The following is a 71,930-nucleotide window of genomic DNA, read 5'->3' on the forward strand; positions in this document are numbered from 1 at the left end:
GAACTAAACTAAGAACGTCGCCTGAGTAACACTTCCTAAGTCAGGGGCCTATCCACCTATGTTCACTGGAACATGAAAACAAGCGAGCAAACGTGGATTGAGCACCTACTGCGTACAGCTTGGGATTGGAAGGCTGCCTCTAGCCCACGGAAGGATTTAAAGAACAACCGTCATGAAATGGACACGTGTCACACCGCATCACGCAGTGGCGTGGGCCGTAAGGACAAAGCGTCCCGTGAGCAATGAGGAAAGTCCTTTCCGAGAGGAGTGGGAGGCAAGCAGAGGCTGCGCGGCCTCTGTGTGGCGCTTCAGCAAACGCGCCCGGCCAGCACCAGCATCCGCTCGCGGGGAGCAGAGCCCTTCGCGCCACTTCAGTGTGGGGCAACCTGGAAGCCTGAACGTGGCCAGCCCGGGAGGCGTCACGGGCGGGGTGAGCGCCCAGCCCCTGGGCTGCCGTGGGGGCTGCGACGGGAGCGGAATGGCCTGCGATCAGGAGGCCGGACCAGCGCTGGACTCGTTATTGCACGCCATCCTGGGAGGGCTCTCCCCTGACCCAGAGGAGCTTGGAGGAGACCCTGGGGCTTCAAACAGAGACTGCACAGAACCTGCAGAAAACGGCTATGCTTTTGAAATAACCCCTGGATGGAACGATGAGCAGCTTAATCAATTGTGTGGGGGCTGCGGGATGTCAGGAAGCAATGCATCGCCTAAGATCGCAGAGGAAGGAGAAGAGGCAAGGCCCTGTGTTTAGCTGACCTCCCTCTTCAGTGTGGAAGCAAAATGAGGGCTCCGGAAGCAGAGGGTGCGACCACGGGACCTACATCGTGAAGCCTGGAGACAGGATTCCTCCCGCCACCACTCTCCTCAGAAAGGAGCGGCCTCCGGACACCGGAAAAGAAGGTTTTATTCAACCACCCTAAGAACAGAATCCAGGGGGCATAGTAGGATGTTTCCCTCTGCCTTCTTCTTTGGGTATGCCTTTCCTGGGGCTTGAACGCAGGGCCTGGGTTCTATCCCTGAGCCTTTTTGCTCAAGGCTAGTCCGCTACCATTTGAGCCACAGCACCGTTTCCAGCTGGGCTCAGCCTCCAGACTAACTAGGAGCCACCAGTGAGCAGCAGCCTTAGCTTCTCTCTCAACGGCCCTGTCTTCATCACATTCTTCTAGCCATGGTTTCCTACAGGAACTTGACCAAATAATCAAAACCACCAGGCCCGGTGGAAGATCTTTTGGCTGTCCAGATATGTATTTGTCGGGCTTTAATGTAGTTGTGGAGACATTTGACTAAAAACAAACAAATCAATAACAACAATAAAAGTAGCTTTGAGCCAGACACTGGAAATCCTACCTACGAAGGAGGCCGACATTGGGACAATCATAGTTCTAGGCCAGCCTGGGGAGAAGAGTGCTCAAGACTGTCTATCCTGAGAGCTGTGTGGGGTAGCTCACGTCTGTTACTCCAGCTACAAGGGGATGCCTAAAAGAGGTGGATAGAGGCCCCTGCCTGGGCCAGAAGCAAGAGCCTACCTCAAAAACAAACTCAGGGGGCTGGGGAGATAGCCTAGTGGCAAGAGTGCCTGCCTCGGATACACGAGGCCCTAGGTTCGATTCCCCAGCACCACATATACAGAAAAACGGCCAGAAGTGGCGCTGTGGCTCAAGTGGCAGAGTGCTAGCCTTGAGCGGGAAGAAGCCAGGGACAGTGCTCAGGCCCTGAGTCCAAGGCCCAGAACTGGACAAAAAAAACCAAAAACAAACAAACTCAGAGTGCCTGACTGGCCAATGGGATGTCCTGAGTTCAAGTCCCAGTACCACCAACCCCACTCCCCCTGCATAATATATATACGCATATGCATATGTATACATATGTCTATATGTACATCTATATATACATCTATAATGGATTTTTAGCTCAGATGGACTATTCAAATTATTATCTGATGGGGAAGTCATAAAATGTTTCTACAGCATAGAAACAGAAGAAACAAAGAGTCCTTAAAAATGTTGCCTGCCAGCACAGTCACGGAAAAGAAATTATTGAAAAAATAGCAAGATGCCTCCCAATGCTTCATTTGTCTAGATAAATGTAGCCCGAGGCACAGAAAAACAAACTCTTAGTACAGTCGAAATGCGCAACGATTATGTTATATTTATTCTGTTGCATTTTTCTAGAAATTTTTATTTTTCTTTCATTCCCAACATTTGTAAGTTCTAACGTGTCCGGGGCAGAATTTGAAAGTAAAATGACAGTGAAGTCAAGGCTCCCTCAAAGACCCTCTTCATAAGTATAACCAAGTCTATACTGACTCCAGTGGACAACACACTTATCTTTTGTTGGTGGCAGAAAACAAATTCGCTACCGGGAAATTCTGGCATCCAACAGCTCTGTGTTCAGACCCCGGAGGGGAACTAGAGAGAATGTCTATGCTTCTAATGTACTTATCCTATTTTGGAAAAAGAAAAAGAAAAAGAAAGAAAGAAAGAAAAAAAAAAGAGTCATTTGAGTCATCTTGGCTCACTTTCCTTAGCATTAGTCATACTGCATTTCCTTAAGCCTCCGAGTGTGTTTCTATGTAAATAAACTGTGTGGTTCACTTGGGGATAAAAGTCACAGTATTTGGAGATTACAAAGACCTATTAGATCATCCGGTCTGGCCCACAAGAGATAGTCCCTAGATAGGCAACGTTAACTGTTGGTCTTTGCCAAGGGGCCAAGAAGAAACATTGGCAAACATATTTTCCATGCTCTTTTGGTTTTAGCTTATCTAATAATGCTTCAGTCACTTCCCAAGTGAGCTGGAAAAGTTACCATGAAAGTTTGGCTTATCAGGGAGAAGCAACGTTTAACTTAGCAGAGTGGATAATGCTCGTCCATTTGTTGGAGGAATGATCTCGTAAGCAAAATATGAACAATGAAGAATCTGCTCTTTGAACTTCCTGAGCAGTCTTCTTCCAGTAAAGAAAAGTCAGAAGGCAAGTTCTTCCCAACTGTTATCATTAGTGTCAGAGAAATTAGATCTTGATGCGCTGGTTTATTCAGAGTAAGCAGTGGAGACTATCAAACACAGTGCAATCACAATGCGCAGCAAATCCAAGTCTTCTCCACTTTGGTTTTTCGTAAATATTATTTGGGAAAGCTAAAGTCTAGAACGGCTTGACATTGTGGTAAAGATGAATATGAAGCAGCCATGAGAATGGTAAAGAAATAGAAGGTACCTCTGCTGGTAAATATGCCCTCATTCTGCAATTCTTACATCCGACTTCGGTTGTACTCCATGGGTTCTTGCTGCCCGGATAATATTCAGAAAACTGTCCCTACTACTCAAGAAAGAAAAGCCATGTGTATGCATGCCCATATGTGCACACGCACACACACACACTCACACTCACACACATAGACTCCATGTTAAATAGAAGTTAAAACAACCATTAAGTCAGGTGGCAGAGCACCTGAAGGCTAAAAGGGGAGCTCTGCACATAGAAAAACATCTAGCAGATAGCATAGAATGCATCGATACCATGAAAGAAAAATGAAAAGAATTGGATGGAAGCATCTAGAATAGAATGATTCTTCATCTACTAAGCACACGTCAATATCACTCCTAAAGAGAACCTTCTATTTTTACTGGGTTAGAATGTCTACTGTCAGTATGATGATAGCCGTAGCAAGTGAGATTATATTTCATTTGAAACACTGTTTATAAATGTGGTCCTCGATTCCTTGAAGTTTACATCCCAAGTTGAGCGTTTACATTCCGTTTAAGCCTATAACAAATTCAAGGGTTTCCGAGGGACTCCGCAGGTCCTCCGTGTGCACTGAGCATGCCCTGTGAGCTACCACATTATAAAGGAGGTTTTGGAGCTCATTACTGGAAAGATGAAGAGCTGCTCCCTTATCCCTCGCCCCCACGTAGGGTGGAAAAGTGGCGGTGACTTCTGTTATCTTGTCTGTGCCGACTTCAGATGAGAATGGCATCGCTCCATTCGTAAGGAAATGGAAGGACCTGGAAAACCTTATCCTGAGCCAAGGAAGTCAGAACCAAAGAAACAAGGGTTGCATGGTTCCTCTCAGTTGTAATAATTAGGATGTGCCGCTAAACCTATTTCAGAGACTGGGTAGAGTTGAGAGAAACGAACCAAGATGGCGAAATACCCCTGGTTGACCAACCGGAGGAAGTGCTTGCATCCTTAGGCCCCCAACAGCAAGGCGGAGGGTCATTATCAAAAGCCCAGGGCGACCCCCTTCCCCCCGCCCAGAGGTCTACAGAGAGACGGTCAGGCCTCGGGAGCCCAACCGCCCACTCCACACCTCCCCAGCTCTTCTGTGGGCCAGAGGACCGAGGTCTGACGGCTGGTCGAGGCTGTCCAGGCCTCTGATAGCTCAGGGACCAGCCTGCCCGGGAGAGCGCCGCCCAGACAGAGGGCTAAGTTTAGAACCGCCCAAGGCCGTAGGACGATGTGCATGTGTTCTTCACAACTAAGCGTGTCCGTACCTTGGATAGGAGTAGGAGCAGTATTTAACCTGTCGCATCACACACTGGCACTTTCCATTAGAGGGGATCAGCCTCGTAGCAACCCAAGTTCCAGCTCAAGCCAAGAGAACACACATAGCGAAACCCCACCTAGCCACTCCTCCGGGAAGCTGAGATCGGCCACGGGCCCGTGTACACGCCAGGCAAGCGCACGCGATAAACTCAGTCTTACGACGACGAGCTTGATGCGTACAAGGTTCGGAATGACTTATAAACCCCAAGAAACTGTTTAAAACAGTGTTGGTTGTTCGGGGAATGTAATCTCATTTTGATAACCGGCCATCTGTCTGTTCATCTCCATATGGAGAAATCCTAGTAGGATGATCAACCAGAAATGTTTCCTTCTTGGTGGCAGGTAATACAAAATGTTTAGGTCTCACAAATTTACTTTGTACCTTCCCGAACCATTAGGGATATGTTCTCCTTTAACTAGGCTTGACTTAATACGTGCTTTACATAGCAGTCCCAGTATCGGCAGTGGTTGTTTACTCCGTAATTAAAAGCTACAAATGCAGTATGGGTGTTTGGTTCCAAAGCTACAAATCCCTATGGGTATTTGGTTCCAAGAAGGCCCCCATGGAAGAAAGACCGTGCATGGACCGGGGGCAGCGTGCAGTGCTATGTGTAGCGTGGATGTGTTTTTTATTCATTTTCTCCAGAATGCCACCCAACTTCCAGCCAGAGACGGGACGTCCGCCTTCCAACAAATCACAGGCTCTCTCTTCCCGTCACTTCAATTCAGCACGTCGCCTTTTTAACTTGGTTTTGGGGTGGGAGAACGGGGCACAATTTGCTTTGGGGGAAAAGATTTTCACAAAATGAAGGTCGGAGAAACACTCGGCCGATCGTCCGCGTTAGACACAAGTGACGGCCATGCAGGGCTGAGCGGGCTTCTCCACACCCGCCGAGCCGTGAACTTCACCGTTGTCATGTGGCTCTGGAACTCTCTCCTGGGGTTTAAGATCCATTACTTATTTATGCATAAGAAATCCCTGAGTCAGGGTGGGGCTGGGTGCTTCCTGTGGGAGTTGGACCATACCACTTGCGTGGCCATTGATGCTGTGACGTTGCTAGCAGCTGCCTACTTCTGATCTACCCTGGCTGCCCACGGAGCCTGAGCTGTCCAATGTGGAATTCAAGTTGGGATGTGAATTCCCTACGTTGTATCCGGATTTTCAGATGGCAGCCACGGACCCTCGGGGCCTTCTTCCTAGGACCATGAGTCATTCCGAAGCCCTCGCCTCTCTTTCTGGATGGATGGACATTGGCACGGCAGGTCTGGGGGCCCTGGCTGCACCTGGATGACAGCGAGAGCCCTGGTATCACAGTGGATCCGCCTGCTTGGGAAACATGTCCGGAAGGTTCTGGGTCATTGTCAGAGCTGAGTGCCCACTGGCCTGGCTGGCCCAGCCCCAGCCCCTCCTAAAAGCCAGCCTGGCCATCGCATGGCAGGACTGAGTCCCACTCAGCACCAGTGTCCCCCGGTGCTTCAGAGAGGACGAGCCACCGGCACTTCCTATTGATGTGATAGAGGTGGCAAGCTAGACAGATAACGTGGGAAATAGATTCTTGATTCAGAACTTTTTTTTATCACAGAGGGAAAAAAAAACGAATTAGGACCTATGGAAATACAACCCTTAAATTTTAATTTCTGGTCAATAAAAACAAGAATTGATCAAACCTAAGGGGTTTTCCCTTGGGGATATTCTGGAGTAAATGGATAGTGTGAGCTTACGGAACATTTTTGTTTCTTTCTTCTGATGACACTGCAGTTTGAGCTCAGGGCCCGGTGCCATCAGTGTCACGCCCCGAGCCCATTTGGGCTTTTGTTGTTTTCCACATTCCCCTCCCCCCACCCCCCGGCCTGCCTCCGATGGTGAGGTGCCTATCTTTACCTTCCACATAGCTTGGATTGCAGGGGTGCACCACCCTGCGGAGCTTATTTGAAGAGGGGGTGTCTGGCTCACCATCAGCTCAGTCCCGCCTCGAGTCACGATCCTCACGATCGTTTCCCCTCGGAGCCGGGACACAGGCGTGAACCACCACGCCCAGTTTTCATAGGATCTTTATATGATCTTATAATCTACTTTCAGATAATCTCCAAGTCAAGTCTCAATAGAATAGGAATTTATTGGGGGTTTTCTTCCCCTCCTTGGTTTCTTTCCACAAATGTATGAATTCACATTCCTTGTGTCTAAAGTAGACAGCATAGAAAGGCAATCTGCCCACAAGGAAGGCAAAGGAAGCAAAGGGAGAGCTGCGCCATCTCTTTGAGTGATATTTAGAAAGAAAGAAAGAAAGAAAGAAAGAAAGAAAGAAAGAAAGAAAGAGAGAGAGAAAGAAAGATAGGAAGAAAGAAAGAGAGAGAAAAAAAGAAGGAAAGAAAGAGGAGAAGGAAGGAAGGAAGGGAGGGAGGGAAGGGAAGGGAAGGGAAGGGAAGGGAAGGGAAGGGAAGGGAAGGGAAGGGAAGGGAAGGGAAGGAAGGGAAGGGAAGGGAAGGGAAGGGAAGGGAAGGGAAGGGAAGGGAAGGGAAGGGAAGGGAAGGGAAGGGAAGGGAAGAAGGGAAGGAAAGGAAAAACCATAAAGCTTTCTATGTCTGTATCCAGAGTCTCCTTTCTCTGAGTTTGTACCTTGGAAGGTTATCTCCCACCCCTCACCCCTGCATTTGAACTTGGAAGTTATTTATTAAAGCAACAGGAAGAAAATGGAGGAGACCGATCTTCCCTCTCCACGAAGCAGAAGCCTTATCAACCACGAGACCATGTGACCCCCTCCCCTCCTCCACCGCCCTAATGCACAGGGCTGTAAAGATGTCATATATATTTTCTCTTCACTCAAAGCTTGCTGAATAAAGAGAGATCTATTTGTCTCCATGGTGTTTTTGCCATTAACAGTATCAGAGCTGCAGGAACACAAAGGAAGATGTGTTTTCCCTTAACCTCTTGACTCAGAGATGTTCTGATGCTAAACGTTATTGCATTTTGCATTAGCACGGAACAGTGGGAGTTCTGTGACTGATGGAGAGGGGTTGAGAAGGGCCACGGAAGCTCTCATGTGCTCCATACTGCAGTTGGCACTGGAGCACGAAGCACATAATTTTTGTTGAGAAAGAGCACAAAAGGGAAGCCAGGGGAAGAGGCGGTGAGTTTCACACAGCCCGTCCGTGTTTACTACGGAGGCAATCCACGCTGGAAAGTGACACACGGTGCCTGACTGCAGACATTACCTTGGCAGAAACAAATCTACTTTGCTTTATTAGTCCAGCGGGATCTGCAGACACGGAAGGAGCGGGGAGTTGGGGGTGGGGGGCCAGTTACCATTTCCTAGTTTCCCTGGGCCTGGCAGGTGAGTAGCTTAAGGTGGCAACCCTATTGCAAACGTGTCCCCTGAACACCACAGAGGAAACCCACGGCATCGAGCGCTCTGAGCCAGCACCTCAGGAGCCATCCAATCCCATCCCGCGAGTTGACATCTCAGAACACAGAAGTGCAGCAAGCTCACACAGCCTGACTACCTCAGAGCCAGGGTGGGTACCGGCATCGCGCCGACTTGCCTCAGTGTGCTGTGGAGGGACACTGCCTTTGGGCGGATGATGCTTGTGGTCAGAACTCCCGGCGTTTGCACAGTACCTCCGCGTCTAAAACTCCCCCTCCACGGTGCTGCAGCTCAGGGTCGGTATCCGTGAAGGAAGACCACAGTACATTTCAATGATCGTTTTTGCCACTACAACTGGAGGAAGGACCTCACGTATTTCATGAAAAAAGGGGACGTGATCCCCAAACTTCTAACCCTCAGCCTAAGCACGCAACACTTGAAATTAAGAAGCTCTGCTTGTATGAACCACTGCTGCCCATAAATACATTTCATTCCCCGATAACACAGACAGGGTGATAGCCTAATTGCAGTCAGAACTTACATTTAATACTTAGAAAATACTTGGTGGTTGAATTTTATTTTAATCCCCTGCTTTCCTCCTGTCTCCTTGAGTTTCTACAAAGCTCAAGGAAGGCAATGAGCCAAAGCTGGCCAGAAGAAGGCTAGTGCTTGTCCTTACGAGAAAGACTTACATCCGAGAGCCAGTGGCTCACCGCCGTAAGCCTCGCTAACTGGGAGGCTAAAACGGGAGAGCTGCAGTTTGAAGGCTAGCCTGGGCTTGCCCTCGAGACCCCTTCTCAACGAACAGCGGGGTGTGGTGCTCCTGCTGGCCTCGCTTCGTAGGAGGATGGGATCGGGAGGCTCACATTCCAGACCAGCCCTGGCATACAAGGCAGGAAGCTTAAGGCATGAGCGCTGTGTCCAGGTAGAGGTCTAGTCATGAAATGAGATCCTATCTCAAAAATTACCAGTGCACAAAAGAGGGCTGGGTGGCCATGCGCCTGCCTAGCAAGCATGAAGAAGAGCTGAGTGCAAAACCCTAGAACTTACAAAAAAAGAAGCCTGCAAACGCATGCCTGCCCAGTACTCGAAGATTTGCGATGAACATCTCTACTAATAAACTGAGTAACAAGAAATCTGATGCCTGAAATTTACCAAGCACAGATGACCCATTTTCAAGATGTTTCATGAAACTGGTTTTCTAATTGGCCCATCTCCTTAAACTGCATTAGGAAAAGATTCCTCGTTCAATGAAGGCCAAGAGGCCAGCAGAAACTTACGTGTTCTGAAGCTTCTCAATGCACCAGAGCACACCAGGGCAAATGCACAGGTTCTGAAAAGGCCAAATAGCCTTTCCACTGCCTGTAGAGGTATTATAACTTCATGATATCTGAAAAGCAAGCTTGATGGAACTTTCCTTTTCCCTTTTAAATCCTAAAATGAATTCCCAGAACACACGATGGTGATTTATATTAATGGTATATTTTGCATTTCTGGGATGAGGAATGATTGTCAGTTACATAAAATTCAGTGAACAGTTTCCCTGAAGAGACAGAACACCTACTCACCAAAAACGAAGAAAAGGAATGAATCATTTGGGGAGATATTTTACCCATCCATTTCTGCTGAAATTGATACCAAGATATGACTAAAGTGATTGCCAGCATAATTCACTTTCCTTGCAGTCCTCAAACTCTTTGTCCTACAACAAGCTTTGGGCTAAAACGTACAACAGTGTGTAAGTTCTTAGACAAGGTGGCATTCTGGAAGCAAGCATGGCATCGTTTCAATTCTGATAGCTACAACCCTATTGCCAAAGCTAGGAGAAACACATCCTATTCAATTTACTTTGCTTTTAGATGCAAAGCATGCAAACACTGGCATGCTATTGGAAGTGGCACGTGAACCCACCCAGGCTGATGACACTGAAAGGAAGAGGATCATACTGTCTTAAACAGCAAGATAACCCGATATAAAAAAGAAAAAAAAGCTTTGTAAATGGTGGGGTGGTGAGGGTGAGGGGCGGGGAAGAACTCCAGGCGTGCAAGTAGCGCTACGTACCATTCTCCTTGATGTGCATTAGGTAGTAGTAGGTTAAGCTATCACAAAATATGGGTCAAATTACCTCATTAAGCACTTTCTATTTGCATTCTCCCCTGAAATGCGTCAGAGCATGGAGTAACCCAGTTCTGACAGAGTTGGAAGCCAATACCACTTTTGCTGGTCATAAGCTCATGGTAAGCTGAGGTTAGTCTAGGAGAGGTCACAGGTCTAGCATCCCTGCCGCTAGCTATCCCCATGACCTAGCTTAGATTTGGAGATCCTAGCCACTGGCTACCACTCCAGTCTCTTGGCATTTTCCACAGAGGATTGGGACATGTCTCGGCGACGAAACTATAAAATAGTATTTAAGACACGCTTAGCCTAAAACCCAAAATGAGAATATTAAAAAAAAAAACAAAAACAAAAAACACGGCTTTTGAACTTGAAAGTCTCCTGAGGTGGAGAACACAGTGTTCTTTTCAATTTGATGCTATCCAAGAAAGTGCAACAAGACTATACAAACGGCCCACATGCGCAATACCTGTGTGTGTATTGTGTGTGTGTGTGTGTGTGTGTGTGTGTGTGTGTGTGTGTGTTGGGTGGGGGGTCCTGAGGATTGAACCTGTGCTTTCTCTGAGCTTTTTTGCTCCAGGCTAGCACTCTACCACTTAGTCACAGCTCCACCTCTGGCTTTTGTTTTTTCTTTGCTTAATTGGAAAAACGAAAGTCTCATGGACTTTCCCACTCTAGCTGGCTCGAACCGTAATCCTCAGATCTCAGCCTCCTGAGAAGCCAGGATTACAGGCGTGAGCCACCATTGCTTGGCTACAATATCTTTTCTTACTCATGTCCATTGCCAGGAATATTTGCCGTATCTCCCATTACGATGCTAGGATTAGCTATGTGACTTCCCCTAGCCATTGAGATATTAGTGAACCCCAAACCAACTGAAACGTACAAAATCCCCAAGCCACGCGCGTGTGTTCTTGTCCCTCCTCTCCTTGCTGCCTATCCCTGTGTGTGGAGTCTCGACTGTTGGGAAATGTGCTACGCAGAGCAGACCGGTGGCTGCGAGCATCCTAGCGCTAGTCTGGGGGCGGGATGAGCCAGGCCACACGGGCTAGAGCAAGTCCACAGCCCCCACCACCTGTCCGTGAGCTCCCAGCCTGGGACCTGTGGACTGTCACGTGTCACCGAGACTCCATGTGGTCTGCTAAACATTGTTGTCCTGACAAGGGATACATGGTAGCCCAAACCCCTCATTGTCTCACATTTTTGCTAGAACGGAATCCAGCCCAAAGAAACTGAACAGGATTGCATAGATGGCATGGGTATAAGAACTAGACAAAAACTGGATGCTAAAATAGTGGTAACAATGACTTTGCCCAATCTTACCTTTCACAGGTTTTCTTGGGGCTGGGGGTGGGGCAAAAAAAAAAAATCCCAGAGGAGTCATGATCATTTTCTCCATGTTGCTTTGTGCAAGACCCAAGGAAAGCTAGGAGGCTGTACAGTTATCTCCCTTGATGTAATTCTAAACTATACAACCTACTACCTCAACCTGGGCGCATGCAGTCACACTGGCAGGGAAGCTACTGCGTCATAAGCAATGCCATTACAAGTTGGTCTTAGAGTAGCTCTTCATGCTGTCACCTATGGGGGCCAATCATTAGGGACAACCAACACAGCAAAGGGTCTGGCGATAAAGAAGACAACGCAAAAAAGCTGGCTTGAATCACCGTGTAGCTGATTTGGGGGATTGGACTTCTTGGATTTTGTTTGTGCATAAATTTATGGCACTGTAGATTCTACCAATGTAATGGCTTCTGATATCCATGCATGCATAGAAAAGTACACCGATGTTTAAACTGGGACAACTGGGTGGAGGCAAAATAAATTAGGAAAACAAATGTTCCGTTATAAACTACACACACACATATATATATATAGAGAGAGAGAGAGACAGAGAGAGACAGAGAGAGAGACAGAGAGAGAGAGAGAGAGAGAGAGAGAGAGAGTGTGTCCCATGTCGGGGCCAGCCTCAGATAGAAATTTTCCACTTTCTGCCTCCCACATGGTTGGGATTATAAACTCAAACCGTCGCACCTTATTTCTTGGGAGAGGGTTGCACTAACATTTCCTTCCAGGCTAGCCTCGAATCCTGATTCTCTAGATGCCCACCTCTAGAATAGCTGGAATTAGAGTGGTGGGGCACTACACCCTCCACACTGAAATCTGCAAAGGATCGATAAAGACAGGGGAAACGGCTTAAATAAAAACATGGTGCAAAGATAAAGAAAATAGATCCGAAACAAAGTAGAGATAAGCAAATATTAGAGAAGGCAGCTCCAACATCCGTCCAGTGGTGTTTATCATCTACATTACATAACTCCCAAATTCATAAATTTCCTTTTCTTTCAGAGTTGACTGTTTCTGTGCTTTATCAGGAATTTGCTTAGGAATGTATGAAAATATGCCTCTTTACTTTTCTCTGTTGAGAGGTTGAATCTTGGAGTCTTTATTAGAGCGATAGCTGTCTGCAGGCAGCCAAACTGTTACACAGGCCTACAGCCTGCAAATACACTTAGCACAATTAGGAAACAGGCCAGAGAGGAAAGAAAGAACAAAAATACCAGCAAACCAATTCCGCTCCGACAGAGAGCTGAATTGGGCCACCATGGTGCCCCGAGAGCAGCCAGGAGATGGAACAGGAACTCGGAGACAAGTGGCATGGTGTCTTGCTTTTTTCTTTATGACATATCATGGTAAACTGTCCTGCTGCTATGTCTGTTTGTTTGTTGCGTTTAAACCGGATCTTCCCTTTCTCTTCAGGCCTTCACAAGACGGGAGGCCAGGCGTCTACTCCAAGGCTGACGACTTCCCGCATCCATGTCAGCTCACACGTGTGTGCAGGGCTGTCCTCCCCTGAAGGAGCGGCGCTTGCCTGGATAGATTCCCCTGCTTGCACAGGAGGCTCCGGTTTGGACTGGAAAGGACTAGTCGTCGGCAAGCACAGATGGAGGACAATCTGAACACACGAGACACAGATAACTCTATCTAGCGGGTTCTACTCAACATCTGGGTCCCAGGGCTGCAGAGCAGGTGTGCACGCTCTCCCACCAACCTAGAGCGGGTGTGCACGCTCCCCCACCAACCTAGAGTGTGTGTGCAAGCTCTCCCACCAACCTAGAGCGGGTGTGTATGCTATCCCATGCGTGCATGGTATCCCACTAGCCCAGAGAAGGACGTGTTCTCACAGCTCACCTAGTTCGGGGCAGGGGAGAATGTCTAGAAGGTTAGTTCCACCAAGAAATTTCCCATGTATCCTTCAGGTCTCAGTCCAGACAGTTCTTTCTCTGTGCGCCTCCTTCTACCATGTACACGTCTCCCATCTGATTCCCACATCTAGTGCCTTGCATTGTGCTCTATCTGTTTATGTCAATCATCAGACCCCAAGCTGTGAGGAGACGGACACACGCTGCTCATTCTGCAACCCGAGTCCCACTGGCATGGCTAGGACAGGGCACACTGCAGAATAGGCTTCTTAAAAAAGCTGTTGTTAAGTGAAAGCAAGAATGTGTGCGTGAGTGGAGAGCAGTGTAAATGAGCCTCGAGTGAATCCTAGCATGATTTCTAGGTCCAGTCCCAACATTATTTACTCCTGGTAAGGTTGATTTGCTCTCAAGATTCCAAGGAGAGAAAACAATGGAGAGGATGAACTCAGCCTGGCTGGGTTTTGTCCTGGCTCTCCTCTGGAAAGTCAGGGAGTTGCTCTGAGGGGTCTGTCTATGGATGCCCCACTTTGCAGGCACAGGAACACAAAAAGAAAATACAGTGTTTTTTCTTTGTATTTGCCTAGTTCTGTAAACACACAACAGGAAACAAGGCAGGGGGTAGGTGGCAAAGGGTTAGCAAAACCAGCATAAACTCCACCACACTAGAATGCTGGCAAATCACCTAACTCTGGAGCCTAGGCTGTTTTTAAATACCTGGAAAGAGGAAAATGTATTTTTCTCTGTGTACAACCTTCTTCCGGGGGATTATTTTGGTGGGGGGAAGTTCAAAGATACAAAGATACCGCTGCTAGAATGCTAATGGTTTTCAATAGTCTGCTCTTTGGGTTGTGTGAATTTCCTCCTTTATTTACCCTGATTTTAGCCCATTATCCTGTATTAGTGCAATTATGGCTCATTACATAATTAGTGTAAATATTTGTAGGCATGTAATAACAACATGCAATTATGATATGGGATGATGTCATAAAAATTCTTCTTGAAAAGGGAAAGTAAAAAATAAAATAACAAGTCGTATTTACAGGATGACAGCCGCTTTCTATTTTCAGCTGGGCAGAATCTTTTGTATCCTTTTACTTTAAAAACTGAGGTTTTGAGTGAAGTGAGGATAAATCTGAAGCAATGTTGTGAGTCCTCAGGATTTGGAACCCAGAAACTATTAGGAAGCGTGTCCTGTATTTGATTGGATGTTCGGAAGTCAGGTAGATAGATAGGTAGATAGATGATCATAATTAAACCATGGGATTCGTTAAAACACCTGTCTCTATGGGCTGACATGTAGTTCAGAAAAGGGGTCCCTGACTAGACCATCTATTTTTTTGAGTAGGAGTCATGCCTTTGTCATTCGGCAAGCTGATGAGTGCGAAGAAGAACTCATCAAGGTTTCTTGAGTGACAGTGAGTAAGCAAGTGATTTTGACTTTATCGAGTCAAAAGTAAAAAGTGGCTTTTTTTTTCCATCTCACTCTTATAAACCTCCTTTAAATGCCAATAACCCTCTGAACATCTTTGAAGAACCATTCACACTGTGTTCTCTGTAAAAAATTTTAGCAAGAAGCTTTTAAAATCTTAACTATAGAGGCCAGGTGACATTTGAGGAAATAAAATATGGTAAGAAGACAAGAATCCATATGACTTAACAAATATTAAAGAACCTTAACGAGGGGCGCACTTTAGAGAAATACAAAATCATATAAATTTTAAAAATGTAAAGTGAATTCTCTCATACTCATACTAACATTCCTATGTAAGAAATGTATTTATTAATCCTGAAATAACAAACAAGAAACCCTTCAAAGCGGAATTGAGCTTCCCTCCTACCACACACAGATGATACAGTGAGTTGGTTGATCAAATGGAATCCTCAGAATAGGAACTACATGTTTCTGTCTTTGAAAAAAACACTAATATAAACAGCATCTTGGTATTCTAAATATGTTTGGGTTATTTTCGTGGCTTGCTTATTTGTTTTTGCCAGTCGTGGGGCTTGAACTCCTGGCCTGAGAGCTACCCATCAGATTTTTCACTCAAGGCTAGCACTGTACCACTTTGAGCCACAGCTCCACTTCCAGCTTTCTGGTGGTTAATTGGAGATAAGAAGCTCACGGACTCTCCTGCCTGGGCTGGCTTCGAACTGTGATCCTCAGATCTCAACCTCCTGAATAGCTAGGATCACAGGTGTGAGCCACTGGAGCTAAATATGTTTGAATAGTGATGTTCTGCGGATCCTAATGGATTTGCTTTACTGACCTTCTCTCTAGACCTCCATCCTAATTTACCAATTGAAACCTATTTTCAGAGATTTTCTGAAATTATTTTCCTTTCCACTTCTCCCTGTAGACGTGGTGCGATCTGAGGGCGCCCCGGAGAGAACATTAAAATCTAGAGACCATTCATTCATGACCCATGGAAGATGGGAAAATACTGGATTTCATCATCAAGTAAAAGATTTCATATCCTGTTTATTATGGCTCAGGTCCAAAGCTTTGGGCTTTTTCAAGACTTATTTTCTAACCAGATGAAACAAATAACGTCTTTGAAAGGGTAGAGGCGCTAACATAAGTCTTGCCCATTGGGATAATGGATTTACCAAAACCACTAGCAATCCCCTCTTCACCTTCCTGCTCTCCTCTACTGTCCCTCAGCAGGAAACGTTGGGATCTCGGAATCCCCATGGACCCATGACCAACTCCGTAACCCGTCAGCAGAGTACCTGACAGCAAGCCCAAGGACGGCCAGTGGAAGCGGCGTGCTGCTTGCCTCAAACAAGTGTCTCCCCCCGGGGAAGGTGCAGGCTTCGCTTGTTGGCAGTTCACTCATTCCCAGACAAGCATTTCAAAGAGATGTGCCAAATCCACCAGGCAGACTGCTTGCTTAATGGGTGATTAAAGGCCTTGGACAAACAGTCCTACGTGACGCACCCCAGTCAGGACAGTCTTTCTCTTCTGGCCATCACATTCCACCTTTCCATGGGAAAGAATGATAACTTGGAAAGTTGCAAGTTGAGACCTGCAGACAACACTCCTAATGCTATAGAAAACACACACAGCGGAAATGCATGGAAACAATACTCGCACATCCTAGCGTTTCCAGAGAGCGCCGACCAAACCCTGCTCTACAGACCTGCACCTTCCCACGGTAGGAACACAGAATATGACTTCCGAACACTTGACCTAGAGTTCTAGCTTATCCCTGAACAGTATGACTCTTAAGAGAAGGAGACACAATAGGTCCATTGGAATTTAGAATTCTTTTTTGATACTAACCCAACAACTGTTTCATATCGACTCTTTTGTTGTTGCTGCTAGAAGAGGTTTCACACACACACACACACACACACACACACACACACACACACACATCTGAAGGTAATTCCTGGTACTATGTGTGACCTAAACAGAACACAAGCTTTTTCAATACGGGCTCTGTTTATAGATTCCTCAGCTCACATTGCTGGAATGAGACAAATATAGCCAGTTTTGCTTTGATGTGTGGTTAGCTTGGCTTGCCAATCCTGGCAAAATCATGACATTTAAGAGGCAAGGGGATAAAATTATTTTCATTCCAGCCCTTTAAACATGATAGAGAGTTACAAAAAACAGTTCCTGCCACAAATGAATGTGAACCTAAACAGGGCACATATCTTAAACACAATACAATAAACGGAATCCATTTTCTTACCCGGCTCTGTTTGTGCAAAGGTGTACCTAGTTACGCAGGTGGGGGAATGGCTGGGGCAGCCATGGTGTTGAGAGCAGGGCAGACTACAGTCAGTCCCGGGAAACGGGAGGAGAGGGAAGGCTTGCTGCGAGGTGGAACTCAAGCTAGAGCGAGACTGGGTGCTGTCAAGCAATCTCTGCCACTTTCCAAAATGAGTGTGGTCACCTTGAAAACAAGCAGTCAGGATGCGAGAACACAAAACAAGCCTTTGTCTGCCAGTCTAGCTACTCGTCGCTCCCCGTCAGTTGTCTGAATCTGGGGGACACTTTCTGTCTCACTCACAGCTAGCCTTCTCTGACCCCTGAGACCAGATGGAAGAGAGAGGGAAGTGAGGCTGAGCCTACTACGAACCTCATCCGTCCCGGCCCCCTCACCGCCCCCCCGCCCCAAAGATCTCCTTCCTCCACGGCAGCCGCACTTCCCGTCTCTCCCGCTCTGGAAAAGGAGCTACGGGTGCAGAAGGAGACGAGAAGGAGTCGGGGGGCATGGGTGGGTGGCGCCCGGACAGGGCCCTGAGGCTGGGAGATTGCCTATCAGACACAGACCTATAGACACCAGCTTGTGTGCTCTATCAACACAAGTTCGGATCTACGGGTTTGTGGCAACAGGCCTCAGTCTCTTCTTTCATTTGGGGGCTTAACGTGTCTGAAAATAAAATGTTAAAATGATTAGTCCAACAAAAGCGTCTGCCATTTAATTGTCCCGTGGTAGAAGTGGGAAGGGTTTCATTCACCTTCTCCTGGGGTCCCCTATACCTCCCATGCTGTCTGGCCCACTCTCTAATGTGACATTGTTTTAGGGAAGTCTCGCCATTTTACCGTGTGATAGATGTTTATTATGGATGCAGCCCTTAACACACAGTCTGGGCAAACGAATATCCATGTGAGCAAAATATGGGAAATTCTTTAATTTGTAGAGTGGGGAGGGGGGAGGAAGAAAACCCAGTGTCCAAGCATGAGGTCATTCTTTGAAATAATGATCTTGTTCCACAGGGAAAGATGATGCCAGGTCCTATTTGTATACGAGGACATAGAAATAATGTAATGAACACTACCAACCTGGAAGAATATTTTTTGAATGCCATTCTAAAGGAGATTTCCACCTTGAACTGGAAGAGTTAGTGGTGAGATTTTTCTCAAACACCCTCATCTCCCACCCCCACGATTGCTCTAAACACCAGCAGTGGGCCTGTTTTGTGTGTTTTGCACATTTTCAACCGTAAAGTAAATTATGTGACTTCTACCACTAAAACTGTTCAGTTCAAGAGTATGGGATAAATGTGTTTTCATCTTCTAAAAGTATTCCATTTGTCAACACCCCATCCTTTGAACAAAGCTAAATGTTCCACTGCAAGAAGCAACAAAAGAACCTCAAAGACAATGAACGCTTGTGAATGATTCATTTTTTGTGAATTTTATTAGAGGCACAATCTTAATCATAAGAACTTCAGAGACGTGTTGGAAAATCCAAACAGTTCCCCTTCCTATATATTGATAGAAACATAGAGCAATGTATGAGCCTAGGTCAAGAATGACTGTAAGCCTCTGGCTCTCAAAATAATCTCCTTCCCCTGAACAAATAGACATTCACTATTTCTATAAGAATCTAGGAGATGAACTGAAGCTCTACCAATAACAAAGGAAAAAAGAGCTAAATTCAGAGAGATCAGGCCCTATGTATGTTTTCATGTCCTAAGAGATGAAATCAAGAGAATGGGAAACTCAAGAGTCGTTAGAATAGGGCCCAAGATATAACCATGCCGAGTATTTCATTGTCCACCTTTCATCCCAGGTGGGCTAGGGGTATCATTGCCTGCGGCCAGCTAGTGCTATGGAGGATAGCAAAGCCGAAACTCATGTGTAGCTCTGTGAGGCTTGGCTTCCAGATTCAGAGAAATAACAGCAAGTGGAAATGCACAACATGCAAGCCAGAAACTTCCATGTAGTCTTTACTTAATCTTACTTACTTTTATAAAATAAAGGATTTAAAAATAAGCCACGAGCCTCTTAATTTCCTCTAATCACTCTGCAAAGAAATGGGACAAGAGGAATTTCAGGATGGTCACCTTGAGCACTGGTACTGCCGAGATACTACAGGCACAGAAAAGCGCTAAGATCTAAGGGAGTAAACAGATCCAGGCTCCCGAGATAACGAGAACTGCCTGTTATTGCAGTTGGAGCATCCTAATCCAGAAATCTAAATGAAAACTCCATCAGATACCCAGACTTTTTGAGCTCCAACATGATGTCACAGTGGAAAATTCCATGCTTGACCTCATGCAAGAGTTGCACGAAAAACAGAAAAGGAAGAGAAGGGAAAGAAATTGAAGTAGAGGGAAGAAAAAGAGAAGGAAAAGAGAGGGAAAAGGGAACAAAAAGGGGGAGAGGAAGAAAAGGAGGAAAGGAGAAAGGAAAGGAAGAAAGGGAAAGCTGGTAGCAGCAGGATTTGTTTAGGGATAGCTATTTTCCCTGAAATACTAAATAACCCCTGAATATCCACTTGAAGAAACTTCTCTGTGTTGAGAATGCAAACAGAATTCTTTACAGAAGAAATGTTGCTTTACTTCATTAAACAAGATTTCATGTTTTTTTTTATCGTAATACTTAAGTTGGAAAATATGAGCTGAATTCTTGCAAACAATTGCAATAGTAGGATAAGGGAACTTACGAAGCAAATATATCATTTACATTATTAAACACTGTCAAGCAGCAAAAAGCACTTGGGTAACTGTATCTGAAGAGAACTAAGTTCAAATCCTGTCTACCTGACATGCATTTCAAGAGACTTAGGAAGTGCCGTATCATATTACCAAATAAGAACTAAAGCTAAAATATCAATAATGTCATTCTGAAATTTATATAAGCCATGTTATTTGGAGTACTTGGTAATCTCTAAAGCCAATTCTGTAAAATTCATATATCCAAGCTAGTCAGAGTTTAAGGCCAGCACCTGCTAGTTTCTAATGAATTCTGCCTAAAACTACTGTCAAAAGAAGCAAGTAGTGTTATGGAATTAGTTTAAAAAACATTTCCAAACTCCACAGAATTGAATGTCACAACTGTTCTAATCACCACTTTTGACCACTATTTTTAGAAATTAAGTTTAAAAAGACATTGTTACTTGCAATTAAACCATTCACATGTGCCTCAAAAACTTTAATGCTTGAGTAAAACAAAAGAAAATTGGGGGAAATTGCAGAAAAATGCCATTACCTGAAAAAAGTTAATGTCTTCTGAATCTTATTTTCAAAGCTGCATCCATGTTACTGGCAGTATCTTCAAGTCATTCACCCACGTCTAGAAAATAAGACATTTAAAATAAGATTTTAAGTAGATCAAGTTGCTTTGCATCTTTTTTTGGTTGGATATTTTTGTCACCCAGTTTTTAGTTTGTAAATTTACAATGAAAGTGAACCACAGGAACAACAAATTTTTTAAAAGGCACATTAAAAACTTGAAATAAAACTACTTCCGGAAAAATATTGGGAAGTATCCCGTCCACTTCATTTCTAGAACTGCCTGTAATAAAATGGTTCCACGCACTGGTATCTTTCACATTTTCCCTGGCCTCTGACGGGCCTGGAGAAAGTTTCTTACCAGAAAAGAAACACCACCACCAACAAAGAGGAATATGTAGTCTCATAATACTCCCAAATTTCAACACTTTATACCAAACTACTCACTTTCTAAACATGAATCCAAGATAGGCCATCAGCAATTAAGAACGGTTGGATCGGGGAGTGAGGTACTGATCACCCAGCCTGACACTTGGTCTTTGGCCCACAGCCCTAAGTTTCTGACTGGAAGGATTCCGGATGGGGCTTCTGATCAGGCTGTGATCCAGGAGGAGCCCGTATGGGATCATCCGACCCTGGCCATTCCAGAGTCTGCCCCCTTCTACCACCCGGAGCTCCTGGCTCCTTTCCCTGGCTGTGTTTTAAACTGGGCTTTGCTTTCCCTGCCTTGACCCCTCTCACAAACAGAAAGCAAACGCACTGGAGGGTGGCAGAAAAGCCAATAACCTACTTTTGTAACCTGGCGATGTTCATGAACACCAAATCCATGTGATGTCAGCGGAACAACACCAACAAGAGAGGTATTCTGCCCTCTGTTCTTTTTTGTAAGGACGGACATCCTGCACCAAACCTCACTGGACCTCCTTTGTCCTGAAGAGATGGGACAATCCGACTGGATGATTGTGGATGAAGGGAGGAGTGGGGAGTAAAAGGAAAAGTCCAAAGAAGGAAAGAGAGGAAGACTGAAGAAAGACAGAGGAAGAAGAAAGAAACAAGAGAAACAGCCCAAACAGAAAAGACAAAGGAGGGAGGGAGGGAGGGAGGAGGAGGAGGAGGAGGAGGAAGAGGAGGGGGAGAGGAGAAGGAAGGAAGGAAGGAAGGAAGGAAGGAAGGAAGGAAGGAAGGAAGGAAGGAGGGAAGGAAGGAGGGAAGGGAAGGGAAGGGAAGGGAAGGGAAGGGAAGGGAAGGGAAGGGAAGGGAAGGGAAGGAGAGAGGGAGGAAGCTTGCCTTGCTTAAATCTGTTGATGTTCTCTCAGACACCTGCCATCATAAAGTTTTCGATTCTTCTCATCCATGGTTTTTCAATTTTCCCGAAGCCTTTTCTCCCACCCTCTGCTTTTTGCTAAAAATTCCAACTGCCTCAACCCGAGCGGCACGCCTAAGGATTGCCAGTCCCCTGGTCGTTTGCTGCGTCCGGAATCCCGCGCTCTCGTTACCTAAGGACTGACTCAGGAGTCCAGGCCGCCCTGCAGGAGTGTCTCTCGGGGAAGGCGTACCGCTCAGGAGAGAAGCGAGCTACGGTAGTTGAAATACCACTTTGCCCAGCAACTTGATTGGAAGGGAGAATGGGAGTGAGGGACTGGGCTGTCATCTTTCCATCCTAGATTCCTTGCATTCAAAAGATACTTCCATTAAAAAATGGCAAGGGAACGCATGTGTCTTTTGATTGAAGAACAAAAACACGGAAAATGTCTTGGACAGAAAAAAAATAAGATTCCATGACCAAAAAAAAGAAGACACCCTGAGGTTGGGTCTTGGATTTATAGATCCATATTTGTACCTAAAAATATCTAACCCTACTTAATATGTATACTTGCAGGGGATGTATAACAGACTCAACAATTTAAGAATGAGAAATGAGAGGCAAATTTGCCTTGGACCCACCCGACGAAACAAAGGAGAAAGACGGCCAGTCACAAGTGGTTTCCGGTCCAGCTGGCCAAAGGAGTCCATTTTCACTTTGGAAAGAAACGAGTTTGCTCACGACGGCAATTTCTCCTCCTTTCACAAATGCAACGGGGCCAGGCGATCAGACTACAACTTCCCCTCTAGCTCCACTGTTAATAATGCAGGGGGAAGCATGATAACAATAACGCTCCGATTCTGACCTAGAAACATGTGACGTATATGTTAAAACGTCCGATATCCGTCATCTCTTTAACATAAAGGGAAGCGTAGGCTACAGGAACCGTCTCTGTGGGCTTGAGCACTTGCTCTTCCGTGCAGAGCTACAGTTTGCTCTCGAGAAAGCAGACCACGATTAGATTAGGAAGTAGAGGTGCAAGAACACAGGAAATCGGGCTGGGGATATGGCCTAGTGGCAAGAGTGCTTGCCTCGTATACATGAGGCCCTGGGTTCGATTCCCCAGCACCACATATACAGAAAACGGCCAGAAGTGGCGCTGTGGCTCAAGTGGAAGCCAGGGACAGTGCTCAGGCCCTGAGTCCAAGGCCCAGGACTGGCCAAAAAAAAAAAAAAAAGAACACAGGAAATCCCCTGAACTCTGCAAAGAAGGAAACGTGCAACATGGAAAGTGTCAGACGTTTCTTTAGGGTTCTATGTAACCATGGATTCTTGCTCTAAGAAAGGTCTAGAAGAGCCTAGAACCTACACATGAAACTTAGAAAAAGAAGCACTCATCCAACCCAAGAAACGATACTGTTTCTGAAGCAGAAAGCCCTCCGCTGACTCCAGGGCCGAGAGCACCCAGAGGGACCGGCACAAAGCTGTCTCTCCGCAGTTCCTCAGGTCAGCTTCGCCCAACTCAGGCCTGCTGGGGCCTTCCCATCCACTCATTTCTCTCCTTTTTTTTTTTTTTTTGAACAACAAAGGATCAAATAGAATACAACTTGGCATCGTCTCCTCCAAACTGAAGTTCAGAAAGAAAAGAAGTACTAGCCTTTATTAGTTTCTCTCTCTCTCTCGCTCTCCCTCTCTCTCCCTCTCCCTTTCTCTATTTCTCTTCCTCTCTGTCTCTGTCAATCTCTGTCTCTCTCTCATGCACACACACACACACACACACACACACACACACACACACACACTTCCGCTTAGTACAGTTTGGTGCCTGCTTAACAACAGCAGCACGACAAGCAACATCTGTTTGAAGAACAGCCAGAATCCAACCTTGGCGCTTTTTGGCTAGGTTTCCCTTTTTTCCCCCTTGACTCTGGACAGGGCGGGGGGTAGAGAAACATGAAGAGCCCCGCTCAGCCAGGGCTCCGTGGCAGCAACACAAGCAGCACTGCTACTCCCCAAAGGCGGCACAAGTCAGAGCAGTGTGAGGCAAAACCACTGAAGGATTCGGGGTTGGGGTCCAGTCACATGAAACCCAACATACCAACCCCCTCCTAGTCAGTTGCTGTCACACAGCTACGGGCTGGACTTCAGGCCAGAATCCCTGGGCCTTGGGTGTTGGGGGAGGGAAGGCTGAGGAGGGAGAAGAAGGGAATAAAGCAAAGCAGAGAGCGAAGAGAGCCAAGAGGAGGAGAGTTCTGCTGCCATTTCCCCCTTCTTTGTACAAGCAGGCATGTTTGCACATGTGCCCATGCAGGAGCACACACTAGGAAATCCACATGACCGTGTCATGGGCAGTGGGCTCTGACACACGCGCGTGCGTGTGTGCGCGCACACACACACACACACACACACACACACACACACACACACACGCCCTCCATGGAGATGTGGCTTTCTGGAAAGCTCCCAGCCATCACAAAGCAAAGGATCCCAGCTCCCTCTGAGGGGGGCAGGGGAGAGAAGCCCGTGCCAGAGAAATCCACATTCATCAACGCAACAATTTAATCCTAGCAGAAGGGTTGTAGGGACGGCTAGAGGCTCGACTCCCAGTTCTCTCAGGATCTGGAAGAAACTCACACACGAAGGGAAAAATAAATTCAGACAAGTTGCTAGGGAGACTTGTGTAAACGCCAAGCACAGACATCTTTTCTTGGCCTTTCCCCCGGGCTCCATCTTGCATGCCGAGCACGCAGCGCTGCGGTAGGCAGGAGGCCTTGTTCCAGCCTCCTGCATTAATCTTCGCCTTCGCCGTGCAGACTGGCAAGGCATGCTGGGTGTAGATCTCATCATCCTTCAAACTTCAGCTAAAAGGGTGTGCGTGTGTGTGTGTGTGTGTGTGTGTGTGTGTGAAAGAGAGAGAGGAAGAGAGAGAGAGAGGAGGAGGAGGCGGGGAATGAGGGATTGCTTGTGGGGCGAATCAGAATGTTCTTCTGGAATTTTTAAAACACAGGTATAGAACAAAGGATATTTACAGTGCCTGTTTGGGAAGCAAGTGTGCAGAAGAGTCCATAAAGCACCCAGCTCTGGAAATTCCCCTCGCCTGTGCATTCTGTCCGTTCTTTGTGTCCACAGACGTTGCTCCTCTCTCTCACCACCGCCACCCCCAGCAACAGATCAGACTAAAATCCTGCCCCATGACAGATGTAAGCAGAGCCCGAATTGCTGCAGACCGCCTAACAGGGAGCCAGGTTTCTGCAGAAAAGAAGGCATTCCACCAAGCGGAAACCAGCTTCTCTACCCCGCCCTGGGGTTTGTTCTAGACAGACCAGCTCTTTGAAAACAAACTGGGACAATTCTCAACCACCCAACTCAAGCCTGTTAGGATTCTAAGCCCCGCAGCTCCTCAGAGGAGAAATTCCAGCCCAGTCGCCATTCTCTGAAGCAGAGAACTTCTCCCAGAGCGACGCATCCTCCGTAGCAGCCCATAGATGTCCACATTTGATTTAGGGGAAATTAACATTTTCTTTCAGGACAGTGATGTTTGCACTGTAGAAGCTAATATTCCCTAATAGTTCCCTTTTTTGGCTTCCCATATTCGAGTTTCAGGACAGAGAAAAGGGAGAGCAAAAAAAAAAAATAGTAATTCAAATCATTTCTTTGAGGTGCAGAGGAAAACTATGTGTCCCAAGATGTGGTCTGTATAGATATGTATGTTTTATGTGTGTGCATGTGTGTGGGTGTGTGTTCATGTACACATATGCACTCTCGCGTGCCCTGTCAGGGCGTACACACGTACACATGGGTATGATCTGTGCATGAGTGGTTTTTGCATGCATATAGTTTTATGCATTTGTGCATATGTTCAGTGTGTGTGTGTGTGTGTGTGTGTGTGTGTGTGTGTGTGTGATTCTCTGCCTTGCCATGGTAGTAGAACCAGTAAGACACACCCCGAGACAGCTGGGAGGTGAACACCCGCTCGGTCCTTTCCCAAATCCGGGAAGTCCTCAACACTGCTTCGCACCGCCATAACAGAACAGCGCCATGCAGGGTGGCGGACTCCCCGCGTGGACCGAGTCACTGCGCTCCGAGGCCGGGCGGTGGGTGACAAGGTGTCTGCGCTCGGTGCGCGGAGCTGCTGTGTGTCATCAGGCTCCAAGAAATCTCCGCAGCTTCCCTCTCCTCACCCTGCCAAACTTTATCTCATTTTCACACCTCAAGGCTGAAGCAAGCTGGCTGCCTCCATTGAAATGAGGCGGCCAGGCAACTTGTCAGCGAGCAAGACAGAGAGCGAGCTCCTTCCACGTGTAGAGAAAGAGACTCCTGCAAACCGCCGCCTCGCCATTGTTCCCACGGGGGACTGGGACACGGGCGCTCGAGTTTGGGGAAGGGCAGATCCTTGCGGTCTTCACACCCCCTGGGCCTTATGAAACCTATCTCTCCATGTCTCCTGGCGCTCAGCCATGGCGATGCCATCCAAGTGAACGATAAACCTGGCAGAAGGGAGCTGGGCGGGCCACCCCAGCCGGGGGTGGGGGGGAGGGGGCCTGGGTGGCCTGCAGGCAGGGGAGGAACACCCGCATTTCTCCTGCGTGACAGGAACTCCAGGGCGTCCTGACTAGGTGCTGGTGTCGCTCTTTTCCTCTCTTTGGGGCTGGGAGCGTGGTTTCACATTCATAGGAAGAGGTTGCATGTCAAGCAAAGGAAGAATTCATTTACGAGACTCCTGCAGTGAAATCCCCTCTGGATTGCCCTGAAACAGGTTCCTGTACGGTTTGCCTATTCCTTCCTTGAATTCCACGAAGGCAGAACACGCACGCAGCGCCTCTCACGACGCCGTGGCCTGTCCTCCCGCCAACCTGGCCGGTTCCTTGTGGAAAAAGCAAAGGTCATTGTGAATAATCAACACAGCCGTGCTCGCCTGCAAGGGACCCGCCATGTTTACGTACAGAGTGAATTCGGATTAAAAAAAAAAAAGGAATCTTAAAAATTATCTTAAACATTTTATCTGAAAGAAGATTGTCGTTGTCCACCTCATAGTGGGAAATCCTGAAGGAAACCTGTTCTTCTAGATTAAAAAAAAAAGAAAAGGTCATATTAACCAAGATAAACGCAGCCAAAAATAGATGTTAAAGAATAAAGCAACCCAGCCTATGCTGTGCAGATGGGTGCAGGGAAACAGACTTCAGGGTTTGCCTGCAAAATCCTTCACCTCTTGCCTGAGGTCAAAGGCCATATGGCTTCCACATTTTACAGGCCGATCTTTCTCGACTCCACCCTAAAATCCAACCTTAGGCTGTGTATACGGGGTAAAGAACAGAATGCTCTGCGTCTCCATCTTGTGTGAGCCAGTGCTTCAGGTTGCAGAATGCTCCACAGGCCGTTCAGCAATTGTCTCCCCCATCTGGTTAGTATTAGTCCTAGCATAGAGAGCTGACATAGAGGTAAGTCAGGCGTCTTCGACAGCAGCAGTAGCACTCAGATCTCCACCCCCTTGGCAGTGGCTGGAGGAACCTGGAAGCGCCTACCTGTCACTCTGCTTCCCAGTCAGCTAGCCCTGTTACACTGCATGCAGTCCCAGGAAACGGACCACACCAGCCACCTTGACTCCAGTGGCCGCCATCTTGGGTAGACTGAGCAACCAAATGCGAACACTGGGGATTGGCAGCAGAGATCAATTAGGGTAGAAAGTGGACCCTGACTGTGGATTCTAGTCAAGCCAACCCAATCGTCTATTCCTGTCATTCTGACGATGAGGAACACAAATACAGATCACAAGCTCCTTACTGTACAAAATAATCTTGTCCATCTAAGGACAGAGGAAAACTCCATTGAGCCATTACTTGAATTAATAGTTGATGCTGGCTGAGTTTCTAATCGTTTCCACTCCGTAGACAGAACTGGGGGCAAATTCAAGATCAGGAAAAAAGGACATCAAGTTTCCAAGTGTCCTGCGAACATCATTTCTTGTTTTCGATATGGTCAAATGGTTATTGCCTCAAGGGGCCTTCAGATGGTTAAGATGCTGTTCTGGGGCAGAATTAATCCCTAATAAAAACTCATATCTGTATTTCCCTCACACAGAAATGATTTACTTCTAACATTTAATATGGGCCAGACATCACCCCATGGATGGTTCATCTCTCCCATTTCTTACGGTGTGGTATTTTGGGGTGGAAGACAAGAATGGGTGGGGTATGTGGAAAGTTGAGTCTTGAGTCTCATCTCAATGATTTACAAGCAGAAAAGACTGGGAAAGCGACAGACTCCTGATGCCCACAACAACTTCCTTCCTTGTGCCATGAAGACCTCCGGTGTCGCCTTTTTAAGAAAAATGCTGAACAATTAAGCCACTTATGCCAACTCATGGAGGTTGGTAGCAGCTAGCTGGAATATAAACAAAGGATTCTGAAGCGAGCCTCACCCTCAGTTGAAAGGAGTGTACGGACACTTGGTGAATCATTCCTGCTTCAGAGGAAGAAGGTCGACAATGACAGGGATTAATGCTATTTGCCATTCCTGACGGACCGTGAGCTTTTGCTATCACTTTCTCACGAGAGTGGGGAGAAGCCAGTCAGCAGCTTCTAACGTGACACATTGTTGGCACATGAAAATATTCATTTTTATTGTTACTATTTGTTGTTACTATTGACATCCCTGGACACCCTGGCTAATAAAAAGAATCCAGGTTGATTTTTGCCTTGCATGAACTTGTTATTCTCCCTTTTTTCCCTTTCTTTTCTTTATATTGGGGAAAGGGAAGGAAGTCTAGCCAAGAAATTCCCAGCCCCCGCTCCCCATCTGAGAGATGCCTGCCAACGACAGCCCCGCCGCCGTTAGAGACAAACCTCTGTGCAGTCAGAACCCCCAAATCCATTCATCCCAGCTCAGAGTCTCTTCAAAGATCACAGAAGAAAACGTCATCGGGGACCAGGGCCTTCTTCCCAATGGCGAGGCACCGGGAGCAGATGGCATGACGGCGTCGCCTGGGGAGCCCGGACGGGTGCTGGCTGGCGCTGGCGAGGCGGGGGGCAGGCAGGGACAGGACACCCGAAGGAAGTATGGATGCTTTCCATCCTGCAGTCCTGGTCCAGCCAGACACCTCCCGCCTGGAGCACACACAGCCATGGCTGGAGGAGGGGCAGGGGGCAGACTTGCCCTGTCCTCAGGACGCCGGGCAGAGATGGATGGGCAATCTCGCCATCAATTCATAGGTTCATCACGGACCTGCGGCCCACGAGGAAGGAAAGCCTCTGTTGGTGGCCCGATTCCCTTTCCTGACTCAGAACCCTAGCAGGACCATCAGAGACTCGTTTGCGCCCACTGAAGAGCAAACTACATGTCTCCGATACACGCCAACAACAGGCTGTGAAATCCCCCTCCGAGAGTCTCCGTGGGGAAGAAGAGCCCAGCGTCAGAGAGGCCGAGTCCCGCCTTGTTCACATTCCAGCCCACCCTTGGTCCAGCGCAGTTGGTTTCCAGTGAGCTGCATGCACAGAGCCCCGGATGAAGATGGAGTCACTGACGAGGTTTCCCTGGGGGCCTCGAGCCCTGTGCAGAAGGGGCGAACAACCACAGCAGACAGTACCTCTGCCCCCGAGGAAGCCATTTGCAAGGATACTCAGAAGCTTGACCAGCAAGGGCGAGGCTGGTCGGAGATGAGAAATAAAATACAACGAACTCTCTGCCTGGAACGCGTTCACAGAAGACCCCTTGCATTTGAGACGTGGCGTGCAGGGCTCTGCGGGACCCCCAAAGCCTTCCCCTCTGCACACCTGGGAGCCCCTTCAGTGGCCCCTGAGCCCCGCTCGCCCGGGGCCACGGTGTGGAACAGCCACTGCATTGAAGATGGCGCCCATCCCCACTTCTTGTTCTGAACTTCCTCTTCAGGGAGGAACAAGAACACGTGGGCTATGAGGTCCACGGTCCCTCCAGACCTCAGTGAACCCCCACTGTCCACCCCCACGTACGCAGCCACGCCTCTCCAGCAACTGCTCCGTGGACTCACGTGGGAGCCTTAAGGGTGTTCCTAGACGGCTGTGCAAACCCAGGCCTGGATTTTCTTCTTCGCTGTTCAGGGCCTCTCTGGACCTGGAAGGACACAGGCCTCACCAAAGCCTCGCTGAGCTAGCACGCGAGCCCTGAGAAAGAGGCACGGCTCTCACTGGCTTCCTGCCACACGGCCCACGGGCCGCGCTGCTGCAGCAGAGGGGTTCCCGTCGAACCCTCTTAGCCGAGGGCGCGGGAAGGCACCCGCTCTGTGTCTCAATGCCCTTCCTTTGCCTTTCCACCCCGCCTCTGCCTCTGCCAGATTCCCACTCCCCTGCACACACCCCTCCCAAATGCGTTGTGCCAGACGGGCTCTTAATCATAGCCATCAGCTGGGAAATTAAATGTTAGCCACTCCAGCTAGTTTCCCGAATTTCCCCTCTTGCGATTAGCGCCTGAGCCCTCGCCCCGTCTTCTTTGGGGCGACTCGGGCTGCGTTTTGAAGAAGGGCCAGTGCCAGGGATCCGGGATGCGCTTTCGTCCTTCACGCGTGTTTGTGTTTCCTTCCCAGAAAATGGCTGCAGCTCAGTTCGGGTTTGTTTCCCTCCTAAGGCCTGCTATTAATACCTCCTATTTACAGAACACACACCTCGGAGGAGCTCAAAACATTTACAGAAATTAACCGAGCCTTGCCACTTCCTGTCAGAGTGGGCAGACACCAGCCATTCCCTGCCTGGTTCAAGAGGAAGAAACCGAGCCATTAAGCAAATTTCTTTGCTTGTCACCCAGGCAGGACCCCGTCACCCACTCGCTTCTAGGGCTTTGCTTAAGCTGCCAAATGAGGTGGAGATTTATGTATACTGTGCTCACTAGCTTGTTCCTCTAGTATTTTACACACACACACATACACGAGTGAAAGTTCTCATGTGTAAACATCACAGATCTCCCTTCGTGTATGCATTTCCTCTACTACGTGATCAGCAAGTGTGATTGGCTGAATTGCATTCAACCAATGCCTCTTTCCGGTGCTGTTTTCTCCTTTTTTCCCCCAGATGGTTTGTCAATTCTGCTCAATTGTCACTTCCTGGCCGGGGGGGGGGGGTGGGTGGTCTGAGGTCCCGTAGGGATCCAGTCTGGCTGGGGTGATTCTGGCTCCACCCCACCTGGCACACACCCTGTAGCAATGATTACAGGTTGCATAGTGAAGAGGAAAGAGCTTGGTTGCTTTGGGGAGCCCATGGCGGGTCTGCTTCCTCCCTTGGAAGACCTTGGATGAGGCAATTCGCTTTCCTCTCTCTCTTCCTCTGGAAAATCAATAGGACAATGGCTTTGGAATTTATTAGAGCAGTATTTCACACAGAAGACAATAGAAACAACTTCTCAGTCATTGCATGACATCAGGCAAATGCATGCTGGTACTTGTCATGCCCAACTCCACCCCATCTGTACCGGGCAGTCCAGGTGTGCTTCTGGAATAGGATTCTGCAGTCATGAGAAACTTCCAGATTATGTCCTTCTTCTGCAGGACTTAGGGAATGAGACAAGCCAACGAAAGGAAGGATATGAATTATGCAGCAATCAAGCGCTGGCGGATCACAGTTACTACTGTTGCTGTTGCATGACTTCCTTAAGTATGCCGTGCCTTAATCTTTGTATCCGTAGTTCCAATCACTGGATGGGTTGATGGATGGACAGGTGGAAAGAATATTACTCAATGAATGACCTAATCGAGAATTAGTTGTTGAGTCAGGAAACAAGAGGCCCAAAGTGAATCACAGAGCCTTGTGTACTGTGTGGAGGGGTTGGGTGTAGGGAGGCAGCAGCGTCCTTTGGGAAGAAACTAGACTGGAGGGTAGAAGGGGCAGAGGCCAGATTCGAGATGAGTGTTTCAGAAAGCAGCCTCGGCACCAACCCTTGCCAGATCTCCCTCCTTGTCCTGAGGATTTCTGGGACTTGCCCAGATCCTCACCAAAGTCTTTGGAACTGGGTGTGATCCAGGGATATGGCTGCTCATAATTTCTCCTTTCCTTTCAGCTCTCCTGAAGAGCAGGTAATGATTAAGAATTCTGATACCATGATGTTTCAATAGATGCATTACTGTGAAATAATCTATGTAATAAAGCAGATTTATGTATTCACTATCTTAGCTTCCATCTTCCTTCCTTTCTTTTCTTCTTCCTTTCTCCTTTCTTTCCTTTCTTCCTTCTTCTCTCTCTTCCCCTCTCTCCCACTTTCCTTCCCCCTTTGCTCCTGTGGTAGGGTGAGAATTCTCAAAGTCTACCCTCTTAAAAAATCAGAGAAAAGATAAATAGATGGCTTGGAAGACTTGAAACTGTTAAAATACCCATACTGTCCTAAATAGATTCTGTGAAATATCTATCAAACTCCCAATGCCATTCTTCACAGAAAAGAAAAAAATAACCCTCCAAAACAATTTGAGCAAAATGAGTGTCAGAGACCTTACATTTTCTGATTTTGAAGTAAACTACAAAACTACAGTAATCAAACAAGTACAGTACTGTCATAAACTGTATAGCTATATACAGCAAGAGAACAGCCTAGAAAGCCTCCAAATCCATGCCTTATAGTCACTTGATATTCCACAACTGTGGCAAGAACATATCGTAGGGGAAAGCACGTTAGAAAAACTGCATATCTACGTGCAGGAGAATTAAATTGGACTTTCATCCCCAACTGTTCACACACACACACACACACACACACACACACACACACCCCTACCTCAAAACAGCAAAGACTTAAATGCAATGCCTGAAACTATGAAAGTGCTAGAAGAAAACATTTAAGAAAAGCTTCTTGATATTGATCTTAGCAACACTTTTTAGAAATGGATCCTGAACAAATACACAGCAAAGGGGAAACTGAAAAATGGGATTGTGTCGATCTAAACACTCAAAGGCAGAGGAAGACGATGTACAGAAGGGTAGGGGAAAAAATTCCAAACCACAGCTCTGACAGGGGTTGCCCCCTTTATACCCATGGAAGAAAGTTTTCGCATTGCTGGCTTCGGTCTGGTATTGACTTCCTGTTTAGCTTTGTTCAAATCATGACCTTTCCAGAATTTTGTCCCCTCACTGCAGTATAGGGGCTAGATCTCCGGTGTTCCTTTAAGTTGTAAGAGTCCATAGCCATGGCGAATCCAGTTCCCAGACTCCAGGTCAGCCTGCACAGACACCAGGTACGGTGGCCACCTGAGCCGTGAGAGCTGGTGCTCTCCTTTGATCACTGCCCATCGCTCGCCAGACTTTCAAAGGTGCCCTTGCTCCTTTCTTCCTTGACAACTGAGATCAAGTAGCAATGGCACTCCCTAAGCACTGGTTCTAAATGACTGAAACATACTATTTTTTATTTTAATACATTTATACTATAATTATAATGACTATATTAACATAATAACTCTAACAAAGAGTCCAGTAAAATACATTCTCTTTTACACACACACACACATTTAAAAGGAAAGGTGGTGTAAGGACTTTGAAATAGATACTGCAAACAATGTTAGACTAAGATGATCAAAGAATGGCAATAAAATATTGCTCCAGAGCCTTGGGTATGAATGGGATAAAAGAATTCATGCAGTTGTTTTTATGGCACTAACAGCCAAGTGCACAGATGGCTGAGTTGAAGAGGGGCTCCCTAGCATATTTTAAGTGCAGCAGGACAAAAAAATAAAAGACAAGTGACAGCATCCTCTAATAAATTCCAAAGGTCTTAGGAAGGCAAAATCTAGAACAGATTAACCCTTCCTCTAATGATCAGGTAGAAGAGAATTTCTCTTTTTTTCTGTTAAAAATTTTTATCTTTCAGTAGTTCTACAAAGAGGCTTCGATTCCACATAGCAATTCATGAGTACAATGCATCCATCCCCCCTTCCATCTTTCTCCCCCCACCCCCATCTAGCCCGACAGCACCAATCCCTTCCAGTTATCTGGTTCTATTTCCTATACGTATTAGAACTTCTTGGAGTCGTGAATAAAAGGCTCTAAGTCTTAATAAGGATGCTCTCTAAAAGAGATTTCTACTGAAGTATTTTGGAACCAACAAATCTGGTTTGTCTTCTCCGCCCAATTGATGAAGTGCATGGTTTGGGGTGGCTTTCTTAGTCACTCAGAGGTCTGATTTTCTTGCCTATAAAGTTGGAATGTTCCTGAAGACCGACTCACGGGCTGTTGAGAACAGGAAATGCTTCATGGAGCGTGCCTAGCTTTCTGCCAGAGGCACTGGGAGCACCAGATTGATAGAGAAGGAATGTCTTCCTTTTATAATGGGGTAGCAGGTGCCTGTCCTTTGAGCCCTGTTTAGCCTTCCTTGTGAGCCTGGTAAGAGACAACGGTGACTTAGAATTGCCCCCAGAGAGCCTTGCTTTTGGAAGTCTCCAGCTTCCTGAATTCTAGGTTGTTCTTCTGGGTCCTATATTCTCTTCAGTAATTAAAACCAAACCACAAACATGAGAATTTTGTCAAGCACAGGTGTCTCAAGATTGTCTTGGAATATCAAAAAGACATTTGTACTTCCATGTTTATCGTGGCACAATTCACAATAGCCAAAATATGGAAACAACCCAGATGCCCCTCCACAGACGAATGGATCCAAAAAATATGGTACTTATACACAATGGACTACTACATAGCGATTAGGAATGGTGAAATATTGTTATTCACAGGGAAGTGGTCAGAACTCGAACAAATAATGTTGAGTGAGACAAGCCTAGAACACAGAAAACAAAGGGGCATGATCTCCCTGATATATGACTGTTAACAAAGGGAGAGGGAGAGACAGTAGAGACCAAGTCTGTGAACACTGTATATGTGCTTGATACATTGTATATTGCATATGGGTCTACCTGACCTAGACAAGGGATGGAAAAACAGGTTGTAAGATATCACAAGAAATGTACACACTGCCCTACTATGTAACTGCACCCTCTTTGCACAACACCTTGTAAAAAAATTTATGTTCAATTAATAATAAAAAAAATATATTAAAAAAAAAGATTGTCTTGGAGACACCCTGGAACTGTCCTACCGGAGAAGGCTGGGACTCCTGGGGACGAAAAGGTCGACGGTTTGGCACTAATGAACTCCTGGGCTTGGGAGGCGCAGCGTGGCACACACAGCCACACACAGGCCCACGAAGGAGCCAGCGTCAGGTGCTTCTAGCCATTGGGAAAGCAGAAGCAGACTTCATTTTTAATGGAAAGCTTTGATAGACGCTAGATGGGAGAGATGGAACTGGAAGTCGGGCTCCGGAATGGGATCCAGGCCCTCCCCGAAGCTCGGCCTACCTCTTGCCCTGCAGCTTTCGGCCATGTGAGGGTGCTGGGCTCCAGCCCTCCCCTCACCACCAGACCTGCGGGCACCTTGACCTTGAACCTCCCAGGCTCCAGAACAGCGAGAAATAAACCTCGGTTCCTTATAAACTGTCCACCGTGTGGCATTCTGTGACAGCAGCGACACAGACACAAACATCCGTGCTCAGTCGCCGCGTTCATATCAAACACTTTTCTTGCAAATGTTTCTACAGAGAGAAAGGCAAATTCCTGAAAGTGCAGCTAAGATCTTTGGGCTCCTTGGGCCTAGAGGTTGGAGGCCGACCAGGAGCACTGGGATTCCAGCTCTTTCTTGATGCTCAGGCCTCTCCCCCGCCTCTGCCCTTCCCTTCCTCCCATCGAGGCAGACCCTGGGCCTGCTTTCTCTCTTCCACTTCTCACGTAGTTCTTGCTCACTGGTAAGTGCCAGAGCCCTGGCAGTGTTGGGTGTACAGAAATGCGGGGGAGGGGGGGACATCATTAAATCTATTTTGTCTGAGAGAATCAGGGAAATTTCATACGAGAAATAAAAACCATGTTTCACCCATGCAAGAATGGTTATCCATTTCTACCCTAGGTTTACAACTCTTTCCTTTGGCTGGGACTAAACTACATTATTCTGTGCTTTATGTGCATGTTTGTTTGCTTCTCTAGGAGCTTGGAGGATGAGGAAAATGGCTCTCAGGACAAAGAGCCGCTTGAAGGTTTGCAGCGCGGTGGGTGTGATTCACCACACATGGCTGACAGACCTGGAACCAGGCCGGTACATGCTGCCCCCCCGGGGGAGAAGGGACCCTGTGTCACCCATACAGCACCTACGCCAGTGCCTGGTCCTTTATCGGCTCTCGATGAATATTGACTGAAAGAGGACAGGAGCATTATGAATGAATGATCCTTGGGGGGGGGGGGGGTGGAACCCGAGTGTTTTAATGCAGCCTAGCATACAGCTAAGACAACGCACTTGCCTTGGGTATTCATGCTAGCCTGCAATTCATCCAACGCGTATGGGTTCGAATGCCCGGTGTGCGCCGGCTAGTGCTGGGTGAGTAAGAAAAGGTGTTGGCGTGCACTCCCTCCCACTCTGATGGACCAAGTCGGGAATGCAGGCGAGGGCCAACGGGCAGAGAGGGAGTGCCAGCGGGGACAGACGTATAAAGTGCCCCTGGATGGGGGGGGGGGGGGGGACACCAAAGGATTTCGGCAGCAAGCATCTTGCCGACGGGCTGGGCGCGTTCGTCCCTCTTCAGGTCGATGGTTTCCGGTCGCGGCACATGCTGACATCGCTTACAGCCACCTCTGTAAGGCGAAGCGCTGTGGACACGCATCAACCCGGATCAAGTCCCCGCCGCTGGTGACTCCCGCGCGTGCGCGCCCGCAGCCGGGCTGACCTCGCTGACCTTGGCGCCCACCGCCGGCGCCGAGGGGCCCGAGCGCGGTGAGCCGCGGTCCCCCAGCCCGCACCGCCCCGCGCTCACGCTCCAGGCCATCGTCCGCATCGGGGTGCGAGCTGGGCCGGGGAGGCCGCCGAGAGGAGAGTCTGCAGAGGGGAGGCGTCTGAGACACGAGACGCTGCGCCGCTGAGGAAGCTCAAGCTCACGCGCAATCCCCGCTTACAAGGGAGTCGAGTGTGCTCCACTTGCCACGCGTGGCCCTCGGATCGGACACGAAGCACGACCCCAGCACACTCGGGTAGACTGCTGTCACCCTGCGGCCTGCTCCCCTGCGCAGGCGCACTCTCGGCGGCTGCTGCCCAGGCGCACTCTGTGCAGGCGCACTGCCGGACGCTGCGCAGGCGCACTCTCTGCGCAGGCGAACTCTTGGACACTGCGCAGGCTCACTCTGCACAGGCGCACTGTCGGACGCTGCACAGGCTCACACTCTGCGCAGGCGCACTGCCGGACACTGCGCACGCGCACTCTCTGCGCAGGTGAACTCTTGGACACTGCGCAGGCTCACTCTAGGCACACTCTCTGCGCAGGCGCACTCTTGGACACTGCGCAGGCTCACTCTGCACAGGCGCACTGCCGGACGCTGCGCAGGCTCACACTCTGCGCAGGCGCACTGCCGGACACTGCGCAGGCGCACTCTCTGCGCAGGTGAACTCTTGGACACTGCGCAGGCTCACTCTAGGTGCACTCTCAGACATTGCGCAGGTGCACTTTTGGACACTGTGCAGGCTCACTCTGCTCAGGTGCACTGTCGGACACTGCACAGGTGCACTCTCTGCGCAGGCGCACTGTCGGACGCTGTACAGGCACGCACTCTGCGCAGGCGCACTCGGATGCTGCACAGGTGCAGTCAGCGCAGTCGCACTCTTGGACATTGCGCAGGCTCACTCTGCGCAGGCACAATGTCGGACACTGCACAGGCACACTCTCTGCGCAGGCGCACTGCCGGACACTGCGCAGGCGCACTCCCAGACGCTGCCCACCCCCCCCCCATGGAACCCTGGAGAAAGGGAGTGGGGGAGTCCTTTCAGCCCACGCGTGGCCATGCACACGCACGAGGGGCGCTGTGCGCAGGTCCGTATGGCACAGGAAGCAAGGACGGAAGTCTCCTCAGCCGGCAGCCGGCGGCCCCGGGCCCAGCGCTCGGAGGCAGGCCGGCCTGAGCCCTGCTGGGAGGCGGCTCACCTCCCCTGGCCCAGAGCGCGTGGCGCGCCGTGGGCGTCCATCCCACGCGATCGGCAGCAGTGAGCGTCCCACCCCAGGGCCGCCCGGGGCCGGATGCCGCAGCCCCTCGGCTTCCTTCTCACTCATCTTCATGCTCCTAGAAGTTGGACTCGAGTTTGCCCCGAGTCGGTATTGTAACTCGTCTCTGGGCCCCTTTGTCGGTGCTTTTCCTGAGTGTTTGTGACCTTGTGCTTCTGTCTTGCTTCTCAGACGTGGGCCCCCCCTCCCCTGCCCCCCCCACACTTCCCAATAGAAATACGAGGTGAGAAAGAGCAACATTGTGTGGGGTTGGTGCAATGCGTGTGTTACACAGTGGGAACTAGAGAGCGGCGTTAGCAGCCCTCGGGAGAACACACTTGAATCATGCCATCCAAGAACCAAGGGCGATACAGGGCAGTGGGGAGGGAGGGAGGGAGGGAGGGCACGATAGAAGGAATGAGAAGAGGAGTGGGGAGGGAGGGAGGGAGGAAAGGAGGAAGGGATGGAGGAAGGAATGCTAGAAGGAGGAGGGAGGGAGGGAGGAAAGGAGGAAGGGATGGAGGGAGAGAGGGAGGGAGGAAGGAATGCTAGAAGGAGGAGGGAGGGAGGGAGGAAAGGAGGAAGGGATGGAGGGAGAGAGGGAGGGAGGAAGGAATGTTAGAAGGAGGAGGGAGGGAGGAGCTTCCTTGGGGGTGGGTCACTTCGGTCTCATTCTCTTTGCTCTTGTGGGCATCCTTCCACACTTCCACACGGTCTCTGTCCGGCACTCGATGCCAGTGCGGAAAGTCCACTAATGGCACATGAACAAGCTGCTCGCCGCAGACAGCTTTTCCCAACACACCACACCGCTGTGTCTTGGAGCCGAGCACCCCCCAAGGGAAAGAGGCTCCAGAGACGTCCTGGAGCCACCCGTCCTGTGCCAGGCTGGCCAGCGCTGCTCTGACGTTGCTCGCTTAGGAAGAACGCACACCCATAGGAGTGTTATGGGAATGTAGGGAAGGGTTCCACACCAGTGGGTGTAATTCCATAACACAACCACCAGCCAACTAAACAGCAAGTGACACACCCCTGCACGCTCTCACTGCATTCTCTAAAGCAGCCCTTCTGTCCTAGGAAACAGACGCAGAAGCAGCTTAGGATCCGTGCTTTCTCAGCCATTGAACCCTCCAAATGATGTTCCCAAACACGTTCCATGGGTCACTATTCACCTCTCTTATCAGCATAATATTAGTTCAATAGAAGCCATACATTACTTGAACCTAGTACAAATTTGAGTCCATTCATCCAACAAGCATTCCTCACAAGATTAGGAGATAGAAATGCTACAGAGAAGGATCCCCCTCCCACCCGAGTATTATTCCCTGATCCAGTGAACAGGTAGCATTTGTCGGTAAATCTACAATAAAGTCTGTTCCCACTTGCTACTAACATATCACATTTAGTTTTCATGAATTTTTAAAGATTAAAATAAAAAATTTAAAGGTTAAAATTATGTTTTCTTTTGGTACTAGGGATTGAACATAGGGCCCTGCACTTGCTGGGCAAGCTCTCAGTCCTTTTGCTTCTTAGTTTATTTTTGTTGTTGTTGTTGTTGTTGTTTGTGTTTTTGAGGCAGAACCTCACTTACTTTTGTCCAGTCTGGCAGTGAACCATAATCCTCCTATCTCTGCCTCCCAAGTGGATGGGAGGGTTTGCAGGTGCGTGCCACCACACCAAGCCCTACATGTTCATTCTTAATGAGGTCCCGCTTCTTTTTTATTATTATTACTATTCAAACCTCACTGAATTGTCCCATCTAACCTAAAAACACAGGATTCCATTTCAGGATGATTTCACAATTGCTACGGAAATACTGATTCAAAAAGGAGAGTCAGATTATGTGCCGTCTCCAACTCCACTTAGACAAGAAGCACATTCATGGGGGATGATGGGTGCTTTCATATAAAGTTCTCCTTCTCATAGTTTCCAAGGTGAGTCATGTGTGTAGTGTTTCTTTTTAGAAAAACCGACCGGGAATTGAATCAGAATGGATAAGAGAATGGCTAGGAGGATAAGCAGTGTCCTTGTGTCTGCAGGCCTCATTAAATATTTCCTTTTTGTCCACTCAGCAAGTACCCCTACTGTGAAAAGTGAAGAAATGAAACAGGTTTTTGCAAATGCAGTAAGATAAGAAAAATACCTCCACCCAAAATTTAAAAAAAAATAAATGAATATAAGGCATACATTGTGAACTTTGCAGATTAGAACACAGTTTTCTCTGTTTGGAATAGACAGCATAAGCCCTAAAATGGGAAGTCTGTGACAGTAACCATCACGCTCTCACCCGTAGGAGGTGGGTTAAAGAACAGGATTATGGACTCTCCTAGGAGTGGTTGTTAGTGCTCTTTATGAAGAATATGAAGTAGCAGCCAGTGACTGAAGGAAAAGATGAAGGCAGGGAGGACTAAAGATGGAGAAAGGAAGAAGACGCATGGCGTTGGACATCTACCCATGCACTCCCAAGGCATGCGTGCCTGTGACTCCTTCCACATGACTGCCATTGTGGACTGAATGCTTCCCAGATGCCAGGCACGTCACAAGATTCACGGATTGCCCTTAAGTTCCCACAAGAGCACGTAGAGCCAGTGGTCTGCTACCCATGTTATCCACTTTCTAGGTAAGAGTGGAAGGGAGAGAGAAAAGTGCACGGTCCAAGTTCACACTGTCAGCAAGGGCAGAGCGACACCAAGCCAGGACCATCGTTCTATCTGATTCCAAGGCTTTGCCGAGGTTGAAGAGCTCCAATGAGACTCAATGTGAAATTCAAAGGCAAGAACCTAGTGGTAAGAAAACAAAGGAGACTTCCGAATGTTTTCTGTGTCTGCCATAGCAATTTTGACTATCAGTTGACTCCCTAGGTTCTTATAACAATTTAATGGAAGCTACAGACTCTCTCTCTCTCTCTGAAACTCTGTGTGTGTGTGTGTGTGTGTGTGTGTGTGTGTGTGTGAACTTCAAAGGAATTTCCAAATCTCTCAACATTAAAGCTGAGCTATGAACCTGTGACCAGGTACTTGAACCCCAGGCCATAAAGAGGACTTTTCTGGCATAGGTGAATAGAAACGTCTCTTTGGCCAACCCAGCCCAGCTGATGGAGTATTGTAGAGTGCTTTACAAACATAGCATTGACCCTTAACAGGACCCTTCATAATAGAGAGAGACCCCAAATTATAAAGGTGAAATTCACAAAGAACACGGGCTACAACCTGACTCTTTCAGGACCTTTGAGAGAGTCAGTGGCCGTGTCTGAGGGAGAAGGAAAGAAGGTTGCTAGCATGAATGTCAACTCTCCAGTTGGGCTGTGCTCCTTGGTCATGACCTTGAGGCTCAAGAAATTGGCGCAGACAGCTCTGAACTGAATAGCCCTTTCGCAGACAGTGCTCAGCCCGGCAGGTCGTCGCTTTCAAAGGCTGTCGTCCTGACCCCGCCATCTGCAGCAATGCAGCTGAGTTCTCCCAGGACCAAATTTATCACACCCGAGATTCCATTCTTATATAAGATTCACCTGCCGCGGGTGCATAAATTCCGGCACCAGCAGAGCCAAGGGTAATCAAGAATTAAAAGGAAGGGGCCGGAGTAAACATCAAGCATATTTCCTCTCTGCGGGGCTGAGTTCTGGAGAACCTCTCTGCCCTCACACGCCCCTCACAGGACTCATTTTTCTTCGCTCGGTCTGCATCATCACGGCCGGGCGAACGGTGCCCTGAGAGCCGCGGGCGATCTGTCTTCCGGGAGCCTCTGTTCCAGCTGTGACCTCCGCTTTGCTCTAGCTTATGTCTCTCCTTGCAGATTTCGGCTTGTTCTCATCACCAGCTAAATTCACCATAAAGCAGAGGCTTGACTTAGGTTACTGAGGCCTGAGAGAAAGCAGTCCACGCCTGGAGCCGCAGATGGCTGGATTCAAGGCAATGGGCTGGCCTAGGGAGAAACGGAGGCCTGGCCTCACAGTTATACCGCACTTGAGGACATCTAGAAGATGCCTAACACCCTGGAATCAAGATGGATCGTCCTAGCAGAGGAGCACAGTAGCTCAATAGCAATGAAATGAACATAAGCAAAATGAACGACAAAGCTTGGAACTGAGTGGTTGGTCTTGGTGGTTATTTTCAATGTGCCATTTGAAATGATGCCTTTTTCTTTTGTCTTTCTTCCCCATGGTTTTTACCCCTGATGTCAGCGTAACTGACTTTGGTACACTGGGCATTGTATGTACATTTATTGGAACTAGGGGAGGGGAACACCAAACTGGAGAGACAAAGGGTAAAAGGCGAACCAATGCAACAGCAATATTTACAAGACAATATGCTGTAGACCAACTCTACATCTCAGGGTAAGGTGGAGAAAGAACCGGGGAGGGGAGAGGGGGGAGAAAAAACAAAGGAGGAGGTAACAAGGTTGATAAAAACTGTACTCACTGCCCTATGTATGCCACTGCAACCCCTCTGTACATTACTTTGACAATAAGTCTTTTTTAAAAAAAGATACAGGTGTGTTGGCTGAAAGGAAAGAACACAGCATTTGGAAGGAACGGAAGGAAGCGGAGTGGATTGAGCAGAGGACTATGGATTGAGAAAGCTGTGAGCAGAGAGGCGGGGGAGAGTATCTCCTCAATTAAATTAGGATTAACAAACACACGAGAAGGTTTGGCTCCATTGCCACCGGCAAACGGCTCCCTGCTCTGGGTCTCCACTCATACAAAGTAGGAATAGGAGCAAAGCTTCTTCCTGCCATGGCCGGCCAAGATAGAAGGTAGAAGAAAAGGCCTTTGAAGCCAACATAATAACTCCTCTGTCCAGAGAAATATAAACAACAATAAATCCAACCGCCCTCCGCTCTGGTTGTGAATGAGTTCTTTGCTTCTGCCGGAGAGGTAAAGTAGTTCATTCCTGGGGGAAAGTTGAATGTGGCCCGGGAGGCCATGTGCCATTCCCTTTGGTCTCATTATGTTACACTGCATTATTACTCATACAAAGAACATTCCATAAGTTAAGGCTTTACTAAGCATATACTCTGTGCCCAGGCCTGAGTAAGGAACTTATTCGGAAGGCCTGCAACATTTTCTTGGACATCATAGGTTCCATTTTTTAAAAAGCTAAGTACAGAGTAAGCCATTATAGGTTTAAAGGCCTATTTGCTTTTTTAAAATAAAGATTACTTCTATTAAGATAACATATGAACATACTTCTATTAACACCCACACCTCTACTTATGTTTTGATCTTTGCCCACATATGTACGAGAGGCTTTAGTTCCGCATTTATAGGGAATACACTGGCTTCAATTCTGATTAGCAAAAGACAGATAAGTCAGTAAAGAAACTTCTGAATTCTCCGACAAAGGCATGCTTGCTCCTTTCCAAGTTGTACCCCACTGCAATCTCTGAGTGACACAATTTTTGGAAACTTCATCCCACTTGAAACTTGATCCCACTGAAGAATTGAAGTGGGATGGTTGATAAGTTTCGCTTATCTCTGAAACAGACCACTGTACCTTCAAGTCAAAGCCTAGAAATATGTTATTGTTATTTGCTGTGTACTTAAAATCATTCTATGCTAAACAGACAATTATGCCTTCTTCCCAAGACTGTCTTGTTTTCCTTTAAGTATTTGTTTATTTTCTTCCTTCCCTTTCCTTTCCTCTTCTCTTTCCTCTTTCCTCCCCTCCCCTTCCCTTGGATTTTCCAGATTCCTCATACGTAGCACCATGGGAATGTCCCAAGAAAATAGAGAGCATGCTAGTCACTCTGCAGGTTCTGTCTTGCACCAATGAGAGCCCCTGTCATTGGCACATGTGTTTCCACACCTAGCAGGGCACAGGGAATGCAGGAGCATTTCTGGGAAACTTGGGCAGAGCGTTTTGCTTCTCAGGACTCTCACTTCCCTGCATATCAATGGGAGGCTTGGGATCCGATCCCCAGTAAGTCGCCTTTGACAACCCTTCAGGTCCCTACCGCTGCTTCTCTTTCTTACTTTCACCTTGAACTTTAAGAAAGCCCATGTCATCTTTTGCCTTTGTGTGTGCTGCTATGCCCCAAGTGCGGGCTTGGAGGACCAGGGGCCCGAGTGAATGGGGCCTTTGTCTGCGTTACACAGAATTCTGGACGAATGACATTGCCGCTCTGTATTTGAAAGAGTGGAATGACTGAGAAGTTACAATGGTCACAGCTCTCAATGGCAGAGGAACCACCAGTATCACTTCCATCTAGCCTGCCAATTACCTCAGAAGATCACAAGCTGCCCCCAGTTGGTCTTGACGCATATAATCTTACTAAACAAACTTAAATGAAAGACCAGTTGGTTACCTTTTGAGCAGCTAATCCACACTGAAGGCCCACTGGGAGCTGGGAGCTGCCATTCTAGAACTTTACCTGGATTGGGTCAGTCAAGCCTCTGAGTTATAATTCCATGAAGCAAGCACTACTGTCCCCATTTTGCAGATAAGAAAAAGATGGAAAGTAATCCACAGAGCAGCTCAAAGATGAGAAGGGTTTGGATTTTGACCTAGGCAGCTGGACTCTAATCCAGGACTTTTAGCCACCCAACATACCACTTTTAATAAAAACAATTCAACGGTATCCCTGTCCAACAGGGACGAGTATCCCAATATCTATGCAACTGTTTGCTAGAGCAGACCTCGCAAGGAACATACTTTAATCTGTTGATTAACTCGGGAATGAGACACATGGCCTTGCCAAGCTGTTGTTCCTATTTCTGTGGGAATATTATTATAGTCTTCAAGTATCTCTATTTCCCCTTTCTGGAAGATGAAACTAATAAATCATCTTGGTATCTCTGACTAATGACTGGATAACATAATGGGAAAGCACTAGGTAAACTGTAAAGTGCTTTAAAACAATTGTCCCATATGTTAAGCAGTTTCCAAAATAGCAATTTTCTTCAAAGGCCCTTGCAAAAGCAAATGAGACCCAGCTGCTAGAATGTGCGGCAGAAAGCTGGAAATGCAGCTCTTTAAAAGATGATTCAAGGGGAAAAGACACTCTGTAAAATCGCCCCCAAAGATGGATTTTTTACAAGACGCATGCAAGTGTCATCAAACTTCTTCCCTAGTTCACTGGAACAGAGTGCCAGCATCGCTAAGGTCCCACAGGACAGACCTTCAACGCGCACGGAGGAAGCCCTGCTCCCGGGACCCTCGCGGAACCAGCAGGAATGGGATGCTACTCACCAGAGGAGCAGACATCCGGAAGTCACCTCGCTCGGCTCTTCTTCATCTTCTCCAAACATGAGCCTGTTGGGAAAAAAAGATTCAGGAGGACTTAAGAACACACAGAAGGAAAAGCAAACAAAAGAGAGGGAGGGAGGAAGTCCATGGAAGACCACGGAGCTGTGCGTGGGACTCAACGTCCCCCTTCCAAAGGGTACTGAGAACGAAGTGCCTCTGTCTAAAGAACCCTCATCAAGCTTAGTACTCCCTGTCATCTCAGAACACGGCTGGAGCACGAAAGAAAATGGCCAGGGATGTGTTGTTGCGGGCGTGGGGAGCAGAGGGGCTGGGGGTTGATGGCTTTGTTTGGGGGAGGGACGCTGGGGGATGAATCACAGACTGGGGGGTCAGAGAAAGTTGTCTAAAGTTGAAGAGAGCCAGACCGAGGCTCTGCCCTCTTGGATGTTCGTGTCCTCAAGAGGCTTCAGCTCTTGTACCAGAAGCCCAGGGGAGCGGCCGAGCTGGCCGCCCGGCCACATGAAAGTCCACATTCACTGGCAGCCTGAAGTACCAAGTGCGGCACCCTTTCTGTACCCCAGCGCTGGGTGGGAGGTGGGGAGACTGGCCGGCCCGGTCCCCACGGCTGTCCCTGGGGCTGAGGAACAGCTCAGCCATCCATGACGGAGACTAAGCAGGGCTTCGGAAGACTTTGGGGAAGGGCGGAGAAGGGCAGATCGCAGCTCCTCAGTCAATGCTATCTGTAGCTGAACGTCCAGCCGTGAAGCGCGGAGCTCACCCTGCCCTGCACTCCCGGCCTTCTCCACTAGCCTTTGTGCACACGGGGGACATGTGGTTGGCACTGTTGAAAAGCAGTCCGTGCTTCAGACATTTGCATGCCATTACTTTCCCACCAATCGCATAATGGAAACCCCGGCCATTCTCTTCCCCCTTTCAGAAACAAGGGGGGACGGACGGGGGGGGGCTCGCCCACCCCTGCTTTAGGCTGTGGAAAGGAAAACGCCTCTTGAGGCTCCAACATCAGTTTCCTACAGACTGAAGGAGAAGTGTACTCTTTCATACCTTAAGGAAAATGAAAACATAATAAAAAATATAAACCAAAAAAAACTGAAAAAGGTTAAGAAATGATTTGTCCTGTCTCCATTAACTTTTCAAAATGCTTACATTGATTTTTTTTGTTATTGTTGCTGTTGTTCTAGAATAAACTCAGGTGTAAAACAGTGTGCCTGTACATTATTCTGCCAACCCCCTTGTTCTCTATCCATAAATGAAGCTATTTTCGTGTTCAGTGGCGGATTATCATGAATGAATGGGGTGTGGTAGGCTTTCATTTCTCCAAAAAGCTATCAGAACCAAGTTACAACTTGGTTTTCCCCTTGGGAAAAATAATAAAAATATGCTCTAGTATCCTTGTGCTGCATAGAAAAGACAAAACAAGAGACCTCACTTCCATATCTTAGAATTCATATATATATATATAATTTTATATAAATCTAAAGAGATGTGTAGGCATGGTGCCTTTGTGGTTGATTTTTATGTTCTGATGACTGTCTTCTTTCCCTTCTGTGTGGTGTACTTGGACGTGTATCTTCAGGAGGGAGGGGAAGGGCACAGGGCACAAGGGTAAAGGGTGAACAGGGCAGCAGCCGAGCGCCCTGGCCTCTGTGGTGAATGTGAACTCGGGGGTGGAGATGGGAGAGACGGGCTGGAAAGGAGCGGGGGTGGGGGTGGGAAGGAGGAAGACACTGTGCAAAAGGAAATGGACTCATCACCTGACCCATGCAATGGTAATCCCTCTGTACATCACCTTTATAATAACAATAGAGTAAATAATATTTTTGGGGGAAAAAGGCTTACTGTCACAGTTAACAAAATGTGCAAATTCGGGGGGTCGGTAGGGGAAAATCTGGGAGAAAAGGAAGGTAGGGTGACCCTGTTCAAAAAGAAATGGACTCGTTATGTGACTTACGTTAAACTAACCCCTCTGGACGTCACCTTTAGAGTACATTTTTTAAATTGTAAATCGGCTACATATTTGATGAAATAAAGGAATTGTTGCTGCTACTATATAGATGTAGCAATGGTTTAAAAAAAAAAGAAAAGAAAAAAATCCCAAACAGTTGAATTTGCGCACATACACCCCTTTCCTTTTCTCTTGAATGTAAAACAACCAGGTACCAAAGAAACTCTAAGGGCTTCTGTGATGATTTTTCTTCACTCCTCAACTTTTATCAGTACCAAAGAGTAGCACCCATATGTGCGAAAGCCTGCCCCAAATCCCATAGCCAACAGTAAAATCAACGGGACTCCTCGATTCTGAGCAAGCCAGTCGTGTGCATTGGAGTCCAGCTTGGATTTAGATGAGCAATTCAATAGCTTAGTAGAGCGCAAAGAAGACTGCGGGCTTAGGAAGCACATTGACCTGGGTGAGGATTTTGCTCTTTTATGCACCGCTAGTAGTTGGGGCAGTCTTTTAATTTACTTAACCATTTGCACCGAGCTTTCTTACTGCAGCATTTAAGCGCCTCTACCCAACTCAATTTCCTCTCTATACAACCAGGATAATTCAGACTTAGAACCCAAGACTAACATAGAATTACATAAAATGTGTGTATGAGATGCTTATTATTGTGGCCTGAACGTGAAATGTCTCTTGCCTACCTGGCTCTCACATTGTTCTGCTGCTAAATCTGGGCTCTCAATAGAGGGATGTTGGCTTTAGTAATTTTTCCGATTTACAGTCCCCCTCAAAAATAAGTAAACCTAGTGGAGAAACTGTCCCCTAATGTTATTGGATCTTTCCCTAAGGGGCTTGCCTATTATAATCGGCAAGTTGAATGGGACTTATGGCCATGAATGTATAGTAATAAATATTTCATATAGATACCATCATTCCTTCTGTCCCACCACCCTGAAGTTCAGTATGATGGTGAGTTCTGTTTTGCTTTACACTAAGTTGATGGTCAGGGCAAAAGAATACCAGTAAGTATTTTTAAAAACGTCTATCTATGTTATTGGTTTTGTTGTTAAAATGTACCTACTGAATGTGTCCCTCTGAGACTCAGGCTGGCAGCTCGATTCCAACATACTGCTATTAAGAAGTGGACTCTGGGGCTGGGGATATAGCCTAGTGGCAAGAGTGCCTGCCTCGGATACACGAGGCCCTAGGTTCGATTCCCCAGCACCACATATACAGAAAACGGCCAGAAGCGGCGCTGTGGCTCAAGTGGCAGAGTGCTAGCCTTGAGCGGGAAGAAGCCAGGGACAGTGCTCAGGCCCTGAGTCCAAGGCCCAGGACTGGCCAAAAAAAAAAAAAAAAAAAAAGAAGTGGACTCTGGAAAAATATTAGGTCATGACAGTTGAGTGAGTGACCGTGGATGGAATTATATCCTTTTAAAAAAAAAAAAAAAAAGGCAACTCAGGAGCTGGGTGCCAGAGGCTCACGCCTAGAATCCCAGCTACTCAGGAAGCTGATATCTGAGGATCATGGTCTGAAGCCAGCTGGGGCAGGAAAGTCCATGAAACTCTCATCTCCAATAAACTACTCAGTAAATCTGCTGTGGCTCAAGTGGTAGAGTGCTATCCTTGAGCAAAAGAAGCTCAGGGACAGTGCTCAGGCCCAGAGGTCAAGCCCCAGGACTAGCACAAAAAAAAAGTGGAGGGAAGGGACCAGGGATTTCTGTCACCCTCTGTCTAGCACAAATGCATGTGAGGAGAATTTGGTGTGACCAGAAGAAAGCCCTAGCACATACACATGTGAGTCCAATCTTGACTCCCAGGGTCCAGATCTGTGAGAAATGAGTGTCTGTAGTGTATAAGCCATAGCAGTACATATGAAGACTATTGCTGCTGCAAAACTTCTATGCGCCACCTTCCCACATTATGTTTTATTACTTTTTTTTCAAGCAAAACACTAAAATACAGTTTCTGTACTCCAGAAAATAGTTTTTACGTATCAACAGGGAAAAGACCCTTTAGATGAAGGGGTCCATTATCTCTCTCTTTTAAAACATGTAGGAATGCTCTATCTCTTGAATTAAGTTTATGAACTTATTGTGGATGAAAACAGCCCAAACTCTTGTGTACACCGCCTTAAGAACTGCAGCCAATACCTACAAAGTGCCAACTGAATAACACTGACAAAAATGGTCGAGCCACCATCTTGAACCAAAGAGCAAGGGATTGTGGACTTTTTCTCATGGAAATTGCTCACATTACACATCCAACAGTGGGCTAAGAACTCTTCCCCACATGGATCTGGAAAACAGAAACTTTCTATACAAGTACTCCTAATTCTGAGCTAACTTACAGGTTGGTGGAATGCGTGTGTTTGACAGAGACATGAGTGCCAGGGAAAGAAGAGTCCTCTGGAGAAGATGTGAGATCCCTATTTAAAATTCTCAGTCAATTGGTTCATTTAGGTAAATATATATATATATATATATATATATATATATATATATATAATGGAACATTTATGGCATACTTTTTGTATAATGTTTGGCCTCATTTTATTTTTTGAATAAATATTTATAGAGGCATAGACTTGGGCCTTATTTCCTTTTGAACAGCTTTTGAGATGTCAGGAAATATTGTTCCCTACGTCGTGGGGAAGCTGAAGGGTCGACAGGAGATTGTACACAGGGGCTCACGGCTCCCAGTGACATTAGCCTCCAGGAGCCCTGTCGCTATGAATGAAAACATCCCACCTCCTCCCCGAAGCCCATCTCCATGCCCACCTGGATACCATCACCGCATGCCAACCCAGAAAAACCGCTTAAGACATTCTCCCTGTCCTTCCTAAAACATCAGTCCATTCCTCTCTTCTAGAAGAACATTCCCATCTCCTACATTTCTCCTAACCCAGGCCAGGCAGCAAAGGCACCCCTGGATACATGCCATTTATTGGGCTAGGCATGGTGGTTCACCCCCATAATCCCTGCTACTTAGGAGGCAGAGATAGGAAGACCTTGATCCAAAGATACTCCAAGAAAAAACTTGAAACTTTAAAACAAAACAAAAAACTAACTAAACCCAAAAGGTCTGGAGGCTGAGCTAATGCAAGGCCTGGAGTTCAATCTCTGGTATTTACAAAACAAAACAAACAAACAAAACCCAATTCTTTCTTTTCCAGTGTTCATTGTGTTCTATACAAGCGCTGTGACTCACAGAGGTCTGCTTGTGGTATGGGCCATTGATGGTTTATGTAAATCCCTTTTCAGAGAGGAGCAGTCATGAGTAGAGTATGTATTTTGCCCATCTTGGCAATCCCAAGGAAAATCCAGTAGCTCTATGTTCTCAGATACACACCATTAGAGTGTGTGTGTGTGTGTGTGTGTGTACTATTACACACATACCATTAGCATAGTATCAGTGCCATCAGGGCTACTGGTGGCAAATTCTTGGGCTCTACCCCACACTAGACTTAACATAATTAGAAACATTGAAAGCAATACTCAGTGACCTATGATTTCAGTTTGTGAACCACTGACAAAACAAAATTGTTCCTTTGCAAGTTTACAACTTTCTTAGCAAGTACAGACTCCTTCCACTGACAAACAAATTTGCTAGGCCTCCCAGCTTCCAACACTGACTCCAGTGACTTCTCTCTCTCTCGCATTAACCCTTGTGATGTTCTCTCTCAGGACATTCTGCCTTGGATTAAGAAGAAAGTGGCAGATTGCTCAGATATTACAGAAATCCAATTTAACTGATTTCACAATGATCTGAGTTGCTTGGCTCAAGACTCTTCCTGTTAAGATTTATGAATCCAGATTTTGACCAAGTGTTTCTCAACTGATCTTCAGATTGTTCAATTCTATTTCAACAGTGAGGAGGACCAAAATGGAATGGAAATTCAGGGAGGGGAAAAAAACAACAGAGAAATTGAGGGGTTGTGGGAATTTTTTTAAATGACCTCGTTATCAAATATATAAATCCACAATTAGGTCACCAAGAGTCTCTTTATTATGATTATTCACACAAAAACCACCAATGGGTAAATAGCCATTTAAAAACTCCAACTTCGTCCAGTCTAAAACAAAAGTCCCACAAGCCTGACTTCCTGGGATTTTCCCTTCCTCTCTCGGATCCCTCCTAGATGGACAGGCCTCTCCTCCACAGATGACAGAGCAGAAGATCATTGGCCTAAGAAAGGCCACATTGTTCTCCACAAAGTCATGACTTTATCCCGGATTCCTTGGATTTTTCTAAGAGATGCCAATCCCATGTGATAAATACATTCAACACCAGCTCCTGGGTTAGGGGGCGGGGATTGATAGGTGTCCAACACAGCCTCCGGCTTTAGAGAGCTCAACGCAAGAGACCCTGTCTTTCTGATCAATTAACACCCACCTCTGGATGACTTTGAACTCCAGTGAAGCAATGAAGAGAACAGTAAAGGTTATTGATTTCTGTGATGAGGAAATTTGAACGCAGCAAGATTTCCTCACACATGCACCCACAACTTCACAGTGACCATTCATCATTGCACTAACGCTCCACCATGTCACCTATCTTGGTGATAAAGGTTTGAAAGCACCCTGTCAAATGACATTAGTATTTTGGATTCAGAGCAAAATGAAAAGATTACCACATGGGGGGAAAAAAGCAAGATAAGCTTCTGAAAAGGCGATGGAAATTTGAGATCAAAGTCAGAAAACAATAGGAAAAATTGCATTTTGCAATTAGAAAAAAATAATAATGAAATTTAGACATCCTTTCAAAACGGACACATGTTAAAACTGGTATGTGCTCTTCCCATTGTTGTTTCATTATCTGAGCATAAGGTTGAATTGGAAGGTGTATGTCTTTAAGCAGATCTGCTTGGCAAATGTCCAGGTGGACTAACAGTTGGAGGCCAAATTCAGGTCTCCAATCTGATACAGACTTTATAACCAAAGCTAAGATTGGGGGGAGGGGTAGAGGAGAGGGGAGAGATAAAAATAAGACAATCTCAGATGGGAATTTTTGAGGCAGTTCAGGTTTTACACAAAGAATTTCAAGTTATTCCAATCACAGACCTTATTTATCCACTTAGCCAATGTTTTAAACACCTATAATGTACTCTCTGTGGCACTTCGTCTTAGGCATACTCAAATGGATCTAGAAAAATGTTGCTTAAATTCTATTATTAGACTAGCTGGTTCAGAATACCAGCCCCAAGCGACCTGAAGTCTGGACAAATCAATTATATGAAAGGTGTGTGTGTGTGTGTGTGTGTGTGTGTGTGTGTGTGTGTGTGTTGGGATTGCTTTAGTAGGGAAATAAAAATTAGGCTTTAATAATTTCTTATGAAGCACACAGTGCCATCTCCTAAGAAGCTTAGGTCAGCCAATATGAGAACAATGAAAACTGGAAAAGTTAGCCTCAACTCCTTGCAAAAGGAAAACATTTAGAGAAGCGATTTCAAAGATGACTTTTTTTTGGGGGGAAGGCTTAAAACCAGTTATTTAAAAATGCAGTTGAATGCCTCTGCTTGCTGAAGACGTTTGGAAGTGATTAGCTAATTCTCTTTCTTAATGGATTTAAAGCTTTGCCTAAAAGTAGAGTGCTAAACAGTCATTTTCCCTCCTCTCCTCAGGCAGAAGTCTGTGAATGGTAACTAGGTGCTCTGTTGGGCTGTTTTCCGCTCTCTCCTTATTTGGCTGCATCTCTGACTCCACATTTGGAAACTCATAGACATTGCTATGAAATGTATCATAGACCATGAGTCATTATGAAAAGGACAAGTGTGTAAATTGCCTTACCAGTGAAAAATCCTCTGCCAGTCTTCTCCTTTCTTCCTGGGACAAGACTTCATTTCTTTTTCTCTGATTCATATCCTGAGGAAATCAACATAACACAAAATGGCTGTGTTCAATTAAAAATGTTTCCAACCCACATTTTGTGAACATAAGCTTAAATACAGATAACTCATTATTTTCAAAAAATAAAAAATAAAAAGAGTTGCCCCTTCCAAAAGATCTGCTACAGTAAAGCAGGCAAAGCAATCAGCCATTAAATCCTTCTAGCCAACACGCGTGCCAGGTGCATCTGCCACGATTACTGCTTCAAAGATGAGAATCAGCAGAAGAAACCAATGTGTATTTGAGCTCCCTGGCATTAATATGCTAAGTGCCCTTCTCTAGCCACAGTTTACCTTAACGGGGTGATCACTAGGAATCAGGGATCAATGTAAGGTCCCCTCACCTGACTTCATTTAATCTAACCTACAGTGAACCATGCAATGGAGCCTCGTTTGCAGAGGAAGGAGGATAAGGTAGGAAGCAGATGAGGTTCAACCCCTAACAGACTGATGCCAGAACCTATACTCTTCCTCACTTTGTCCTTCTGGAAAAGGTAGCTACAGTGTTACCACTGAGTATATAAGAAAATGGAAACTTAGTCAGAGAAGTAACCTGATGAAGAACCTAAGGAGAATGAGTGTGTAGAGTCTGGGATGTGAGCTGAGATTGTAGTGCTCTGATCACAGTGAAAGGAAAACCCAGGAGATCAGTAGATATCCTCGCATGTATCCTCCATGTAAGGAATTCTCAGGTCAATGCAGACAAATGTATACGGCCTGCAGAACAGGTCAAACTTGGAAGACAATAGGAAAGAATTAACCGTATCGCCCTCACTTCCAGTGAACCTTAAATTCTACTTAGCAGAGAAAACACGGAGAGATGAGTGGACTGAAATCCATTGCCAAGCAGTGTTTAAAATCTGAAGAGCGGCTGGAAGGAATATTGATGGCAGGAGAAGCAAGTGGAGGGGGAATTGCCTTAGAGGAGGCCCGGAATGGACTTGAACTCACAGACTGATATCTCCCTGGCTATTTCAAGGGTAGAAAGAACAAGATACTTTGCTGAGCCCGTGGAAAGAAAATAGAATCTCAGTGCTTATTGGAAAGGTTCTATCAATCATGTGGCTCAGAATCAGAGGGCGATGGAGGGGCTGGAGGTGAGGAAAGACTTTCTCGCGATTGCAGGAAAGCTGCTGGTGATTATCTGCCCCTTGGCCAGTCACTTTCCACAGTGCCCTGTCTTATACCAACTATAAAAGTTACAAACCAGAATCCACACTCCCTTTCTAGAAGTGAAGTCCAAGAGGGCAGAGAGGAGAGAAAGGGAGACTTGATTTCAACATTCTCAGGGTATGGCACATGAGATCTATGCAACTGGCGGAAAAAGAACCATTTTTTTAACATTTATCATGGAAATAGAGTTTTCCTGGATGAATGGGCTCAAAGCTCCGTTGCTGAGTTAACACCTCTCCCCACAAACAGCCATTTAAATACAGAAGAGGCTGTTTACCACCGTGGCATGGTACACGCGTCTCCTAGTTAAACCATCCGTCTGTGTTCTGCTTTTCCTGCACCTGAGTCATGAACTCCAGCTTCAATATGAGTGTTTACTTGCTAGAACTTCGGCAAGACAGACGCATCTTCTATGATCTGGGAACAAGGGGCGCTCAAGAGTGGCATGCGAATTACTGAACGGAGCAGTTCTAGAGTCAAGTAACTCAGGGACTGCTGGGCTCCAGGGCTGTCTTCTCTCGGGCAGCCTCAGATCTGGTCCGGTGCGCGCTGTGTCTACCCTGGGGTGACCTCCAGCATTTCTGACGCTCGTGGGACCACAGGTGTGGCCAGTCCAGTCTGTGTGTCGATTTGTTACATGCAGCTTTGACCCAGTGCAGTGCACGCCAACTTTTCAAAATCAAGACAGATCTCCCGGACAACAAGTGTGCATTCCTGTGCGTGCAACAAGTGTGCATTCCTGTGCGTGCCTTCGGCAGCTCCGTGATGCCGAGGGGCCGGTGGTGCTTCCTCCATGGACGTGCCACGGGGGCGGGGGATGAAGCTCTCACGTGCTCCTCACCTCCCTTCTGAACCCCGGAGTCATCCCCCCCCAAAGACTCACCCCAGCGCAGCCCCCACAGGGGAGAAGGGAGGGGCGAGGCCTGGTCCTTCTCCCAGGAGCACCCAGCACGCTTTAGGACCCAAGGGATCGGTGTGTGCACGGTGTGCCGGGACACGCGTGTGGATTCTGTCCCAAGGGGCCACCCGCAGCTGCCGCCACGCACCCCGCAGAGTCCCCGATTCCCTCAGCAGCTCGCCGGGGGGCTCCCGGCCCGGGCTCCTCCATGCCCGCCCCACCCGGCCGGAGCGTCAACCGACGGAAGGGAATCACAGTTCTCCAGCCACCACCATGCAGCGGGGGCGTCTCCATCGTGTCCACCGTGGAGCAAGGAGGAGACACAGCCGCAGGAGGAAGAGCTGCCTGCCGGGGTCCTAGCTCTCGATGGGAGGAGGCCCGCACCGGAACGCGCCAGGCCTGCGGGGCATCAGCCCGCCGAACCCGCAGGCTCTGCTGCGGAGACCGCCTGCCTGGGAGACGGCCTTTCCTCCATCCGCAACACAACCAGCACATAGTTTGCAACACTATTAGCCAATATTTCTAGGTGGCTCACACAATTAACGTATATCTTTACGTCCCTAGGACAGCTTTACGTGTAACTGTGCCATTACATCTTTCCAAACCTTCCCAAGCCCCCATCCAATAAGAATTCTCTAGCTTGCAGATGCATGGATTTAATGCTTTACTGCATACGACACACTTGCATTTGCATTCCCTGTCCTTCATGTCTTCCTATTAGGATGTGGAAATTAGAGGTGTGGAAACTGGAGTGAACGGGTGCGTGGCAGCGCGGGGTTGAAGCCCAGGCGTCCTGAGTTGAGATTTAACACCATCAGCTCCCCACGAAGTCACAAGACTCCCATTTCTCCGAGAGGTTTCCAGGAATTATGCACGGCGAATGGATGTTTTGTTTATACTCCTAGTGCATTGTGCTACAAAATGAGGACTTTATTGGCAGTGATCTTCTTTCCCAGTGATTTTGTGTGCATCTTTTTAATTTTAATTCTTTTAAAATTATCTTTATGTTATATACAAAGGAGTTCCGATTTAGTGTACCAATGTACGAGTGCAATACATCTCGATCCTTCTGCCCCACTTCCCACTCCCCCAAGCCACCTCATTTCATTTTCTCATATGTACATTGAATATTTGCCCCCCTCTTCCTCTCCCTTCCATACAAAACGTGTTCTAGTTTCCTGGCATCCATACATGAAAGAAGAAAGCTGATGAGAGAGAGGGAGGGAGGGAGATAAGGCCTGAGAGCTGGAGGTTAAAGTTAGAGATTAAGATGATCATTAAGGTGATCATTTCTGGAGCCTGGTTTATTGCAACCTTTGTGGAGTTGTTGGGGCTTTTTCTTTTCCTCCAAGCTACACTAAATTGGGTTCTTGTCCCTTAATCAACTCAAAGAGGCCAGACCAACACAAATGCCTTGAAACTATGGCCTAACCATCTGTACACTGAACCAGCACCGAGGCCACTGGAGGCCACATTGGTCAGATGCGCCCTTTTCCCATCTATCCCAGTGAAAGATGGAGACACTGACTAGCCCTCATCCCGGAGCTTCCCTCCCACTCCTGACAGGCCACAGAGAAGGAGAACGTCCTCCCCAGGCAGCCCTTCCTCACTGCCTCCCTGGCTGCCTGCCGCCCAAGTAACTCCAAGTAAGGAGTGCCCGCGGGGTACATGGTTCATGAGAAGACAGCGAATGGAGGGGGGAAATGGGGGCCATAGCAAGAAAGTAATGATTCTGTTTCTTTTAGAATTCTCTCGACAGTTCAGCCCTGATGTGCACCTGCTCCTGGGGATATGCCGTATCGGGACACAGGCAAGCCACAGTCCCTAACTTCAAGCAGTTCGCCTAAGGAAAGAGCGTACGTTCGTCGCCCCTAGGCCTCAGAATGGCCATGTGGAAGGATACAGCACTATTTCTTTGGCCATTTCTGGTAAGTCCCTTTTGAATCACTCATGAAGCGAACAAAACCATCAGCTCACACAATTGTAGAGATGCACTTAAATTCATTTTTCATTAAAAGAAAGAGAGCCTGATCTCATCCAGCTGGACCCATTGGCTGTGGTATTGGGTTCTATTTTCGAAAACATGAACTATTCTCCAAAGACAACCATTTTCTTTTTTTTTTTTTTTTTTGGCCAGTCCTGGGGCTTGGACTCAGGGCCTGAGCACTGTCCCTGGCTTCTTCCCGCTCAAGGCTAGCACTCTGCCACTTGAGCCACAGCGCCACTTCTGGCCATTTTCTGTATATGTGGTGCTGGGGAATCGAACCTAGGGCCTTGTGTATCCGAGGCAGGCACTCTTGCCACTAGGCTATATCCCCAGCCCCCAAAGACAACCATTTTCTCTGCGCCACGTACATTAGGAGATGCTGCAGGTGGTTCTGAGAGGTTCAAAGACGTTTGCCCAAGGCTAGGCAGCCTAGCTCACCCTAAAGGAAGCCAGACTTGGAAGAGAGACCTTTCTAAGCAGTTGCTCAAGCAGTTCATTCTGGAATTGATAACAACTCCCCAGACAGGCATGTCTCTGCCCAGAGGCAGAAACCCGGCTCACCGGAGTTTCCCCGAGTCTTCGCTAGCTCCACGATCCTGCGATCGCTCCTACAGGATGTCTCCAAGCCTGTGACGGGCTAAGGAGCTATTTCTGGCCTACATCTCTTCGTTATATAGGTCAAGTCGCATCCCAGTGAGCTACAAAACAAGAGCTACCTCATGACCTGGCTATTTTAGTCAACCTGATAAAATACGTCGTTAAGTATGGCCCGAACAGGCTCTTACAGACTTTGACCTGAATACTCTTGAAGCAAGAAAGTGGCTAGGGTCATAAGTTGTTTTTATCTTCCTGGCACTACTCCATGACAGCTCAACCAGACTGAAATTATCAATGAGTCCACACTGCTAAGTCCTCCATCACTGACTCCATTTGCCTGAAGGACCTCGGGGTCACCGTGTCTGCGGAGTCGGCAGTACCACTCTGCACATACGAATGGTGTCTGTCTTCTGCCCTTCCACTCCAGCCAAACAGCGGCAGTGCCGTCTGTCTGTCCTAATTCATGCCCGTGTGCCAGTCCTCCTCCTACACACCCCAAGCCTTTCCTACCAAAGGGTCCGAGGAGTGTTCTTGTGCCAGTCACTGTCCCTGCTCAGCACGGGGACCCTGGTGCCACTGAGGGACCTGTGTAGGAATGGAAACTCCCTTGGGGAGACCCTGGTTTGGTGGATTTAACATCAAGGGTCTCTCCTTGAATATAAGCCTCCCCCCCCCCAAAAAAAGCATGAAATCTCATGCCCGGAGCCGTGCTGGGCACGGAGAAGGCACTCAATTTCCAAATGCACAAAGTCTGATGCTACCTATATTTTAAGACCCAACTCCAATGCCACCCAAGGTCGTGATGAGTCTTCCCTTCTATTCTTTTTCTTTTGTCAGTTATGGGGCTTGGACACCGAGCCTGGACCCTGTCCCTGAGGCTCTTTGTGCTCAAGGTTAGTGCTCGACCACTTGAGCCCTAGAGCCACGTTCTGGTCGCTTGAGTGGTTAACCGGAGATGCGAGTCTCATGGGCTTTCCTGCCCGGGCTGGCTTCTAACCACGATCCTCACCCTGGGCCTCTGGGTAGCCGGGACGACAGGCAGGAGCCGCCGAAGGCCACGCCTCCTCTCCCCAGCGCTGGCCCCTGCTAGTCTTTTGTGCAATCTGCGTTTCTCTGGCATAGTGCTTCAGGGCTTCTCTTCTCTGCTTTATGTCATGTCTGTTTCTCTAACTGAACTAAGGAAGGATGTTGGGACAGAAACTATCCTTGATAACATCCCATCCTTCGGGCCTAAAATTGTAGAGGTTGAGTCAATGCTTAGGGCTCCCGCGGCTGAGAGAATGGAGAGCCACGTTTCTCCTTACCAGGAGGGAAGACAGGAGATTTACGATCTCATGTCACAGCGCAGCTTCTGCCCAGACTCCGGAGTGAAGAAGTCCTGAGTCACTGGACTTGGGGTGGGGGTGGGGGTGTTTGTGGAGGATTCGTTTCCTGACCTCGATGAATCAGATGTGTAATCACCCAAACTGTATCCTGTCTAGGAGGTAACCAAACCCCTCTTTCTGGCCCCAATGGTTTTTCGGTTTTATGAGTAAATGCTACTGAAATGCCATTAAATAAATACCCCAGGAAGCCCTCAGCCTGCACTAGAGCCTAGCGTGCCCGGGGTCAGCGGACGGCGGTGCTGCCCACGGCACAGGGCACAGGGCACAGGGCACGGGGTCAGGAGACAGCGGTGCTGCCCACAGCACAGGGCACAGAACAGAGGACACAGGGCAGAGGGCAGAGGGCATGGGGTCAGGAGACAGCGGTGCTGCCCACGGCACAGGGCACAGGGCACAGGGCACAGGGTCAGTGGATGGCGGTGCTGCCCACGGCACAGGGCACAGGGCACAGGGCACGGGGTCAGCGGACGGCGGTGCTGCCCACGGCACAGGGCACAGGGCACAGGGCACAGGGTCAGTGGACGGCGGTGCTGCCCACGGCACAGGGCACAGGGCACAGGGCACGGGGTCAGCGGACGGCGGTGCTGCTGCTCACGGCACAGGGCACAGGGCACAGGGCACGGGGTCAGCGGACGGCGGTGCTGCCCACGGCACAGGGCACAGGGCACAGGGCACGGGGTCAGCGGACGGCGGTGCTGCTGCTCACGGCACAGGGCACAGGGCACAGGGCACGGGGTCAGCGGACAGCGGTGCTGCCCACGGCACAGGGCACAGGGCACGGGGTCAGCGGACAGCGGTGCTGCCCACAGCACAGGGCACAGAACAGAGGACACAGGGCAGAGGGCAGAGGGCATGGGGTCAGGAGACAGCGGTGCTGCCCACGGCACAGGGCACAGGACAGAGGGCACAGGGCAGAAGGCACAGGGCACAGGGTCAGGAGACGGCGGTGCTGCCCACAGCTCGGGGGGAAGTGCAGCCTGCTCCCCGAGTCCTAGCAAGCCTCTGCCATCTCGTCTCCCAGCTGCAGGTTTGAGTTCCTTCCCCGCCTGTTAGTCCTGCACACACATATTCCATGGGTGTCTCCACTTACAGAACGAAGAGCAGACTCCTTCACCTACGCCCCAAGGCCCCCCAGGTTCTGACGCTCGCCTATCGGCCTCCCTACCCCGCCCTCCTCCCTCCTCAAACAGGGGGACCCTCTGAACACATCCCGGCCCTCCGCTCCTCCGACCCTGCTCCCTTCGCCCCCTTCTGCAGCACCTACCCCTCGGGTCCCCAAATGTCGGAAGCCAAGTGTTCTCCAAGCCTCACCAGAGGCCCACCGGGGCGACTCAGGTCTCCTTGGAGCAGGTGCAAAGAAGACTCGACCTCCACCCCATCCTGACGCTCGCCTCCAATGTCTGTGATCAAAACAAAGATGCCCAGGGCTGGTTTCCTCGTAAGTCGTTCCCTTGGACAAATAAGAGCCCCAGTCACCCAGCACGCTCCTCTGACTCCTCGCAGTGCGTGGAGAAGTCTGGAGACTCGACACAAAGTTTGGTTGAACAGAAATTTGAATTCACTGCTTTACGTGCTTGTCTTTGGCCTGGAATTTTCAGGAAAGGCTCCCTGTAGATATTTCTTATTCGAATTCTCCCCTTTGATCTACCCTCCCCCCTTTCCATGAAAACATAAATTAAGAAAGTCTTTGGTTTCTGTACACAATCCTTATTTTATAGCTGAAGATTGGAAAGCAGGATTTCCCACCATCCCCCCCCCCCCCCCCCGGCTTCCTTTCTCTTGATCGCTCCCACCTTGCAGTCCACTCGGCTAAGGTGATGTCAGAATCTCTGCGCAGGAGGTGGGAGATGGGGGAGGAGGAAAAACAAGTTGATAAAAATGTGAATTAAGAAAGAAACATAATTAAAAAGGGATCTGTGGGTTATTTGAACAGTCGTTGTAACAGATAGTGTGCCCCACTGACAAAGCCTTTTCTGTTGTTTTCTGGTTGGATTGTCCAGGCCACCGTGCCAGTCGCAAGGCCGGGTGAAAACGCTTAGCGTGTTTGGATCGCAGTGCTCCTTACGTTCATTCTGATTATGGAGGGTCACCCAGGCCAAGGTCAGATAAAGAGGGAACAGTGTCAGCGCGTCACTGGCTCTATTGTCCTGTGGCAATGGCTGCATCTTGGAGCAAAGCGTGTGGGTGGCCTTGCTATAGTCTTTCCTGTCTCCCTACAGACCGCCGAGTCCTACCTACCACTCTGTGACTGAATGAGTACAGGCCGGTTTGCAATTCCTGCATCGGTGACGTAAGCATCCTAATGCCTGCACCGCAATAATGAGCTTGGACTTTATAAATGTTAAAGTGCGGCTCAGAATCAACTTGCTGTGCTAAATTCAGAGGTTGGCTAATTATTTTCCCCATTACCCTACTACCCTAGGACAGGCAAATGCTTTGTATAAATGGCCTGATAAGAAGTTGAGGTTTTCCTCAGTCTTAACTGCTCGTGGCTGTCTTTGTTATCAAAATTTAACCCTAGATAATACATAAGTGATTGGAGCCTTATTCCAGTAAAACTGGATTTATAAAAGCAAGTTGTAGCCCAGATTTGATCCCTGGGTTATATTTACAAATCTGTGTCCTATACATTTGGTAAGAATGAAACAGCAGGGAGAAAGGGGAGTATTTCAGTTCATTCTCTTGCGTTAAGAAGGATATTATTGTATTCTGTAAGACTTTGAAATATCTCTTAAAGGTGCTCTTTGGGACTAGAGTTTTAATTTAGTACAGTATCATCACCAACTTTGTCATCATCAACACCAACACCATTTTGTACCTATCTCTGAGGCATTACTAAAAGAAGCATAAAAGAACCCAACTTTTTATGCCTACTTGACCATGGTCTCTTCTGTGAAAGACAGCTCTGATTATTGTTAAAGAAAATATCAATCAGACTTGTGGAGAAAAGGTCGCTACATTTTTTTTTAACAAATTGGTCCTTTGAGCAAGATGAATTTTAATGGATTGGTTTATTAACCTAAAGGTTGAGCAAGACTGGGAGTAACTGAATGATTTGTTCATAATTAGTATTATTTATAATTATTTTACTTGGGAAAAATATCACCTTAAATGTCAGGATGTTTTTTAATTGCCTCAGATGAGATTCAAAATAATTGACTTTGCAAATGTATTTTTTTAAGACTCATTTTAAATATCTGAAATTGCTGACTGTCTGGGAGAGGTGAGATATTGATATCCATTACTGAGAACGGGGCAGAAATTGACGCATGAGTTTTTTTTGTTGTTGTTAACTACATGAATTGTGTATTGTTGTCATTTCTGGATTCTGAAACAGCAGAACTGCTGATGGAGAGACACACTTATTTCTTTTCTCCATTAAATAGGCCTCTATGTAAGTATTTAGGCAAATGGTGCTGTGTGTTTTTACTTAAAGATATCTCAGCCCATACTCTGCATTAAATGGGCAATAACTACTTATGAATGGAGAAGGGCATTTGGGTTTGGTAGCTTTAAAAAAATGCAAGTGTGTGTGTGTGTGTGTGTGTGTGTGTGTAGCTACTTAGCTCGGACACGAGCATTTTGAAGTTGAGTGATGTGTATCACTTAAACTTCGCCTCTCTATAAATATTTAATCTGTCTGCGAGTTGATGGGTGGAGTTACAAACTAGAATTCTTCTTTTAATTAGCATCTGGGGAATGAGTGTTTCAGATCATTCCGTGCCCTCGCGTCGATGGGCGGGACGCGCTGGGGTGGGTGGAAAGTGACGGAAGGCCGAGGCAGGGGACACTCTCCTCCTGGTCAGCTGACTTGCTGAACAGGGAGCCCTTTGTGACACCTATTAAGGATCATAACACAATAAGACCGAGAAGCTATAAAAAATCATTTCCGTGGGAAGGGTGGGTAAGCCGTTCGTACGAAGCATGCAGCAGGAGCATGAGAACAGAACACCTGCGGACTTACAAACGGCTGGTGTGTGCAGGGAAAAATCTCGGGTGCTAAGCAAGCATCAGACGGTGAGCGCAAGTCCCAGTCTTAGACAATTAGAGAGAGAGAGAGAGAGAGAGAGAGAGAGGCCACCTTCCCATCGCACTCATCTTGACGAAGAGCTACGGCGGCCAGGAAGCGAGCGCCAGGTGGGGCCGTCCACCCAGCCACCCGTCCGAGACGCCTCGTGACGTGGAGCGTGTGGGCGGTGGGCGGGACACACACCTGCGCCTCACCCGGGTCAGCGGGCAGACGCCATCCACAGCAGCCCGCACGCGGGGCCTGGGCGAGGCTGGGGAGAAAAGAGCATTTGGGGGTGGCCAGAAGGGAACGGGCTCCAGGCCTCCCCGTTACCTGCCGAAGAGATTAGGTGAAAGAAGTGCTGGGGAAATGGAGGGTTCTGTGTTTAAATTTCCCCACAAATAGGAGGAAAAGATATGAATATATATATATATATATATATATATATATATATAATCTTTCTCCAAGACTCAGTAGGCAAACCCCTGCCGGGAGGAGTAAGGCTATATTAACTGATTAATTATTATTAATGCCAACGTTTATTTAGCTAGCAATTATAATCTATTAAGAGCATTTATTCATATTATCTTACTTATTCAGTCCTCGGGAAACTCCTGGAAGGCTCATCAGTGATATATTATTATCTCCCATTTATAGACAAAGGAAGAGGAAACTCCGGGGTTTCTTTGCTTAAGCTACTCTTGCCAATAAGTACCCATCTTGGGCCAGAATACAGAATTCCTGATTTCTTGTCCCCTAACCCGGGGTGACCAGGGTCGGGAGAGGGGGTGGGGGTGGAGGGGGCTGAGGGGAGACGGGGAACCCGCCCCCCCATTCCACCACCCCCCCCCCCCCCGTTGGTTGCCACAGGGGAGCAGACAGAATTCCTTCTGGCTGAGGTACAGCCAGAGTAGGTGTGGCTAGAGGAGCGGCGGGGGGAAGATGGGATCTGGGCTTCCAGGGGGAACCAACTCACTTCCAACTGTCTTGCACAACTGAGCAGTTGCTGTCCCTCTCCCCTCCTCTTCCCCTCCCTTCAGAAGTTTCTAGAGCGGCCTCATCGAGAGCAACTTCACACCAGCTCACCAGCTCCAAGTCTCTGGGTCTGCTGCGGGGGGGGGGGGGGGGGGGCCCTCCCCGTCCCCCTCCCCCTCCCTCTCCCCTCCCCCTCCCCCTCCCCCCCCTCCCCTCAGCCTTTGGCCACACACCCTCCCACCTCACATTGTTCTTGCCCTGCCCGCCCTCCCTGGCCCCCCTGATGGCCCCTTTCGTCTCTGCTCACCTCCCTCTTCTCTCCTCTCTCCTCTCTCCTCTCTCCACACACCTCTGCCTCTCTCTCTCTCTCTGTGTGTGAGGGTGAGCAGCCCCCCCCCCCCCCGCACTGATGTCCCATCACCAGAACCCTACCTGTGACCGGCAGCCTCGGGCACCGCCTGGCTGCCCCCTTTGGGGGTCTGGCGTCCGTCCGTCCGTCGGTCCGGCGCTGCCCGCCTCTCTGCAAGGCCGGTGAACGGTGCGGGTCCCCCAGCGCTGGGTCACTCCTCGGCTGCTCGAGCCGGGGGACCCCACCGCCCGGGGCGGGCAGCGCGTCCCCGCCGCCCTCGCCCGCAGCCTCCGGGGGTGCTCCCTCCGACCCCAGCGTGGCAACAAAGAAAGCTCGCCGTGGGGCCGAGGGAAACCCAGTGGCAGGACGGGCGAAAACTTCACCGCTCCCCCGGCCGCCCGGCCGCGGCTGCCCTCCGGGGGCGCCCCCTGGTGGGGGCCGCGGGGCACGGCAGGCCCGGGAGCCGCCGGGAGGGCACCGGGCCGCGGGGCCCAGCCCAGCCCCTGCCCCGAGCGCGGCCCCGAGCGGACGGCGGGGCGGAGACGGGCGCGGTCGCCCCCACCCGAGGAGGGCGCGGCCCGCGGCCGGCCCTCGAGCTCGGACGGCTGCCCGCTGCCCGCCACGGGGCCCGGCCTGGGGCTAGCTCCAAAGAGACTCCCCCTGGGCGGTCTGCGCCTGCCCTGGGCGGCGGGGAGGACACCCAAGACGCGGTTCTGCTTCTGCGGACACAGTGGGAAGGGCACGCACCCCAGGGACGTCTCCTGCGCGCTAGAACACTCAGGAGGGGAGGGGAGGGGACGTGGCGGGCGCCCTCACCCCCCCCCCCCTGCCCTGGGCCACCCTGTCCGTGGGACCCGCGTGCCCCGCAGGCCAGGAGTCCTCCTTGTGCGGCACAAGCACCGGGCCTGCCCGGGGCTCTCGGGATGCAGGTCCGAGACACCGGATAAAGAAGTTGTCCGTGACCGTGGTGATCCACGGCGGTCCAAGCGCACCACACTGTCCTCACGCCCTTGGTTTTTAATTCACATTTCACTAGCATGCCCGTGTTGTATGGGGGCTGGGGTGGGCAGAGGGGTCCACGTGACCCTTCCATGCACACACGCAACACACACAGTCAGCCCTGCCCGCCCCAGGCAGAAAGAGGGACCTGACCTGAGGAGGAGGAGGAGGGGGAGGAGAAGGAGGAGGAGGAGGAGGAGGAGGAGGAGGAGGAGGAGGAGGAGGAGGAGGAGGAGGAGGAGGAACTGGTTTGTGGAGCAGTAACTCCTTTGTACAACTACTTAAAGATAATAAAGATACAATTACTAAAAAAGAGTTGTAAACCTGGGCACTGGTGGCTCACACCTGTAATCCTAGCAACTTGGAAGGCTGAGAAGTGAGGATTGTGGTTCAAAGCTAGCCCAGGTAGAAAAGTCTGTGAGACTCTTACCTCCAATGAGCCACCAGAAAACAGGAAGTGGAGCTGTAGTTCAAGTGGTAAAGCACTAGATTTGAGCAAAAGAGCTCAGGGACAGTTCCCAGGCCCTGAGTTCAAGCCTTCATGGCAGAAACCAAAAAGGAAGGAAGAGAGGGAGGGAGGGAACAAAGGAAGGAAGGAAGGAAGGAAGGAAGGAAGGAAGGAAGGAAGGAAGGAAGGAAGGAAGGAAGGAAGGAGAGAGGAAGGAAGAGGGAGAGTTGTAGAAATTTGGAAACGTGATTCTGATGAGGATCACAGACAACAGAAAGGGAGGACTGAAGAACCTCGGGTTGAGTAGCGGAGGTGAAAGGCTTCGGTGAGAAGCAAGAACATAGACTTCAGGGATGAAGGAATGAAGCAGAATGAGATGAGAATGGGCCACCTAGAAGCAGGGTCCCCTGAAGGGAAGATCCACACAGGAGGCCCATGGGCCCTGGGAGGTGGAGACACGACAGTCAACCTTGGAGAGGAAGGAGGGGTTGGGCAGGTGCGGATGGAGACGCGGGGAAGCTGGACGCACAACGTGGTGTGTCCCCACTCCTGCTCACCTCCCAGAGGAGCGCAGCTAAGGACGTCTTCCCAGCTCCCCACAACGGTTCCATGCATCAACTCGATTTTTATTGAAATCTCTCAAGGATGAGATGCCTGTAAGTCTAGCGACACGGGATGTGAGAGTCAGGGCAAACGTGGTTCCAGTCAGCCTGGGCTGAAAGTTCACGGGACTTCCATCCCAACCTGTGGAAATCGGGGTGGGCCGCACCCAGCCCCGCAGCTATTCGGTGGAAGGAATAAGAGGACTGCAGGCCAGGCAAAAGGCAGAACTCTCTTTGAAAACTAACCAAAGCAAAAACACCCGTGGCGTGGCTCAGGCGTTAGGAAGCCTTCCTAACAAGGGCAAGGTCCTAGGGTCAAGTCTCAGCCTGGCCAGAGGGCGCTCCGGGGCCGCTGGGTCTCAGCTGACAGAACGCACAGCCCCATGGGGCTTGGCGGAGCAAGGGACTTTACTGGTGCTTTGATTCTCTTCCATGTCTTAGGAGGCAGCACCAGGTGAGTGCTGGAATCCCGCGTGGGCCTGCCCTCCTGGGGGTTCACGGAATAGTGGGGGCAGGGGCAGACAGCCAAGTGTGCACGCAGAGTCACCTGGAGAAGCGGGGTGTGGGGGGGGGGGCACCCAGGAGGTTTCCTCCGGACTGGACCGCATGGGAGACCAGGCCCAGCTCAGGTCAGAGGGATGCTGGGCTCAGGACAAAGCGCCGTGCGGCATCCCAGGGAGACCTGGGCGAGAAGGCCAGCTAGGAGGGTCCTCTCCTCCAGATAAGTCCTCCCCGCCCTCTGTGGCTTCCCCTCCCCGGTCCCGCCTCTTCCATCCATCCGGCCTGTCTACCTCCGGCCTCGCCCATCTCCCCCCCCCCCCCCCCCCCCCCGCGCCTCTGTCCCAGGAAGCATGGCGTTTTCCTTGGCCCAGGTACAGCTTGCTGGATTCTTTTAGGCTAGGCCAATTTCAACAAGCCCCAAACTGCCGGGCCTTGTGGTTTCTGAAGAGATCTGCTTACGTCCCCCCTCCCCCCTCCCCCCGCCCCAGGCAGGGCCCGTCTCACTTTAGGGGGGGTGGGGGTGCCGTGTTTGTTCTGATCTTCCCTTGCGTGGATGGAGGCGGCCTGGAGGAGGGCCCAGCGCGGGCCCTGGGGAGGGGGTCAAGCGGGGGGAACAGGGTCCATGCGTCTACATGACAGTCCCCTCGCTCATCCCCCTCCCCCCTTCCACTGTGGCTTTGGGGACCGGCCGCCCAGAGGGGCCCGTGGCAGAGGTCACGCCGCGTGGCCTTCTTCCAGCCCAGGGACAGCAGCCACGGAAGTGGGGCTCGGGGTCCCCGCCCACGCAGACACCAGCCCTCCACGTGGGAAGGCGGAGGTCAAGAGCACAGGTTCTCCTTCCAGAAACAGCCGGCCGGACTCGGCCGCACCGAGGAGAGGACCGAGATGGGTCTGGGGAGACGCCCAGCACCCCGAATCTTCAGAAACGAGGGGGCTGCTAGGTCAGGACCACCATCTTAAGCTTAGAAGGCAAAGAAGTCAGGGAAGCGCCGTTGACAGATGGGGAAGCGAATTCCAGGGCCCCACTGGGTTCTCCACAGCCTTTGTGGAAACCACGGGAAAGTGTAGCCCCCACCCCATCCCCCAGCTCCTAGAAACAATGGGGCTTGTCACATGTCACCGTCTTAGAGTTTACTCTTAGCTTCTAGAACTCCATTTTTGGTGACTCGCTGCTAGAGGGCTGCACCCCCACCCGTGAGACTAGTCCCTTGTAGTGTGACATTTATACCTGGCCCTCCTTCCTCCCTGTATAGGTAGCAACCGCAGTAGTAGTTACAGCAATGCCACGGCGACTGTCAGGTTGCTCCACGTATGATTGATGAGCACCGGGTCGTGGTAGCCGGCGCGTGCTTGCCCCGTTGATATCGGGGGAACACGGAGCAATTGTTACGATGAAGTCGAGGTACGAGGTCAGCCTGACCGCGAAATTCTGCTTCTGTGAACGGCTTGCTGAACCCGTTTGTGACTGGCTCTCCCCCGCACCCCCCCCCCCCCGCGCGTGAACCCCACCACGTCGGTGCTGCGTGACCCCCTGCTGTAGAACGCCCCGACGGCGGGGAGCAGACGCTGCGCACGGCTCAGTAAGACTCCTCACCCGACGGGCCGCGGGTGCGAGTCCTGGGTGCGAGTCCCGGGTGGCCAGGATACGGCACCTCATCCAAACGCGTGGCCTCGTGGGCGCGCGCGGCGTGGGGATAACTCTCCCGAGCACGGGTCCCGCGGGGACTCGGCACCCCTGGACCTTCACGTTCCCGAGGGGGAACTTGGGACAACCGGAAGTAGGGTCTGCGTGACTACCGGGGCGCTCGGTTCCTCTCTGCGCGTGCGTGCGACGTGGGCGGTTGCATCTCGACACCAGGCGGGGTTCCGCGTGTCTTTCCTCAGACGTGGGGGGAGCTGAGTGTGCCTGAGGAGGAGCGGGGCCTGGCCGTGGGTGAGAGGTACGGCAGGACGTCCGTGCGCCCCTCATCTTCCCAGGGTCGCTCGGCCTTTGGCTGCAGATCGGCCTGGGCCTGGGGCAAAGGCTCCACCCTGCAGCTCTCTGCAGAAGGCGCCTCAGTGAGCTGGACTTCATTTAGCAAGATAATGGGGTTTTTTTTTTCCTTATGTTGGAGTCAGCCTAAAAGAATGCGCTATCAGATAGTGTGAGACGCCCCCAGAGACACCCCCGGGGCCGGCCCAATGGAGCCACCCCAAAACCTCTCGTCTCCACGGCCGGCGAGATGGCGTCTCGGCAAGACCTCAGACGCCGGCTGTCTTCGGGTGGTAGAGCGGCGATGAGCTCAGAACTCCGTCGAAACCTGGGGCAATGCGCTCCAACGGGCCTGGGCCTTAGGAGCCAAGGAATGGTGGCACTGAGAGGGAGGGCGCTGACAGTCCCCCGGGACCGTGGGTGTGGCAGGGTCCCGTCACGATGCTTGGCGCCAGATTCCCTGCTCGTGGCCTGCAGGACGCTGCCTGCTTCTGCACGCTGAGCTCCGCTCACTCAGAGCGACCTGAGTGCTGGACGTCACCCCGGAGCCCGGGGGCGCAGAACGCAGCTGCCCCCGCCGCCCGCCGGCCCCCTTCCCAGCCGCGCTCCGGGGAGACGCCACGGCGACCGCGTGGGAGCCAATTCCTCCCTCACCCCGCCTCTCCGCTGAGCAGGGGGGCCCCGCCCGCCCCGCCCGCCCCGGCCTGCCTCTTGCAGCTCCAGAACTGGTCCATTGTTTAGGCCCAGGCGTTGGAGGCCACGCTGACCCGCGAGACGCGGGGGAGGCGGGTGCTGCCGGAGAGCCCTCGGGAAGCGGGAGGAGGGGAGGGCAGCCACCTTCCATCCAGCCCGCGTCCGGCTCCCTGCCGAGCCCGGCCCGGGGGTGCGCCCTGCGGGGTCTGACCACCCCGCCTCTCGCGGGGCTGTGAAGATGACCGCGCCGGCCTCTGCCGGGACACGGCCGGCGTGGGAGACGGCTCCGCGGGGTCGCTGCGTTGCTGCGGTGCCCACGGCCCTGCCCGCGACCCACTGCGCACGGAGGCAGAACCCTCCCCGCTTCCTTCCTCCAGGCCCGGCCTGGCTCTCGGATCCGGGGCGACCCCGGCCTCCCACAAGGCGGGCACGGGGCGCGCTGTGCCCCAGTCCCGCACTGCACCGCGTGGCCGCACAAAGACCCATTCAGGGCGGCGGCTGCGGCCCGCAGGCCCCCGGGCGGGGGTGGGGGGAGGGGGCAGAGGCCCGCGGGGGGCAGGGGGGGGAGGCCGGGGTGCCTGGCACCACCCTGGCTCCGAGCTCCGAGCCTCCGCTTCCCCATCCGGAAACTGGAACCCGGTAAAGCCATCTGTTCAGAGGAGATGGCCGTGAGAGGATTGTGGGTAATGGTTTGGGGGCCCCCCACCACCCCCACCCCAGAATAGGAGAAAAGCATGGAAGGATTTCGACCTGCTCGTGCCTGCTCACCCCAACCAACTCTGGGGAAGGAAAGGGCTTCACTTCGAGGTGCTCGCTGGAGGAGAAGCGTGTGCCTGAAGCGGGGGTGTTCATCATGCACCCACGAACCCCAACATTGCTGAGGGTGCAGAAAATCCCAGCGCTGGGGCGAGGGGCTGTGGAGCTGCTCGGAGACGTCTGGGCTGCTTGTGGGGGACACACAGGGGAACTGGGAAAGTAGGGACTGCACTGGCCTCCCCCGAGCCTCGCTGCCCGGGGCTCCCAGCCGGCAGGAGCCCGGCCCTGCCCCCCCCCCACCCCCCCGCATGCTGGCAGGCTTCCTCCTGGCCCGGGAGCGGGGTCTGCGTGACTGGAGGCGAGTCATCTGGGGACGCAGCGGATGGGGAGGTGGGAGCCAGGGGAGGCCACGCGCTGAAGGCCTGGACAGAAACCTGGCAGCCTCGACGGCAAGTGCTGGAACCCTGGCCACGGCTGGAGCCCGGGGGGGGGGGGGGGAGCAGGGGGAGAGGCGGGCTGGGGGGGGTCAGGCCCGGGTGTTCAGGGCAGGCCTGGGGAGGGCCCCGGGGAGTCTCCCAGGGGCGCTGATAACAGCAGGTGGCGCTGGAGAGCAGGGCCGCGTCCTCAGTGGACCTGGAAGTCCGGGTTCTCTGTCCATCCCACACAGAGGCCAAGAAAGGACAACACCCATGGCTCTGCAAACACACGTTTCCCCCACTGGGCCCCGTGGCGCCACGGCTTGTGGGTCTTTCTTAGGCGAGGAAAGCCCAGGCCGGCCCCCAGAGGTCTGGATAAAGTCCTAACAGGGCCCGGACTTTGATTCGGGAAATACTTCAAGACAATGGAGGAGAGAAACACCACAAAATGCTCATTCCTGCGGCAGGATAAAAGCGTGGAGGGGAGGGGGGGCTCAAAGAAACCATTGTGAGCCCTTAGACAGGTGGTGACTAGAATATAATCCCCCTTGTGCCCCTTCCCTTCCACCCACCACAAAACCCACCCAACACAGCCCCCAGGAGAAACACCACCTGTTAGACAGGGTGACGCGTTAGAAACCAAACGTTTGAAAGCAATAGCACACGTGGAAAATGGATCCCCATCTTAAGGTGACTAGAACTAATCTTTCTTTCTTCCTTTCTTTTTTTATCGCCTGTCCTGGGGCTCAAACTCAGGGCTGGGCACTGTCCCCGAGCCTCTTTGTGCTCCAGGTGGGCGCTCTACCACTTGAGCCACAGCGCCACTTCTGGCCTTTGAGACGTTAACCGGCGGTTAGAGTCTCGCAGACTCTCCTTCCCAGGCTGGCTTTGAACCACTGCCCTCAGCTCTAGAAGCTACCTTCCTTCTTGATAGTCCTTCCTGTCTCTGAGGAGGCTAGACTGCAAACGAGACCATTTTAGCAGAGAAGATAGGACAGGGTATCTCTCCCACATAACCAGTCCACCTGTCCTGAGCCCCAAGGGGAAGAAAGCACAGTCTTGCTTGTCTAGATACAGCATACCATCAGGTCAAGCAAAAACAGCAGAAGCTTCTAGGCCCTGGGCCGAAGCACCAGACGCTAGCTATGAGACACGTTCTCTTCTCGTCCCTCAAAGATCTCACGTGGCCAAGATGTGCAATGGAGATGCTTTCCCCAGACACCAAGAGGGGAAGGTTGGCTTGAACTAAACGAGAGGGATTGCAAGGAGTTTTCCTTACTTTCCGATCTGATTTACTTCCGGTTGTTAATTTCTCTCATGGGAAATAGACACCAAAGCTCTGAGGCTCCCTAAATCCTATACACTACGTGAATGGTGATCAGAGTTGACTTCAGTGAATAGACACACATAGCAAAATGTGGCTTGAGAAAAAAGAACAACAAATGTGGGAACATCTGACGCATTTGTTTTCAATCTTCTGCAAAAAAAAAAAGCATCCGGGATTTGTTCCACAGCTTACAGGTGTCTGGAGAACAGAACGTATGAAAGGGCTCCAACCCTGGGCGATGACAGCCGAGACAAAGGCAAGGCGGCTTCCTCCTGGGCCCAACGGAGAGGCTCCCCGGGGGCAGATGGGGGGGTT

The 71,930-nt window shown here is 49.5% G+C and overlaps 1 long non-coding RNA gene across 1 annotated transcript; it reads right to left on the minus strand.

Moving 5' to 3' along the window:
• Nucleotides 1–20,103: 20,103 nt before the first annotated feature.
• Nucleotides 20,104–52,929, minus strand: LOC125349669. The gene is made up of 3 exons (XR_007210553.1): nt 52,431–52,929; nt 44,686–44,748; nt 20,104–20,257 (listed from the first exon to the last, which is right to left on the minus strand). It is a non-coding gene; the product is annotated as an uncharacterized LOC125349669 (long non-coding RNA).
• Nucleotides 52,930–71,930: the final 19,001 nt, after the last annotated feature.

Source organism: Perognathus longimembris, chromosome 3, assembly GCF_023159225.1.
Source record: "Perognathus longimembris pacificus isolate PPM17 chromosome 3, ASM2315922v1, whole genome shotgun sequence".
Taxonomy (NCBI): domain Eukaryota; kingdom Metazoa; phylum Chordata; class Mammalia; order Rodentia; family Heteromyidae; genus Perognathus; species Perognathus longimembris.